Source organism: Triplophysa rosa, linkage group LG14, assembly GCF_024868665.1.
Source record: "Triplophysa rosa linkage group LG14, Trosa_1v2, whole genome shotgun sequence".
Taxonomy (NCBI): Eukaryota; Metazoa; Chordata; class Actinopteri; order Cypriniformes; family Nemacheilidae; genus Triplophysa; species Triplophysa rosa.
Window position 1 is genome coordinate 5,931,442 of NC_079903.1, and position 72,089 is coordinate 6,003,530.

Consider the following 72,089-nt stretch of genomic DNA (forward strand, 5'->3'; position numbering starts at 1 on the left):
AGAGATAAATACTGGCTTCTCAACCTTCAAACACCCCCGTCCTCCGCTTTATTCACTCTCACAGACAGCCATGACCATATAGAGGATCTTTACTGCTGCACCTATGAATATAAAACCTGCCTCGTAATGAATTCTGTGAAAGACTTAAAGCAGCGCCGTGGATGAGACAGAAATTACAACCTGTTCTTATTCACATAAGCCGAGCTGCCATTTAGCTTTTTAGTGCTTTTGGAATATGTTTAGGGTAAATAAAAATTTAATAAAAAAATGGATGTAAAAAGTGCACTCATTTCTGAAAAAGCACAAAGCTACTAAGTTACTTTGAGAAATCATAAAGATAATTAAAAGTTACATGTAAACACAATAGTTTCTTTATTCCAGCATGAATTCATTTGCTTAAATATGCACTTTTCAAAAATACATCACTTCAAATACTTGCTAATGAGCTCTGTGGTGGATTTAATGGTGGTGTTGATAGTAGTAGTGGCCATGCATGGCATTACATGTTGCACGTTTTACTCTTGTAGGTCCATTTCTATGTACCACTGAGATGAGATGTCTTGAAAGTAAATTCTATTGAACATGACTGTTATGTATAAATATACAGTATACTGTATGTATATATATATATATATATATATATATATATACATATACATATATATATATACATATAGAAAGCATGCTTGCCCTGTAGTTGACTTTTAAAGGAATGTAATATAAATTCCCTCATTATTTAATCATTATTCCCATCTGAGGTGTTTATGGCTTTCCTTTTCAAACAAACACATTCTGAGTAATACTAAATCAAATCGTGACTCACCTTTGCTCAGTAATACCATTGAATTGGGTTCAACATTTTGAAATAGCAAAGCATATACGTAAACATCTGATATAAAAGTAACCCAGTGAATAAATGACGTCTGCATTAAAACTATTGAAAAAAATGTATTCTAAACGTTTTACTTGGCTATGATGGATGAATGTGGATTTTTATGATTTTTGGTCAAAACCCCATACAGTGCCATTGCAATGCCAAGCAGAGCCAGTATCACCTAATATAACTCAATTTGTGTTCATCTGTAGAAAGGAAGTCATGTACACCTGAGATGGCATAGGGTGGATTTTGGGGTAAACTACTCCTTTAAAGGGTCCAGTGTGTGAAATTGAGTAGCATCTTGTGGTGAGGTTTCGAATTGTGACCAACGGCTCACTCCACCCCTAACCCTCCCTTTCAAAGCACTACGGCGGCTGACACAGCTAAGATGTCGTCGCGTTGTGCTTCTTTGCCGAAGGAGATAACGTTTTGGGTGGCACTTTTAAGTCCCAGCAGTGAAATTTTAGATTTACAGTACGTATGTCAAAATTTATCATATGATGCTTTATAAATATATTCACAGTGTCATCACACACCTTGAAAAAAATATAATTAATGATTAATGTGATTGAACATAAAATGATAAAGCATTTATAGGTCCAAACACCGTTTTTGTTCATGTCTCACAACTCTGGTCACAATATTAAGACATGTAAAATAAAATTTTAATTTTCAATATAAAGTGAATTACAATTTGACAATATTTTAAATGGAATTGTTTAATATACATATTCATTTACAGCATCGCAAAGGTTTTTGTATATTTTACAGATCCTTTTTATAATTTTATGAAGTAAATGTGCCTGTCCCACACTTTTGAGTCCTTACCGCAACAATGAAAAAGGCTTTTATAAAGAAGTTTTATCAAAGACAAACGAGTCTAGTTTCTATGGAAACAGAAATTGTCACATGAGAACAGATTAGGTCACCTCACTACCTCACTCACAAGATCCCAAAAATATAAGGTAAATATCTTTTCTGTGTCAGTATTTATTGTGTGAGATTAGTAATTCTGTACTTTGAACTATATATACATGTATACTATGGTTTAATTCATGTATATTAAGATGCTACGAGTCAAAACTAATGTAGTAGGCCAATTAGCTGCAATACTAGCAAAAATGTCATTTCCGCAACATGTCTTTACCGCAGCACATTTTCAAGGTTTCCTGTATATTAAATTACAAATATAAAAATGTTCCGGATTAAAATCTTAATGACTCCATGCAATTTTGTTGACCTTATAATATGCATTTCAGACTCTGATGATTAAAATTAAAATTCACAGGGGTTCATTTTTTTCTATCTTGGACAGTCAAAAGTGCCCGTGGTTGCAGAAACACCCATTTACGAAATGCGCTCTTGTTGAGAAGTTTGTCCGTTTAGAGCTACTGAAAAAACAACATGGTGAATTCCCCTGAATTCAGAATGAACAGCAGTGTTTCCTGTATGTTAAGCAATGTGGATGTAAAAGCATTGTAAGAAGCGATAACCCACTGTGCAGCAAGTGAAAGAGGTCTAAATTTTCAGGGCCACTGAGGATGTAGATCCAGGAGTTTATCCTGAGGATGAGCAGTCAACGTCTCTGCAGTCAGCAATAACGTTTCCATTGTAGAAAGATATAAGAAATATTACAATGTAAAATTAAAATTCTAACTAAATGTCATTCAAATGATATTATGATATTGTGATGCACTAAAGTTTGAATATACCGAATGGAGAATGATGTAATACTGTAAATAAACAAAACTTGAAAATTGGCATGGGGTAGTATGCAAATTGCAGTTACACAATGCTAAATTAGCTGTAACATTCAAGCGGGCGTGTACTTGTTACCCCATGGCTCCATTAGGCCGCTTTGAAATTGTAATTGAGCTCAGTGCAGAAAGTATTCCCAGTGCAACGGAGAGAGGACAACAGCAATAGTGTTGACGCTGACAGATTGCCACAGCAGTCAGGAGACGTGCTGCCTTGTCTTGCTGGGTAATTATGCTTTCTCTCATTTAGCTTCCCTCCAGCAAGACTAAATGTGTTTGGGAGGTGCAGAGAGCCATATGTACTGACATCACTCATGACTGTCAGCTCTGAGGGAAGAGTTCATCACGTCATGTTATATCATCACTCCAAGGAGCATCGATTTTTTATGTTTATAGTTCATCCTGCGGCCAAGCGGTATGGCGTCTTTGTTAATAGGGGCAGTTCACCCGAAAATGAAAAATTGGCCATTATTTATACACCCTCGTGTTTCAAACCCATTTCTCTCTTTCCCGGAACCTGGGGGAAGATTTCGCTTTCACCCTTGTGTGGTGTTCAGGTCTGTCCCTGAGGGAAATCGAGTTGCTCGGAGATTTCTCCTTCATGGCTCATTTGAGATTTGATGGAGTTCTCATTTGTCAGAATTCCTACAATCCATAAAGAGTATTGAGGTATAACATGAATGTCGTTTGGACAGGTAAAATGATCTGGATTTGGGTCAATTTGATGAGAAATGTTTGCGTTTATGTTGAGATCTTCAATAAAATTCACTTTTGATTGCGAACTTGGAAAATCTGAGCTCAGTTTGTGACATTGTTGAGATCTCTAATGGAAACATTTAAGATCCTATTAAAGGATAGTTCACCCAAAAAATGTGAACTGATTTTTTTTCATGATATTTGTTAGGGGTGTTGGGAAAAATCGATTCACCTAACTATCGCAATTCTTTTTAAAAAGATTTAAAAATCGATTGGTTTATCTCAGAATCGATTAATTTTTTTATTTTACTTCTCCTAAGCGGTGGTGGAGTTACCACTTTTATTCCAACAGAGGGCGTAAAGCATATGTTTGTATCTGTATTAGACGACGTCGTATCCGTTTTAAGATGGCGCGAGGATGCAAAAATCATGGCCGAGTCAGCGGATCAAAGCTCGTAAATTATTTCGGCACCTTCACGTTTCAAATCCCAAGTGTGGAAACACTTTGGATTTGACACTTTACCGGGAAAAGAAGCGCTAGACATGACTAAACCGGTATGCATTGCAAACTCTGCCATACACTGAGTTTCATGGTTCAAGGTACTCTAAAATATACACTGTGTATGTGTATGCTCCTGAAATAAAAGTTCAGAAAGATGTGATGCATTGTTTTTGTTAATATGACTCATAATATACAGCAGGGCTATTCAATTAGTTTGTCATGAGGGCCAGTTCATGAAAAGCATCCCAAATGAGGGGCCGGAGAGATATGGCTTGCAATATGAGGGATGACACAACAACAATAAGAAATCCGTTTGATTTTTTCCCAAATTCCGTTTTTTCTGTTTTAATTTTTCTGCATTTTCCATCCTTCATTATACAATAGTAATATATTTGCCCACATGAAAAAAATACTTCAGTATACTAACGTTACAGTATTCATTTATAAACTATATTAAAAGCCTGCAGTAGATACAGTACGTTGAACCATACAGGGAATTTTTTTTTTTAGAAATAATAAATCTTACATAATACATTTGAAAGATTCTGTGCCATTCCGCGTTATACAGCAAAATCTGTTTAATGCCTGAAATCCGTGATTCAATATTAGGGCCGTGTATGTTGTATTTTTACATTTTTGCCCCATAAGACACAAAGTTTTTTCCTACATTTAAACATGCTGATGATGTGAAACTGCACAACAACAACATCGGTGCATTGTAAGATGCTCAAGCAGGCTTTTCTACATTCAAACATGTTCATGTGTTGTATTTTGGAACTGCATAACAAAAAAGGAAACTTCAGTGAGTGAAACAACATTATGTCATGGCTCTGCTTCCTTAGTCAGGTTTTTCTTGGTCCTGTAGCAGAGCCATGACAAAGTCTTTGGTTATGTGTGGAGAGAGACGTATTATTGTCCGTTTGACTATAATATACAGTACGTTCTCTCCAGTGTCTTGTCATTGGCCCCATTCCTCTCGTTTCCTCGTTATGTTCCCTGAGTGTTTAATGTCCCACACCTGTCCCATGTCGTTATCCCTCGTTTGTGTTCCTATATATACCCTCATGTTTCTTTGTCCTGTGCTCGTGGATTGTTCTTATGTACCGTGTATTGTGTTCATGCCTGTCGTCTTGATTCCGTGCCTTGTCCAGTGTTCCTGTTTCCAGCCTTGTCCTTGTTCCGTGAGTCTTGTGGTCTACCCTGTTGTGTTTTTGATTTAAGACGTTTGGTCGTGTCGTTTAGTTTAGTGTTCTTGTTTTCATTTTGCCCCCTCGTGGGAAGTCTTTTATTTCAAGTTTGTTTCTTAGTTTAGTTCCTGTTTTATACCCCCTCGTGGGTTTTGTTTTGTGTGTTTTTGTAAATAAATATTTTCTGTTAACCCCTTCACTGCCTGCCTGCGCTTGGGTTCTTCTCTGCACCACAATCGTGACAGAATCCACGAGCCAACACCGAACCCAGCGGGCAGCATGGAGGAGCGGACGAGGCGTTTAGGAGCCGCCAGGCTCACACCTTGTTCGCTTTGCCAGAAAGGATCCCCGTGAAGACCTTCGCCATGGACTTCCTTCCACTGCGCGCCACTCAGGGTTCGACGAAGGCAGTTGAAGGTATCTTCAACAGCTGCCTCGACGAACCCTTTGAGCCTGCGGAGATGGCAGGTTGAGGCCCCTGGGCTTCGTGGACCAGCTCCAGACATCGGATGGATCGCGAGAGTCCAGGGGACTGTCCGTGGGGGTCTCTACGGGGCTGGCGACATCCCGAGGGCCAGACCCTGCAGTCGGGGTTTGGGTTCGCCACACCGTCCCCTCACCCCCTGCAGCCTCTCCCCACCAGCAGCCTACGAGTGGCAAGCGGGGAAGGGAGAGTCCTGGGGTCCTCTCGCGAGGCCTCCACCCGGAGCCAGCCGTTCCACCCTTCCTCAGCCGACCACCAGCGGGTGGCTGCTAAGAAGAAGAGGCAACGGGGGGCGTGGTCCCCCGCCGGTGCCCAGTCCGGTGCAGCCGGTTCAGTCCGGTGCAGCCGGATCCAGTCCGGTGCAGCCGGCTCCAGTCCGGTGCAGCCGGCATCCAGTCCGGTGGTCCAGCCGGCGTCCAGTCCGGTGGTCCAGTCCGGCGTCCAGTCCGGCGTCAGTCCGGTGCAGCCGGCTCCAGTCCGGTGCAGCCGGCGTCCAGTCCGGTGCAGCCGGCGTCCAGTCCGGTGCAGCCGGCGTCCAGTCCAGTGTCAAGTCCTGTGTCCAGTCCTGTGTCTAGTCCTGTGTCCAGTCTTGTGTCTAGTCTTATGTCCAGGCCTGTGTCCAGTCATGTGTCCACCCTGAGTCCAGTCCGGTGATCCAGCCGGCGTCCAGTCCGGTGATCCAGCCGGCGTCCAGTCCGGTGATCCAGCCGGCGTCCAGTCCGGTGATCCAGCCGGCGTCCAGTCCGTGACAGCCGGCCTTCCAGCCGGGTCAAGCCCTGTCCAGCCGGCCTTCCAGCCGGCGTCAAGCCCTGTCCAGCCGGCCTTCCAGCCGGCGTCAAGCCCTGTCCAGCCGGCCTTCCAGCCGGCGTCAAGCCCTGTCCAGCGGCCCCTGGGAACTCCCAGGGCCAAGGACTGTTCCCCCCAGGACTCCCCCTAAGTCCCCCAGGACTCGCGCCCTAGAGCGCAGCCGGGGACTGGGACTTCTCCCCACCCCCATGAACTGCCCCCTATGGGCCCTTGTTTTGCCCCACCCCCCCTCCCATGTTTGTTATTTTTATTGTCGCACCCCAACCCCATTGTAATTTTGTCTTGTTTGCCACTGATTCTGTTCTCCATGTTTTGTCTGGTCTTGTCTTTGTCTCAGTCTGCCTTGTCTTGTCCGTCTACCCCTTGGTGAGCACCTGGAGGTGCTCATTAAAGGGGGGGCTTCTGTCATGGCTCTGCTTCCTTAGTCATGTTTTTCTTGGTCCTGTAGCAGAGCCATGACAAAGTCTTTGGTTATGTGTGGAGAGAAACATATTTTGTCCGTTTGACATAATATACGTTCTCTCCAGTGTCTTGTCATTGGCCCCATTCCTCTCGTTTCCTCGTTATTTCCCTGAGTGTTTAATGTCCCACACCTGCCCCATGTCGTTATCCCTGTTTGTGTTCCTATATATACCCTCATGTTTCTTTGTCCTGTGCTCGTGGATTGTTCTTATGTACCGTGTATTGTGTTCATGCCTGTCGTCTTGATTCCGTGCCTTGTCCAGTGTTCCTGTTTCCAGCCTTGTCCTTGTTCCGTGAGTCTTGTGGTCTACCCTGTTGTGTTTTTGATTTAAGACGTTTGGTCGTGTCCTTTAGTTTAGTTTAGTGTTCTTGTTTTCATTTTGCCCCCGTGGGAAGTCTTTTATTTCAAGTTTGTTTCTTAGTTTAGCCTGTGTTTATCACCCCTCGTGGGTTTTGTTTGTGTGTATTTTGCTAATTAAATCATTTCTGTGTATTACTGTGCCTGCGCTGAGGCTTCTTCACGTGATGACACATTAACCTACACAGGCGCTGTTCTCCGCCCTTGCCTCTGTACTTTTGAAATGGTGGTCCTATTCGTGCTAGCAAAATGTCAGAAATTAAACTAATAAAAGTTATCATCCGTCATCGTCCTATTCACCGCGTCCCACAGGAGAGAAGGCTTGTGAGTCGCGCTACTCGCCAAACGTAACAGGCGAGCGTCACTTCAGTACTATAGGCTCCGTTCCCGACTGAACTAAATTTATTCTAGAGATTCTTTTTCACACTATGCTACTTGAATGGCCGGAACAAATTACATAGAGGGCTGGGTTCGGCCCGCGGTCCGCCAATTGAATAGCCCGGATATACAGTCTCTCCAATGGTATGATCAAGTATTTACCTAGTCTTTAATAAGCAAACAAAAAAAATCACAATAAATTGTAAAATCAACTCGCAATAGTTATATAATCGCAATACTCAATAATCGCAATATATATTGAATCGGCACACAAGTATTGGGATAGTATTGAATCGGCAAAGTAGTGTATCGTTACACCCCTAATATTTGTCCCAAACCTCTATGAATTTTGTTTTTCTTCTGAACATAAATATATTTTAATGAATGTTTGTTGCCAAACAGTCATGTGACACCATTGACTAGTAGAAACTACTACAATGGTAGTAAACAGTGCCCCATGCATAACTTGTCACGACAGGTAAGGGAAGAACCCAAGTGCAGGCAGTGGCAATGAAAGGGTTAACAGATTTATTAATACAAACAATAAACAGAAACAAGACACCCATGAGGGGGTAACGAGGACACGACTAAGGTATAAAAAACTGAAAACAAAACACTTCCCTCGATGGGGCAAAAACAACAGGACAAAATAACTAAAATATGACACAACACAACGTCTAATAACAGGCAGGGTACAAGCACAAGAAAACACTATACAAAGGCACGGAGAACACTCACATTGAGAGGTATGCGTGTCCGTTCGTGCCCCGTACAAGCACAACGTACGTAATCCAAGAGCACAAGACAAAGAAACATGAGGACATTAAATAGGGAAGACAAACGAAGGATAACGACACAGGGCAGGTGAGGGTAATCAAACACGGCCGGGAAACAATACAGGAAACGAGAGGGGCGGGGCCAAATCAGGACCAGGAAATCCAAGACTAGGTGAGGCAGAACCATGACAGAAGCCCCCCTTTAATGAGCACCTCCAGGTGCTCACCAAGGGGTAGACAGATGAGACAGGGCGGACTGGGTGACAGACAGGACAAGGCAAAACAAAGAAAACAAAATCAAGGGCAGACATGACAAGACAACAACAGGACTAGTGTGGGACATCAAAAATAATAAACATGGGAGGGGGGTGGGGACAGACAAGGGTTCATGGGAGGAACAGTATTTGGGGGAATAGTCCTAGTCCCCAGCTGCGCTAGAGGGCGCGGAGTCCTGGGGGACATAGGGGAGGAAATCCTGGGGGGGACCAGGTTGGGCGCCGGCTGGAACACCGGCTGCACAAGGCTGGGGACCGGCTGGAAGGCCGGCTGCTGCACCGGCTGGAAGGCCGGCTGGGACGCCGGCTGCACCGGACTGGATTCCGGCCGCACCGGACTGGATTCCGGTCGCACCGGACTGGACTCCGGCCGCACTGGACGCCGGACTGGACACAGGACCGGAACCCGGCTGGACCGGGCTGGGCACACGACTGCAAACTGGACAGGGCACTGGACTGGCTGCTGGCTGCACCGGATTGGACGCCGGCTGCACCGGACTGGATGCCGGCTGGATCACCGGACTGGACGCCGACTGCACCGGACTGGACACGACACTGGACTGGACAACGGACTAGATGCCGGCTGCACCGGCTGGGATACCGGCTGGGATACCGGCTGCTGCACCGGCGGGGACGAGGCCCACCGCTGCCTCTTTTTCTTCAGCCGAGCCACCCGCCTGGAGGTCGGCTGAAGAAACGATGTGACAGGTACGGCTGGCTCCGGCTGGGACTCCTCGGAGGTGGACCCCCAGGATGCTCGCCTCCCCCGCTTGCCACCGAGGCTGACTGGAGGCAAGGCTGCAGGGGTTGAGGACGGTGTGGCAACACCCAAAACCCCGACCTGCAAGGGGCCGTTCTCAGGAATCGCCGCAAGCCCCGTGAGAGGCTCCGCCATGGACATTCCCCTGGGCTCCTCATGATTCATCGCAAGTTGGACCTGGTCCGCGAAGCCCAGGGGTCTCAACTGGCGCATCTCAGCTTGCTCAAAGGGTTCATCGAAGCAGCTGTTGAAGATTACCTTCAACTCTGCCTCGGTGAACCCCGTGTAGCGCGCGGTGGACAGGAAGTCCATGGCGAAGTCCTTCACGGGGTCCCCCTCTGGCAGAAGCCAAACAGGACGTGAGCCTGGCGGCTCCTGAATGCCTCATCCGTCTCCTCCATACTGCCCGCAGGGTTCAGAGCTGGCTCTTGGATTCTGTCATGACAGGTAAGGGAAGAACCCAAGTGCAGGCAGTGGCAATGAAGGGGTTAACAGATATATTAATACAAACAATAAACAGAAACAAAACACCCACGAGGGGGTAACGAGGACACGACTAAGGTATAAAAAACTGAAAACAAAACACTTCCCTCGATGGGGCAAAAACAACAGGACAAAATAGCTAAAATATGACAAGACACAACGTCTAATAACAGGCAGGGTACAGGCACAAGAAAACACTATACAAAGGCACGGCGAACACTCACATTGAGAGGTACGGTGCACAAATGGACACGCATACAAGCACAACGTACATAATCCAAGAGCACAAGACAAAGAAACATGAGGGTATTATATAGGGAAGACAAACGAAGGATAACGACAAAGGGCAGGTGAGGGTAATCAAACACGGCCGGGAAACAATACAGGAAACGAGAGGGGCGGGGCCAATGACGAGACACTGGAGAGAACGCATATTATTGTCAAAAGGACAATAATATGTTTCTCTCCACACATAACCAAAGACTTTGGCATGGCTCTGCCACAGGACCAAGAAAAACATGACTAAATGAAGCAGAGCCATGACATAACTCCTTGGTTTCCCACATAAATATACTGTATATTGTGTTCAACAGAACAAATGCAAATGTTCTAGGACAAATATTATCTCCGACAAAATCTTATAGATGCTGAAATATAGCACTTACATTGTAAGACAAATATATCGTAAGAATGAACAGCAGTGTTTCCTGTATGTTAAGCAATGTGGATATAAAAGCATTGTAAGAAGAGATAACCCACTGTGCAGCAAGTGAAAGAGGACTAAATTTAGCCACAGGAAGATCAATGCAGGGCCACTGAGGATGTAGATCCAGGAGTTTATCTCTGCAGTCAGCAATAACGTCTGTTGTTTCAGATGTGTGGTGAAGAGAACATGGTAGTTGAGGTGGTGTGATGCAACCACAACTATTAGATATCTCATCTGTGTTTTTTCTTTCTTATGGGGTGGGACCCATTTTTAACGTTTACTAAAAATGACGTGGTTCATTGTATTTTCAATCTCAGAAAGTTATACTTATTCAAGATTCAAGTAATTCAAAACTCAAGAGAAAAAAGAAAAAGCACCTGATTTTACAGAGGTACAAATGACAAATACTCATCTCATGTATTGTCTATGTTGCTTGAAGTTGGGATAAAGTAAACTGTAAAGTATCTGTACAGTATTTTTACATTCATTTTCATAGATGTATATTAATAAAGAACGAATAATGTTGTGGGTGCACTAGACCCCAAACACTGGCTGAATAAACACATGAACACCATACTAATGTTAAAAGGAAGTGTATTGAACAGGGACTGGGGCTTTTTATGAAGCCCCATTACCAGTGGGGATAATGGCCGAGACTTCTTGGGTACTCTATTTGGGGGTAAATATTATATTTTTACACCATAGATGCAGAAAATCGTATATTTACGTATTCAGTGAGTTCAGTGGGGGGCAATAAATGGTAGCAGGGTTGAAAATAAATAAAAAACTTTATTTTTGAGCCCGCAAGCTATATTAATATTCAATCCATGATTCACATCATTACTGCACACAAGGCTAGCTGTTGGTGATGGATTGTTTTAGATTAAATGTTTACTGACCTTGACATTTTGATGCCGATGCCTATAGAATAACTTTGTACTATGATGTTTTGATGTTGAATGTGATACATTACAAAACAGTTCAATCATTTGGGATTAAATGTGGATTTAGACATATGGATTAAGGGACAACAACACATTTTTTCTATCTCCATCCATATTAATTACACCCATTCAGCCCAAATATTCTTATTCACACTTAATAATATCACAAATTGATATGATGTGGGCAGACAGAGCTGTTAGGTGTAGAATGCGCTGCCAATGGCTGTGCCAGCCCACACACAATGAGACATAGAGAAGTGAGTGGGCTGTGCAGTGGGCACAAGTTTGGCACAGCGTACAGTGTGGGAACACACAGGTGTATCCAGCTCAAATGGTCTCTGATTGGCTGGAGATGAGATAAAAAAGATCTCCTACTGGCTTTGTTTGTGCTCTGGCGTTTGATTAAAAAGGAAACAGTAAGCATTGATGAGAAGTGGTATTCTTTCTCTCTACCCAGTGAAGCTCACCATTGCTCACATCCCGTTCAGAGCGGGTTTCACAGCAGCCAAGCCATTAACCTTTTGACAGAGATGGACAGATGATAATGATTTTATTTGTGAAGGGTGATTGGATTCAGTTCCAGTATGAAGTTTAGACAACTGACAGCATTTATCTCTCATGTGTTTCTATGTGGCATGACTGGAGTGTGCAATGTAGTAATGACTGCTGGAAATCTGTGGTGCATGTGTTTTGAACTGGTCAAGATCGCTGATGTGACTTGCAAGAACCAATGGTTTAGGAGCAAACTCAGTCAAGCATGTCTTGTGTCACATGACTCATGAGAACCAATGGCTGTTGGCTTCAGTGACATCACACCTAGAGCAGTATGTCCAATGGTGCCTTTTTGGAATTAAAAAAATGATGCACTCTTAAAAACAAAGGTGCTACAGGTTCTTCACAGCGATGCCATAGAAGAATGATTTCTGCTTCCCCAAAGAACAAACTTTCTTAAAGAATGTTTTATTTCTACTGTTTCATAGTCTAAAGAACCCTATTCCATTACAAAGAACCTTGTGTGAAACAGTATTGTGCATGTTAAAGGTTCATACAGGCAAAAATGGTTCTTCTATGGTATTTGGCAGTAATGACAGGGAAAAGATTATTAGTAAATAATGACTTGTGATGTATAGCTTCAGACTTGAAGTATTAAGAAATGACTACATGTGTTAATAAATTACAACTACCACTTACAGATTGGTGTTACCTAAGTAAATTAATCAGTAATAGCATTTTGACAATATTTTATTGGTAATTCAAAATCATATGATGGAATGAATTAAAGCCAAACTTAAAAAACAATATTAAAATAATAATTAATAAAGTAAATTAATTATTAATAAAAAAAGTAAACGCTAAGGGAAAAAAACAAATTAAAAACACACGCCCATTTCCACAATATTTTTATTTTGTAATTCAAAATCATATGCATGGAATAAATTAAAACAAAAGTAAAAAAATATATAACACACATTAAAAATAAAGTAAATTAATTGGAAATAATAAAATAATTGAAGACATGCTTTCCTTTTCCACAATACTTTATTGGTAATTCAAAATCATATGCATGGAATAAATTAAAACCAAAGTTCAAACTCCAATATCTGTTGTTATACAATACGTGATAGCTGTCTATAACTTCCATATCTGGTTCAACACAACGTCAAATGCATGAAATAACTTTTAAAATGTTCTCTTATTTAGGCTATTGTAGCTTGACTGATATACTAGTTTAGAATCCTAAAATAAAAATATATTACTTGATCATTATATTACTCTAGAGCGAAAAGGCAAAAGGATAGCATCATACAGAGCTGTAACACAAAATGCCTCAGGTTACATAAGTTTTACTATGATTATACAGTGCCATGAACAAAACAAGTATAGACTATACTACCACTAGCAGCCGCAATTGCACATTATAACAGTCTGGGGATAAAGGGGTTAAAACACTAAATCTATTCATGCCAAGACAGAATGGCACGAACTGAGCATCTATCTTGAACAATGCCACTGAGATAAACAAACAAAAAATCCCAGATTGGAAACCTGTTAGTCAAAAGAAACAACAATGTTGCCTAAGTGTAACATCTAAAAATGTTCTCAAAACAAATGTAAATTGTTGTAAGTTGAGAGTCTACACAAGACCAATGTTTGGGACCCTGTTTCAGCACCAAAGCATTGGACAGCGCCTGTACAAGCTTTATACAAAAGAATCATGTCTTTATCTGTGAACGTCACTTTCCTTTATATTAGAAATATCTTACAGCGTGTTGTTCAGTTAATAACCATACTTTGTCAATGGGTCAATAATTTGTCTGTTTACAATTTTACAATTCCTCAACAACAACCCTGCAATTTACAACTGCAGGTTGCACGACATAAGAAGAGTGGACAAGTTAATTCACATGTACAGATAAAGGGCATATGTCAAAAAATCCTAAAAGAGGGCTTATTGAATGCATAAAATAAACAAGCATCAAATAAATTCCTACTGGATTAATTGAACATTTGAATTAAATTAAATATAAAATGGGCTACCTTGATGTTAATCACATATTCCATGCTTAATAGATTCTCTTTACCTAATACCATTAGGATTAGCTACAAATTAGGACTCAAATATTCCTTTTTAGCATTCAGTGCCATCTTTTATGGATTAATTGATCCCTGCCTTTTCCCCAAAACTACATTTTATCAAGTAGGATTTTAATCTTAGTCTTTCATTAGATTTTTAGAGGATTCTCTTTCAATCCCAGTAGGATTTCCAAATAATGATCGCAGTCCCATTAGCATTTTGGGGGGGGGGTTTCTGACAAGTCTTTTCTTCTCCGAAACCATTGAAACCTGAAGACAATTTCCTTCAGAGGCTCCTGCCAAACCTTACGATGAAAAGTTATACAAATGATTTCTATATTCCGTAGATAACATCATATCAATACAGAGGTATTTACAGCGTTCAGGAAAAGCTGCCACTGCTTTATCAAGATACAGCCACCGATTCCAACAAGTTCTCATCGTTTACTTGTCCCGTGTGCCTCGTATCCTCGGGCATCTGAGGCGTCACGCCAGGATCTTCGTTGTTCGGATCACTTTTGCGCACTGCCGTGGGGGGTCTCACCATTACGCACTGCCTGACCACCGGCTTGCCTTTGGCCGCTTTAGGACTGCAGTTGTCGCGCTCGTACTCCTCCTGGGCTTTCTGTATCTTGCGCTTCTTCATCTTGCTTTTGTGGAAGTGAAAGGTCGTGATGGAGACGATTATTATCCCAATGATCAATGCGATGAGCACGAAAAGCACGACCGTGGAGGAAAACGCCTGAAACAACTGATCCACGCGGTCAAAGCAGGTGCCATTGTTGGTCCGAGCGGTTCCGTTTAAGGCACAATGGGGAATGGAAAGCGCCGGTCTCTCCAAGGTCCGGGCACTCATTTAGTCCGGTTCGGTTAGGGTCTATATTGCAAGGAAGAATTGAGGAGATGAAAGCGAATATAAATTTCCACCCCTGCGAACTTGTGCGCTATATTGCATTCATTTCTCTGGAGTGGAATGGTTCCCAAGGGAGTCCACCTGAAATAGATCCAATCAAGAATCCAGCGTTAAGACAAAAGCATGCGGGCTTTTGCACAAAAGGGGCATAATCTAGTCACGTTACAGTTTGAAAGGTGAAAAACGCATATGATGTCCTTTACAATACTTTCAAATCCCCACCTTTGACGCATTCACGATCTATGCTGCTGTTTGAGACAAAAGAAATATCTTATTTTGGGAGCACTGGACGCGAAGTTTGCGGCGTACGTGCGCATATAACACCGCGTAAAATTCTCAGTTTTTACGAAGCTATTCTCTTACAATGACAGAAAAAATGAGTTTTGGTTCAGCGTTCAATTCTCAAATGCGGCATTCCTTCAGTCCAGCCACAATTGAAGGCTGTTCGTCAATTTCTGTCCTAAGAAACCGTATAGCACCCAGTAAATTATCCCGCGATGGATACTCTGTGCCCTACGATCTCTGGCTGCATCGATCAAATGAATACGCACAGATCTACATTAAAAGCAGTGGTTTACCTGCCTCTACTGTAGGGATCTCGCTGCTCCGGAGGCGAAGACCGGTCGTGGTTGCAAATTCTGGAGAAAAATGAGCTGAATTCAGCCAATGGCTGCAGCTCTCAATGACGTATCGCATTTGATCACACCAACGATCCGGCAATCTCATTCAGACAGATTTCTCGATGACAATTGGAGGTTTGTCGGTAAAACATATGAGGGTGAAATAAGAGTACTTAAAATGGAATGATGTCAACAAACGCCTCCTCCCATGTCTTTGTGCGCTGCGCACACATATCTCCTTGTCATAACTTTACGCACAAGCAAGAGGAATGGGATGCGACAACTTTATGTGCCTTACTATGGTTAAGAAGGAGAATCAAAGAGGTTTTTAAGATTCCTTTCGTTAAAGATTCCTTTCGTTACAGAAACGAAGTGCAGCGTATAGTTAATGTGCACGAAACAATGCTTGAGTTGTAATGGATACATCCTAACGGATACAAAATGACCCTTTCATCTCCAAGATATGAACTAACCACAAGATTCAGCACACAAAGTGTGTGGTAGAGTAGCAGCTTTTAGCAGGATTCCATTCACAATTAAATTGAGATTTTGAAATTCAAACTTTGCATGCAATTTAAATCATAAATATATTAGTTTAAAAAATCATATACTGGGACATAAAAGCCTGTATAGAAGAAACAACCATCATCTCCATAAATGTAATTTCAATGGGACATTTTGCAGTATGTTACCATTTACATACAACATTATATTGATATATACAGATTGAATCAATTATATTATGCATTTATTATATATTGTATTTTTTTTAAGGTAAAATTAATTGATTGTTAGCAAAGTATAGTCCAGCTACTGCACATGCTGACTTTGCTGAGTAAACTGTGCTGACTTAGCATCCCACTGCTTCTCAATTGTTTTGCAATGTAAACGTGCTAGACTTGCCCAGAAATCAAAATTCTGCCATCATTTACCCCCATGTTGGTGCAAACCCAAACTGTATCTTTCATTCTTCAGTGGTAGACAAAAGATCAATGCCTTGTGTTTTTAGAATACATTAAAGATTGAATGGCACATGCCTGTCATGGCTCTGCCTCTATTAGTCATGTTTTTCTTGGTCCTGTGGCAGAGCCATGCCAAACCCTTTGGTTATGTGTGGAGAGAAACATATTATTGTCCTTTTGACAATAATATGCGTTCTCTCCAGTGTCTCGTCATTGGCACCGCCCCTCTCATTTCATGTATTGTTTCCCGGCCGTGTTTGATTACCCTCACCTGCCCTGTGTCGTTATCCTTCATTTGTCTTCCCTATTTAATGCCCTCATGTTTCTTTGTCTTGTGCTCTTGGATTACGTTTGTTATGCTTACCCGTGTTGATGGTGGCTTTGGTTTCGTGTACGCCGTGTTCCTGTTTGCTGTGTATCCCCAGTCCTGTAGTAAGTGTTTAGTCTAGTTTTTGCCAAGTGTTGTTTAGTGTTTAGTGAGTCCTCATTCTGTTCTTGTATATTGTTTTCTTGTGCCTGTGTTTGACCCCCACGTGGGTTTTGTGTTTTGTTTCTTTAAAATAAATTCTCTGTTAACCCCTTAATCCCCACTGCCTGCACTTGGGTTCTTCCTCCACGCAATCCCTGACACATGCCATTATCAATCATTTTAATAAAGATTTTCCTAAACAACAGCAGTCATATATAGCAAGCAAAACTCAGTTCTGTTTAGAACATAAAACTGCTCAGACATTATTCCAAATGTCTTTTCTTTTATGACATGAGGGAAGTTGAATAAAAAAATGGGTGGACTACCCCTTTAGAAGATTTTTTTAAAAAGACCCAGTTTCCAATGCCAATTATACAACAGTGGCGCATTTGTTTACAGTATAGAAACTGTCCATGTCATGCTATTTGGCCATTGGGCTATTTGTGTGTGTTATTGCACGGGACTTGGTGCGGCTGCATTTATTCTCAATGTACAGGCATAAGATCATTATAACATGGTCAGCTGGATGTTTTGTGTCAACATTTCTAGAGTCCTTATTTCATGGGACTAGACACATTTTTGGACCAGCAATATTCTCAAGGTTTCATAGGCATCATGGGAAGAATAGGTGAATGACAATGACAACACAGTGACATGACAAATTGTTTTTTATTATGTTATGTTTTTATTGTGTTTTTTCTGTTAGTTGGCTGTATTTTTGGAGTTATTATGGCTTAAATCAAAACAAACCAACTGCAGTATTGATATTAATTGCAATGCACAATAAAAAAAAACATGATTTTTGAATAAAATAAAAACGGAGTTATCTCATTTTGGAACCAAACTCTTCAAATGTTCTGCAATACATTATATTCAAGTTATTAAAATTCTGTCATGATTTACTCATCCTCATTTCATTTCAATGTTTAAGACTTTCTTTCTTTTGTAGAACACAAAAGAAGATATTTTGAAGAAACTGAACTGCGCCCCATTGATTTGCATTGGTTTTGCTACTAGTCCTAGATTTTTGGACCCACTTGCTGATTTTTAATACAAATGAAATATTTCACCTTAGATTGTATACTAAGAAACTGTGTTGGGCCTTCAGAGCCTCATGTTTCTGGCCATATGCTGAGAAACAAGGGTTAGTATTGCACCCTTCACCTTAAAGTTTGCTATTGAAACACAATGTAATACACAGTCGTCCCTCATGTACTACCACCAATGATACAGAACATTTTAATTGTGCTGCTAATCTATGCTGTATAGGCTGCCTCACCAATCCCCATAGAGATGAATTACTACATCATTTGTACTACCCTCACTAAATGTGCAAAGTGACCTCCATTATCACTTCAACCACTTAGCACTTTTTAACCATTCATCTTCCTGAGTCCAGTTACTCTGATAACATCATGGTCAATATGGGGAATAAACACATAAAACTCCACCAAAATAATCATTACAACATAACAGCGATGTATCAGAACATCTGAATGTTCCTGGGCAGTGCCTAAATAGAGGAAATCATTAGGCCTATAACAATATCGAATTTCCCAAATGGGATCAATAAAATAAATTCACTACTTGGAGGGGGTTGGGGTGAAGATTAAGATATTTAGTAGATTTTGGTTGCCATGTATTTATTCAATTTTTATGGTCAATGAATCTGGTTGGACAGAGTCAGTAGCACAAAAAAACAACGCCTCCTATGCAGTTATTTTTGGACAAACCAATGTGTTTCTTTTTATACTACTCAATACACTTCTCACAAACATTTGCATTGTATTGTAATGAAAAATGTTATCATTTTTCTACATACGTGTTGATGCATTTTGAAAGATGTTGTCAATAAATTCATTGTGAATAAAATAAAAGAAAGGAAAAGAACTAGGGGGCAAATTGCTTGCTGAAGTAAACATAACTATTCCTTGGTTGGAGATTTGAACAACAGCTGCACTATAAATGATATCTTGAGGAGAAAAGCTGTGACTCTAATTTGACTTTTTTCCTTGTAGGTGATGAAATGAGTAAAAATCCCCTCAGACTTACATTTAAGGATCAGCTCGGCCGTGTCTAGGGACCTGCATATCGTGGGCTGTTTTGTCAGCAAGAACCCAGTAAAGTGCCAACTAGTTCCAATTAGTAAAAATTCCCTTTAATTGTTTTGGTGTCCTGGCATGGGTCACTCAATCTTTGACAAAAATTTGGCAGTTACATGTGCGGCACACTGAAACCATCTGACTAATATTTTGTCAGTGCAGCCAGTAGTACATTCATTCTGCACAAAGTCGCCATTGACCTAAACACACATCAGATCGATCCTGGGCCTTCAGCCCAAAATAAATAATTATCAGATGTCAAGGACATGAGAGCATTGCTATTATTCAGATGGGTTTGCAGAACATCTGCCATGATGCTGGTATGTGACAGTACTGTAGGCTTTTACATGAAATGAATGTTGATGCAATAAATATTACTAATAGTTTTTATTAAAATAAAAGATGATGATTGTAACCTTGGAAATGAACTGTGTTCTTGCTGTAAATGTACTAGGTACTCAATGTCTAAACACTCGACACATAACTTTTATTTTTTCATATTTATGAGGTTCTATAACGAAAGTCATTCTAACATAATTAGGCATTTTTATTGACCAAACATGTAATTAACAAATATTAACAAAATATTTTTTTGAAATGTGGTAACATATAGACAAAACATTTGGAAATGTAAATATTTTCATGATTTTCTGATCCCTTGCATTTCCATATAAATCAGTCCTGTAATGCATATCAATGAAATGTCCTAAGTCACAGTGCTATCGGTTGCCACAGCAGAGAATGCAACACATTCTTTAAGGAGACTTATATCGGGCAACTAACATTAAACAAAACATGCAGATTCAGGTCATTCACCTGTAAAGCTTGTAAAGGAGTAGATATATGCTGTGATTCAAAACGGTCAATGCAAAGTTACAAGAAGCCATCGTGTGTTGATGTAAGTAGTAGGTTACTACACTTGTAAGTGTACAGGTATCCTTTGCATACAAAACTACTACTGCACAATTAGTAATGGTATGCTATAGTGTGCTATTCCAAACAACAGTATGCTTATACCTGTATGTCTGAGTTTTAGGCGAATATTTCAGTGGACTCTGTCTCCATCCAGTGGAGGGTTACTGTAATGATACATTCATGCACAAAAGCAACACGTTTATTGATTTGGTTCTGGGACCACTACACAGCAAAATCGCCAGTGTTATAAAAAGTCAAATAATGTAAATATATATATAATCCACACTACACTGTGAGAGTTAATTTGACCTTTTTTAACACTGGCGATTTTCCTGTGTAGTAATAATAACAAATGATATAGCAACTGGTTATATTATCAGCATTACTCACTATAATAAATATAGAAAAATGTTTAGCTAACATTTTTTTTAACATTTAGCTCTCTTAGAAATTTCTCTTAGACGATAAACTTTGTTAAGTCAGAGTTGACCAGTGTAAAATTCAGTGTATTTGATCCTATAGTAGAGTATACAGAGCATAAGGGAATTGCACACAATTGACTCCACTTTGTCTTATAATATTATATAATATAAGTAGCTACGTTTTTTATTATATTATGTTATGTTGACAATTTATATATTAATGACTACATCAACATTTTTGTCATAGACATAAAATTGAGTCATCTTATGCCATAGTTAAATGTTTCATGAGCCATGCTGCTTTATGAACTAAACGTATAAACGTGTTTTCGTATTTCACAGCCGGCTGATTTCAATCACAGCAGTTATTTGCAAAGCATAAATATATTAAAAAATATATCTACATTCCCATGGACAAGGCAGTGTACAGGTAAATCTAAATAAATCTGTAAATTTGTATAGATGCATCACGTGCTCTACTCAAAAAATAACCGGTACTATATCACGTTAGCTCGTGCCTCGACTTCACACGCAGTTCCCTGATATAAAAAAAATCACCGTTACCTTTAAAATGTGTATTATCCTCTATTCTGAATTGATAGCATACACCCATCAAATTCTAATGTCTCGAGTGGGTCTAAAATATTATTATATACATGTAATTTTAAATTCCGCAAATGTCGCGCTTCAGGCAGGCAAAGGACAGCTTAACTTCAGCGCCGTATATTGTGGGGTCCTTAAGCGTCAGACTGCTGCTTTCTCTGGACAGCATCTTCGGCAATGGCGGATTACGATAACTACGATGACCGGGATCGGGCTTACGGGAGCTTCGGTGGAGGAAGAGGGTATGAAAGAGTGTCTCAGAGATTCGATAGAGCGCGCATGCGACCGTATATGACAGATGGCCGGTGCGTTTGCGTGCAGGGTTGCGGGAGATCGAGCGGGTGTAGGCCGCGCAGCAGCTGCGCGCACTCCCGCTATGATGAATGGAAGGCTGGGCATGAAACTCAACCCACATGGGCTGCACGTCTGACGGCCGAGTCAGCGGTTTGTGCGCCTGTGGACGTTGTGTAACACCCCACGTCTGTAATTCTATCTTATATGATTATTAATAGGACACTTGTTATTTTATTAGTTTGAGTGGCTGCTGGTAGGGTTTAGAAATCGGTAGATGTGCACAAACGATGCATTTGGGCCTTAAACTTGGTTTTGACCTATTCTACCACTAATGTTTTGTATTCATAGCTGGTTGCTAGTTGACTTAACTCAAGAATTAATTTGAATGTTTCACAAGAAATGAACCTGATGCCATGCACTTATGGTCTGAAATTCACCGCTCCCCAGATGTTACAGATGGCTTTGTGTGCATAAGTCACATACATGTGTGGCATTTATCAGTTATTGAGTATAGAAACAGAAAGCAAACGTGTCAAAGAAGTAATTATGTTTTTTTCATGCTGCAGAATTTTTCACTTAAAGTCCAATGTAAAACCCTCATGTAAAGTTGATATTATATGCTTTATACAATCCCTTATGGAAATTAGCCATGGTTGTACTACAAGTAAAATAATTGGTATAGTTTAACCATGGTATTTGTTGGTATTACTTATTACATCTTTACTAGAATAAAACCACTGTGAATGTTAAAGAAATGCCATTTTTAAACAAATGCTGATGGGTGGCATGTTTGTTTAGGTATTGTTTAAACACCATTTAGAAGTTTTGGGTCACTTTCTCATTCACTTAATATTTTTTGCATGTTAGATTATGCACATAAACTATGGCATATGTTGTGACAAAGTAATCTTTATTGGACTATAAATAATAAACTATAAAGTTATCTTTATTTATTTTTTTAGAGTAGTTACTGCTTACATTTGGATTTCATCAGCCAACTTTTTGAGGTCTCACCCTAAGATGCTTTAAAAACAATATTGATCTTCGGTGGGCTCAAATAGACTGCTTTTTCTGAATAATCCAGTCAAAGGCATCCAAACACATTATGTCTGATTTTAGCTTTGTAATGAAAGAAACTAATATGCTTGAATAATTATATTTGTCTTCAAAATTTAAACGTATGTCTTCAAGGGACAGTTTACCCAAAAATGAAAATTCTGTCATGAATTACTCGCTCTCTAGTTCTTCCAAACCTGTATACAATTCTTTGTTTGGTTGAACACGGAGAAAGAAAATTTGAAGAATGCTTGCAACCAAACAGCTCTTGGACCCCATTGACTCCCATAGTAGGAAAAAACAATGGTAGTCAAAAGTGCGCCAGAACTGTTTTTTGTCCTACATTCTTTGAAATTTCATCTTTTCTTCTTTTCAACCAAACAAAAAAAAGATATAGTAATTGTTCCTATTATGGTAGTCAATTGGGTCCAAGAACTGGTTATTAGCATTCTTCCAAATATCTTTCTTCAGAACAAAGACATTTATGCAGATTTGGATTAACAACTCGAATGTGAGTAAATGATGACAGAATTTTTATTTTTTGGTGAACTGTCACTTTCAGATCTAAGTAAGGTCAAGAAAAACATTTACTGAACATTTGACCGCTTGTATTGATAAAACAGTTTATGACTAAGCAGGGGGGACTTGGGGTAGTTGTCACAGCCAGAGACAGAGATGACTGCAGTACTAATGCCTTTTCTGCAGTAAAGTATTTTATCTTTCAAGAACATTTTTTTATATATTGTATCAGTGTTTTTACTTAAAGAAAAATACTTCACTACTTTCTGAAGCGTTATACTTTTCACTCCACTACATTGCATTAATAAATGTTATTGTTGCACTATGCCACATGGTTTTTGTCAGTTGATCTGATTTCTTGAGTTGCCAGTATCAGTAGTTTATCATTCAGTCTGAAGACATGCAGGCTGAGGTAAAAGATGTCATGCTATACAGCCAGTTATGGTCTACACACGGCTTCATTTCAGTGTGACACCAGAGGAGTGTCTCTGACCTTTTCAATCAGAATCTTTTAACCTTGCTTTGCAATGACTTCAGTGAAGAATGGGATGTGCTGAAATCACGCTTTTGTCAGTATTGCTCTTCAAACCTCTGAACTGTTACATTTTGCTATGTTAAGTAGTTTTACACTTATTTACATAAAGTCTGAGGCCACAAATGCAAAATATCATGTAGACTGACCGAAATGCTTCTTAACTCTTTAGCTGTCTGTGTTTTAAAAGTTGCCAACTGGCATTTTTAATCGCGTTTACAAAACTCTCCGACCCCTAGAATGTTTTATATAAATATGCAAACATTTCATATTTTATTATTAACATTTTGAACAGAAGAGTTTTGTCAAAGACTATGTTCAGATTAGATTCAGAACAATGATAAAAAACAGATTTTCGCTTGCTTTCACCCATTTGTATTTCATTGTCACTGGGTTTCACGTATTAGATTCCCATTTTTTTTAACCTTAAAGGGACAGTTCACCCAAAAATTCTGTCATCATTTACTCACCTTCGAGTTGTTCCAAATCTGTATAAATGTCTTTGTTCTGATGAACTCAGAAAGATATTTGGAAGAATGCTTAAAACCAAACAGAACTTGCCCCCCGTTGACTCCCATAGTAGGAAAATCTTTTTTTGTTCTGTTGAACAGAAAATAAGGCATTTTGAAGAATGTAGGACAGCAAACAGTTCTGTGGCACTTTTGACTACCACTGTATTTTTTCCTAGTATGGTAGTCAATGGGGGTCTGGTTAAAAGCATTCTTCTAATTTCTTTAAAGACATGAATACAGATTTGGAACAACTCGAAAGTGAGTAAATGATGACAGAATTTTCAGTTTTGGGTGAAGTGTCCTTTTAATGATTTTGTATTCTTTGCTGTCTAGGTGGTACCATGAAACTGATTGTTTACCATATTCATTTACTACTTGCATAGATGGGTAGTTAGTGAGTTTGAAAGGCAAACTAAGGTGTTTATTGTTTTGGACCGCAGACCCCGAGGTGGTGGTGGCCCAAGCGGACCCCGAAAGCAGAAGGAACTCCCCACAGAGCCGCCCTACACCGCATACGTTGGCAACCTGCCCTTCAACACAGTGCAAGGAGACATAGATGCCATTTTCAAAGACGTCGGCATCAGGAGCGTTCGGCTAGTCAGAGACAAAGAGACAGACAAGTTCAAAGGTAAGCTGCCTTATACAATAACAGTCATGTTTAATGTAGAGGTCGACCGATATGGGTTTTTCTCTGGCCGATGCCGATTTTTAGAAATCAGGCCAGCCGATGACCGATATGTTTGGCCGATTTTCTTTTTTCCACCTTCATTTCATTAAATCTAATTAAGTAATAAGAAGTGATACAGAATACTGCTTAAATTAAACAATTTCTTCTATATTGAAGAAATGTCTTTTCAAATCAGTGCACTTGATTGAGAAATATTGAGTAAGTGGTTATTGCAGGGTACAAGATAACAGTGTAATTTATAGTAATAATACTCTTGTGGTCGAATGTGTTTAAACCACCACAAACAGCTCGTCACCAGGTTTTCGTACCCGTGCATAACTTACATGTAGCCTAAACTATGTGGTTGAAGGCTCACTAACAATAGAGTTCCAAAAAGTTACTCGCATTCTCAAGTAGCATCATATTTAATCAATGAAATATACGAGGCTAGATTAAGAACGAAGGATAAAAAGAATTTAAGTCTTACCGTTTTCTTGTGAAGTTATCAGGTAGTTAAAAAGTTAGCAGGCAGAGGGACACCACAGTGTTACGCCGCAAGAGGCAGCGCGTGTTCCACAACAACGCTTAGCTGCTCACAGATGCACCTGCCTGTTAATCAGAGGTGGGTAGTAACGCGCTACATTTACTTAGTTACATTTACTTGAGTAACATTTTGGAAAATATGTACTTTTTAAGTAAAATTAAAAGTGTGTACTTTTACTCTTACTTGAGTAAATTTCTAATAGAAAATCTGTACTTTTACTTCGTTACATAACTTACATTGCGCGACGTTCCTTCGTTCCTTCATTTTAAAATATGCTTTTTAAAACGCGTTGTTTATTTCAATGTTGTCGTCTCTTTTTACGGGCATTCCCGAGTGATCGATTCATTTGAGTCGATTCTTTGGAAAGCATTAATTGAACAATGGGCAAAACCATTTGAATAGGCTAATGAATCAGTTCAAATGATTTGTTCAGTTCGCAGCACGATCTGAATCATCTGAAGCAGGATTACTCACTCCTCGTAGCGCGAAACTTAAGAACACGCAGAACACAAAGAGCGTTGGATGAAGTGGATATTAATCTATATCTATACAATCAAAACTGTAAATGTGTCATATTGTTTGCCAGCGATGATAAATGCCCGCCATTTGCGCGCACCCGCGCGACCTGTTCGTCAGACACAGCAGCATGCACGTTACCTGTCAGACACAGAGACGTGGGCCTGCAGAAATATACATTTGAAGAACAGAAGGAAGAAAACTTGTTGATGGGCGTGTGGTTCACTGTTTACTGTTTGTTTACAAGTAAGAGCGTTTCACAATACACACGTGACACAACACGAGAAAACATGAGCTTTGTTCAAAAATGTGTATTTCATTTAAGAGAGCACTGCAGATGTTCTAGATCATCTTAGGAAATGCTCTGAGTTTAGTTCATGCTTTAGTTTGACATGGTCTATTATTCTAAATAAGTTGTGTAAACTAAATTGACATCAGGACTAGATGAAATGTACAGAAATGCTTGTCTCTTCTGTGTTTGTCTATTCTTTAGTCTCTCTAGTATATTGCAAAGATATCTGCTTATGATAATTAAAAATATTGATTAAAATGTAATATTAAAATATTGGCGTTAATATTAATTTAATGTAGTAGGCCTATATAATCAGATACAAAGTAACTAAGTAACTAGATACTTGAGTAGTTTTTTCATTGCATACTTTTTTACTTTTACTCAAGTAAATTTTAAAATAGTGACTTTTACTTAAAAAAAAATAAAAAAATAAAAAAAATAACTTTTACTTGAGTAAAGATTTTGGCTACTCTACCCACCTCTGCTGTAAATCGGCCTAATTTGCGGCACAATCGGCCAATGCCGATTAATTAAAAAATCGGCCGATTTATCGGTCGACCTCTAGTTTAATGGCCATCATTTTTATGTTTATGTAACTTTATTTTGCTTCTTCCTGCTCCAGGTTTCTGTTATGTGGAGTTTGACGACTTGGAATCTTTAAAAGAGGCTTTGACGTATGATGGCGCTGTAAGTAGATTACATTCTTGTTGTATTCATTTATATGGTACTTGTCATGACTAGGTATAAAATAAGGGGTGATTAGGGATGTAACAATTCACTTAGCTCACGGTGCAATGCGATTTACGATACTGATCTCACAATACAATTTTTTTTACAAAAGGAGTTGTGACAAATTAGAAATGAACTAGAGCCCTTTTATTATTTCTCAAATGCACATTTCTTTGTAAAATAAAAATATTTTTTTATGTCAAAAACATAACTAAATTTCAATTTTAAAACAAATTCCAAAAAAAAAATCCAGCATGTCCACCTTTTCCAAGTTTGCAGTAAACACAGCGGCCTCTGCTGTTCAAAACATGTATGATTCATTTAACATCTCGACCGACTTGAATCGTCACATACTTTAATCGATTTTTCAACCTGCTCACAGTGAGTTGTTACATTCCCAGGGGTGATATTCTTAAACTTTCATTTTAAACCAAATGCATAAATGTTATGATGCTGCTTTGTTTTTTTTTTCAGTTTTCTGAATTATTTTTGTTACAGCTAATGATGCGTTAAATAAAGGCTTGAGTAAAACAAAACAAATTAATATTGTCTGTTGCACCTGTATTTAGGATTGCTTGATCAGTGTAGATATACTGTGTGTAAATAGGGTTTAATATGTTTATAACACAGTTACTAGGAGATCGGTCTTTGAGGGTGGACATCGCAGAGGGCCGAAGGCAAGAACGTGGCGCCGGAGGCTTTGGCTTCCGAAAAGACGACAGAGGTACTAAATTAGTTAGCATATTGGTCTTGTCGAGACATTGTTTACATGTCATTAATGCTTTCTGTTGTTTTTAATCGTTTTGTGCTAATATACTTTATTTAATAACACTTAATAACACCAACATTAACATGTTTATTGAATTTTAGTGGCTGGTATATAACCATGAAATTTTTCTACATTCTGTGTTTTCCGTTTTTTACTATACAATAGTAACACATTTGGCCACCTCAAAAAATACTTTAGTATACTATAGTATTTACGCTTAAACTATTAAATTAGTACTAGATACTGCAGTTGATCCTTATGGAAAAACTCCACAAAACCATGACATCGTGTGCAAATGTTAATGTAAGCCAGTATCTTACCAGTACATTTTTTCTCTGTTTGTCTAACAAAATTATTGTAGTTTTTTTTTTACTAGCACAATTACAACACTTTACTGAAGTAAATAATATAGTACACTACAGTTTTTTTCATCTGGGTATGTCATAATTTGTTCAAGTTAACCTGACTTTTATTTTGACGGGTCGCCACAAAGATACTCATGAGGTAAACTCTCTGGTGATGCAGTTCATGTGTTCACATCCCCATAGAGCGAGACAGATGCTGAAAACTTGAACGTTTTCCGCATCGGCGAAATCAAAATACTGTACTGTAATGATGGTCGCTCATCCTTAAGTAAAGCTTGATTTGTGAACTTTGTGTCTTCTGTTTCTCATTCTGGATCTTTCTGCTTGCCTATATTGTGCTGAACAGAGTATGGGATAATTGGACATTTCTTAACATCGCATCCATAGTAATATGAATAATTTTGTGTGAGTTTTCACAATCATTTTTCATGTGCACATTTTTCATCTTTATTTTTTAAACCACTTTCCTCTATAGAAACAACTTGTAGCACTTTTTCCTACCCCACTAACAACTGCAGTGCCTTTTAGAAGCGTTGCGATGGGTTCAGTCGAACCATTTTCTGGGTGGCTCTCTCCTTCACCCTGATCTTAGCTTTCATTGGCCGTCCCATTAAACCGAGCCCCACTGTCCCTTTCAGGCCGCGGTGGTTCACACGGGGCCAGAGGAGGGGGACGTGAACCCAGAGACGACTACGACCAGTCCGGAGGAGGTGCGACAAGTGAATTGGGCAAGAACACGAACCTTTGGAGTGTTAGCTGTAGATGATCAACTAATAACTTGAAGATGCAATAAAGTGTACATTCAGAATGTTGCCATGTGTTTTCTCGCTTTGTGTAAACCAACAGCTTTAAGTGGTTTATTACTACATTTTTTGTACGTTTTTACCACTGATATTTGTTGCCTCTCGGTTTGTAATGACGGCTTGTCACAGATGCTCTTTAGACTCCGTTAAATCCCTTGTAACTGATTTAAACAGGGTACATGTTGTGCATTTTCTTCATAGTTTCAAGTTAATTTGACTCATTCATGATCTTCCAAGGACTCCATCTAATTTTCATCTGTCACATTTTCAACAGTGTTCAAGCCCTCTCCCAAATTCAAGTTGTCTGGAAATACTGGTCTGTGATCAGTCTCACCGTAATCACTATGAAACACAGCACATTGCTTATCCCGGACCAGTATTTCGCTACAGCTTTGCTGTGCATTGGGAGAGCGATGGACCAGTTTCTTTACGCTCTTCATTTTTCTGCAGGATTTAGAGATGATGACTTCATGGGTGGGAGGGGTCGAGGTGGCGGTCGTCCTGGTGACAGAAGGGGCGGTGGAGCTGGAGGCGGAGCCGGAGCTGGAGGCGGAGCCGGCGGAGGCATGGGGCGCTACAAAGATGGACCTCCTCGCGCAGGCCAGACAGACTTCAGAGAACCCTCTGATGGTCTCAAAGCTCATTCTTTCACAAAACATGAGTACATTATATAAAAGTCAACATGATATCCAAATTTCTCATTTTTACCACTTTCTGCATTTTTGTGTGTAAAAGCAATATTAACCAGTTCCCGATGGATAAGTTAACTTGACTTCCTGGTTCGTTTTTGGATAGATTGGTTTTGCAAACGCAGTGTCATGTTGACTTGAGTTACGCTTTTATGGTAACGGGTGTATAAAACCTACTCTTCAATAATTCTCGCTTCCCTTTTGCAGAGGAACGAGCGCAAAGACCAAGGCTACAGCTGAAGCCCCGTACGGTGGCAGGTCCCCTCAACCAAGTGGCGAACCCCAACTCGGCCATTTTTGGGGGTGCCAAACCCAGGGAGGAGGTAATTCCTAAAGACAAACACTAAGAGACTGCAGCCTCCCTCTGCGCTTCAGCAGGAAGGAAGAGGGGAGGGATGTACGAGGGGGAAGGGGGAGATTTCGGGATGACACACGACAAAAAAGCGTACCATGCCAACGGGAATGCGATAAGGCTTCTTATCATCATTCCTACCTGTTCGAGAAGAACAGAGTCCCTACTTCCGAATTCAGACCGCGCGAGTATATATTTATTCGAGGAAAACAGACCACGCCCACATCGATTGTCGTGACACCTGCACATACCAACGAGCAGCTCGTGAATGCATGGCAAACTGTTTCACGATGGTTTTACGTCCACCTTTGCTTCCCTGTATTTAGTGCCTGCTCTGTACTGTAGTTTTCATCGGGAAGGTTCACATCCACGAAGAGATCAGAAAGGTTTCCTTGGTTTGAGCTGCTCTCTTAAATGGAATGGAAGCTGATTTTAAATGTTTTTGTTTCTTTCATCTTAAGGTAGATTGAAGTATGCCGGTCGAGACCTTCTGTTGCGCCGATTCAAATCAAATATTTACCTCGGGGCAGCTAGCTGATGTTTTGATCCTTTGGTGAAAAGTGATGTTTGCAGTTTGTTTGGATAACAAACAAACTAATTTAACCACCGATTTTGCACACGTGGTGCTTATTTTTAGTGCTTATGGTGTCTGTATATCGGTGTGTCAAAGCACACAGTAGTACAGCGCAGAAGTCAATTCCGACGTTAATTGGTAGATCTCACCAAAGTTCATTTCGTCAATCTACTGCAATTCCTGTTTGTGTTGAACGAATTCTAATAATGTTCATGTACAAATGTTAACATCTCGAAACAGACCCTGTGTAACCATTTTGTTCTTGTTTTTTTGTTTCCGTTCTCTAAGAATTAATGTGTGTCAGTGTGGCTGCATTATTCCGGAAGGCTATACTGGACCGGCTTTGATCACCAAAAATCTTTCAAAAGACTTCTCCCAGTGACACGCAGGCAGGGGCACGAGATGCCGGTCTCCTCTCGAATCCTAAACGATACCCTCTTCTCATTGGCTTAAAAGCACAGAGGTGTAGGGCCTCTAGAAAGGGGGTGGAGCGTAGGCTTTACTCTGCCCCTGTCTTCCCCTCTCTCAGACTCCGCCCACACACCGCCAAGACCCAAAACTTGGAGGACGACATCTCCAGGTCGATTCCATTCTGTTTAAGGACTTCACGATCTCACACTCTCTCTCTCTCTCTCTCTCTCTCTCTCTCTTTCTCTCTCTCCCTCTCCCTTTCGAAAGTATCTTTGTGTTGAGACCAGACGTGTCGAGTTTGTAGGCATGCAGGAGCAAAACCTGCCGTGTCATTTTATATTTTGCTCTTTAAATTTCTTTACTGTGTTTGAAAAATTAAAACGTTGAGCTTGTCTTAATTAAACGATTTCAAAGAGAAGAGCATTTTGAATTGGTTTTAATTGGTGGCAGTGTCTTTAGGAAAGATTTTGGAGCTCGTCTGGCTTATCCAGAGCTTTCAGGAACAATAAGCCACATCATTTCATTCATTTAGAAGAGCAACACGTATGCATGATAGATTTGGTTGGTGACACATGGGTCTACAGTCGACGGCAGCCTTCACAGCTTTACAGCAACGTATTACAAAAGAAAAAAGATGGTTATGTAAACAATGAACATTCTTTAACACCAGTTGTACTACCTTACATATGAAGCTTATTGAACAAAAGTTAACTGCTCATCACATTTTCAAGCAGGGTGACACTAGGCACTGTAGTTTTGTCTCCTAGTGGTTCGAGTGTAGTTCTTCATGGAACAACCATGTTGTGACCCTTTTATTTGTTGCATTTTACTGGATATACATTTGAGGAAGTTCCATTTTTTTCTTACTGTACTATTATATAGAGGTTGGCTGTTTTTATTCTTTTTTTTTTTGTCATTTTCCTACACTGTTTATGGCAATAAATTGTATCATCTTACAGTGTTTGAAATGAATGTGTTGACACAGGAAAACGGGAATTGGATTTATTCTATGACTCCTGTGAAGCTAAATGTTTGCCAGTCATTTAAAAAAATGTTTTATCAAAACTTACCCTCTGAGTTCTTGCCGTTGGCATCTTTGTTACATTTCAGAAATTGTATTATAAGCTTCTTAAGAACGAGGTAATTGAACTCCAATGTTGTACACAGTCTTATCTACTTTGGGCAACTAACTGAGTCACACACAGGACATCTTTATCATCATCATCATTACTGGAAAAACACGATGGGTGATTGTCCTGCAAATGTACCGAATCAAGGATTTAAAGAGGAAACCCTGGGTTGGGGATATCGAATGATCTACATGCAAAGCAGGCATGGAAGGAGCAGTTAGTTTGGGTGTGATTCTGTCTTAAAAAAAATTAGGAGAGAAAGGATTTCTGTATTTCCTTCCCAAATTCTTGTTACTTCAAAACAGTAAAAAAAAAATTCTCATCAAATACTGTCATGATATTCAAGTAGGTTTTAAATCATGTCTGAAAACAAACTGCTTTTTAGAATGGAAAATGTGATTTGACTCACTTTTGCATAGCTTAAACGTATTCTGCAGATAAACCTTGGCAGTTTATCGCTTCAAAATCAAATTTTAGTCTACATTTATAATTGTGGGATTAGAAAAGATGTTCATGCTTTTTATGTTTGATGATTTAAGTGATCTATTATCTTTAATTCATCATTATGACTTGTATGAACCAACAAGGCGTTTTTCTTAAGCTTTAAATTAACAAGAAATATGAGCATGGTTGTATAATAGGACAGAAATTAAATGTATTGTTCAACAATTTAAATAACCCCAGTAAACCTAATTGATAAGTATGGGTTAAGCAAAAATAACCCTCTTAGAAAAGACGACAAAGTAAGGTAGGATTTTCTAAAATTTCTGTTCACAACTGGTGCACACGCTCCTGTTCTTCAACAGAGGGTGCTATTGGTATACGTTGCCTCCATTGTGCTAGTTTAATAGTTTAGTCAAGAATAACAATGGAAAAAGATGAGAAATTGGGCATTTTGGCAATTAACCTAAAACATGCATGGCAAGCTACGTCAATTTTCTCATTTATGGAAGACAGACAGATCATGACAAGTTGATCAAGTTATTTTCAACGTTCTTTAAAATTACTTAAAATTGTTATCTTTTTAGAGACAATTGAGTAATTTCATGTTTTCTTAATAATCATTTAGCATATAATGGCAAATCGTTCAAAATACAATAAAAGCGTGATACGTTCGACGTGCGCGTTCTCGACGTTTGAAAGAGTCGACGTGCTCGAGCCACGGCTAACGACTCTACCTCACCGACCAGCGCGTCATAAATGAACTTCGCAATTCAGCACAGCAGAAGCGTAAGTTTGTCCAAGATCAAGTATAAGACGACAAACGGATGGTTTATTGATTGACGTTACCAGCAGACTTTATCAAACATAACGACTGGGTTTTGAACATCTGGTTTTTACGCGCTTCTCTTCGTTTAACCTGAGGTAAGTTAACTTTAACAGCGTCTCGAGTGAAGGATATAACGTTAAATCTACATCTAAGATATGTGTTCCCTTTACTAACACTAATGTGTAACGTTAGCTGCATAGAGTTCCCACTGCTTGACTTTAAAGTGTGGTTTTGTTTACAAATCGGTTGTTATGTAAAGTTTGTTTGTCTCGGCGTTGCGCTCGCGACAATTAACGTTATCTTTAAATTTGTCGCGTGATACTCCGAAGTCTGTTTATAATCCAGATACTTTCCTATTAGGTTAAGTGACATTTTTGCAATTTGTGACAGATGTCGTTTAAACGTGATATTGCCAAAAGTTAGTAATCCTCCTGCTATTTGTTTTTCTCTGAGGTGTGCTTTTATAGTGGCATTGAATGGGTCTAAAACGCATAGCTCATGACAGACAGTGTTGACGTATGCGACTTGAACAGACTGTTCAACAAAATTTGCCCGCGTTTAAAGGAAGTTTGCAAAGTTACGCACGGATGTTTGAGGTTGAGCTTTGAATCGGTTAATCTGTAGACAGGGACGAAAATATCCTCAAAATGTGTATAAACTGTAGGAACAACAATATTCCCGCGAACTCTAACGTTAAATCCTATCACTTGATACAATTGTGTTCGGGTCATTTCATTCAATTTAGGTTGGTGTAAGATGCAAGCGTGTGAGCCAGCAACCGCAGTAAATGTTCCTCATAAACGTGTTACTACGATCTTTATAGATGTCAATGGCTTGAATTTTATATCCTGGCCAATCTGTCTCTGAAATTGAGTGACTGTAAACTGTGATGTTCAAGGTAAGAACGACTGTAAAACCTACAGTAGTACAATTTATAGAAGTGAAATGTGATCTCATACTGTGTGGGGGGGGGGTTATTTTTATCACAGTGTGCAGTGCTTAATGAACTTAATTCTTATTAAACGTTTTAAAAGTTTAACCCTAAGTCACCTAACGGTTGTTTATTGCTTGAATTTCCACTCCGACCAGTGTTGGGTGTAACTAGTTACTAAGTAATTTTAGTTACTGTAATTTAATTACTTTTCACTTGAAAAAGTAAAGTAAGGGATTAGTCTTGTTTTTTCTGTAATTTAATTACAGTTACTTCTGATGTAATTAAACTAAATACTGTGTGTAATATATGTGTGTGCAATAGTGGAATTAACATCAAAATTCAAAGTCTAACTTTAAAATGAATGCTTTATTGTATAATTCTCACATTTGTAATACTTTGGTCAGTAAATAAGAGTACTTTATGTAGTTTATATTATTTATTTGAATGAATTAAAAGAGCCGTTTCATGTCTATCCTTGAATCACTTAACTCATCAAGGTTGATGTAGGATATAGAAAGTAATTAGTAATAAGTAATTAAATACTTTTTGAAGAGAGTCATTTGTACAGTAATCTAATTACACTATTGAACATGTAATTAGTAACTAGTAATTAATTACTTTTTCAGAGTAACTTACCCAACACTGACTCCGACACATCATAATGATGACCTGATGATGTTAAAACAGCCTGGCCTCTTGTCAGCCGGGTGTCTCCACTTTTCTTCCCATTCTCCTTTTAATTCTTGAATTGTTGAGCGTTGGGTGCGTTTCACTGAGAAGATGGCATGCCCTGTTCCTTTTGATGGCTTTACACGCCAGTGTGGTTTGGTAAATTACAACATAATAGCAGTGATTGTTCTTTCTTTGACTGTAATAGTATTAGTAAGGCTTGGGTTATTAACATTTTACCTTAAGGACAGTTGTCATATGCTAAAATTCTTATATTCAGACCATTGAAGCCAGATTCAACTTTTCTTCCCAGATTGCAACCTTACAGTGAAATATCAGACAAAAACAATGAAGTAACACAATTCCCACTTGACTATGTATTTCAATACTGTGAGTTGTACACAGATTCAAGGAACAAGGTTTTGTTATGTCCTTTAAGCGTTTACATATCAAATACTCTTCCCGAAACGTGGCAATCCTATTGAACAATTTATAATTTGACTCTGTTTCTTACTGTATGACATGTCACAAGTAGTGTCGATACCAAACGATACCAAACTTCGGTACCAGTCGGTACTAAATGTGACGATACTTGCATTTCCTGCTATCATTTTGAGCGCTGTTGAACAGATTATGAAAGACCTCTGATTGGCCATTGTGTTTCCAAGCTCATCGGATATGTCTTTGAAATGATAGCGGGAAATGCTAGTATCGTCACATTTAGTACCGAAGTTTGGTATCGTGACAGCACTTGTCACAAGTGACTTCAGGCAATGCAAGTGTCCTCCTGCTGGCGAGAGTCTCCTCTCCATGTACAGTATGTTGTCTAGTCACAGTGCATCTATTGTTGGCCTGTTACTGTTTGGATGTCCTGGCACTGTGGGCTGTTGGGGGGTTTTATGACAGCCCTGTGATGACAATGTCCTGTCAGTTGGAGAGAGGGGCCTGTTGGACCATTTATTGTTTTGGACTTTGCAAGGGCGGCCATGTTTGCTGACACCAATTTTGTTTTTAAATGGTGGAAAAACATGTTGTTTGCTGTTAGCACTTTGCATTTGATACAAATTAAATATTAGATTTGGAAAAACATTGTAAAACATGTGCCGAGATGTTCTCAAAATACTGCCTAGTAAATAAGGGCAGCTGGTGGCATACAGTCATATTTGTTGGAACCATACTCTGATCTCTGTTCAGAAGAGTACAGCACACAAGAATACGCATGTGAAACTAATACAAGTGCATTACTGAAGTAACAGTGAGAGTACCAAAGTCGGCAAACTGCCAAAATCCCCAAGCCACGAATATTACAGGACTGAGCAAATTATGAATTTGGTTACTTGTAGTGTTGCCATCCAATACCATCTTTCGATAAGTTGCTTTGCAACGTCTTTGTCTTACCAGACTATGCAGGGATGCCAACTTGCCACCTTTCGGCGAAATTTGGTGTTTTGGATACAAAATTGGGTCATTATTGTGATTCGTCTAGACCCGATGAGTTTTTGAAAATGAGGGCTGAGGGGGGGGTCTGTGAGTCTTTGGACAGGGTCGCGGTGAATGAAATGATGAGAATCATATGCATGTTGATGAGATGTTGTGGTAATGATATCAAATCCCTAGCTGTTATGTTTTGAATGCTGCGCAGATTGAGCGCACATACTCAACTCATGAATCAATATTATATAGGGGCAGTTGTGGCCTAATGGTTAGAGAGTCAGACTCTCATGACCAGAAGGTTGCCGGTTCGATTCCCAGGGCCGGCGGGTAACAACTGAGGTGCCCTTGAGCAAGGCACCTTACCCCTACTTGCTCCCCGGGCGCTGCAGTGATAGCTGCCCACTGCTCCGGGGGTACGTGTGTTCACTACTCTCTGGATGGGTTAAATGCAGAGGTCACATTTCGTTGCCTTGTACTTGTACATGTGCAATGACAATAAATTGAATTGAATCTAAATATATGTAGTCGAATTGCGCAGCAGCTGCGCATTTCTGACTTACTTCAACACAACCGTCACTAAGCAACAGGTAAAGGCACGCTGATTTGTTTGCATTGAAAGGAACAGCGCAGACCCAAGAAACATAGAATGGGGTAAGTGCGTTAACACACTGTGACAACTGCTATCACCACATTTACGGAGAAGCCCTGATGTGTAAAAGGAATCGTACTGGACAACTAGTTGTCTGACACATCATCTGTCACTCCCCGTTACGTTAAATGTGCTAATGAGTGCACAGAGTTGACGGTAAACTGCTTCGTAATGTTTTGCACAGTCGATCTATTTACACAGTAGCTGTGCTACAGTATGTGATAGTCTACAAGCGTTCATAGACGCCACAATGCAACGCCAGATTTCTTGTAACATACTTGCACGCGTATGTGAGCATTGCGTTTGGTTTTTAGTACAGCACTGCAGATAGTATTACACCTAATATTGTTGTTACAACGCAGCCAACTTGTGTAAAAATAAATAATACTTTGTTGATAAATGTGCAGTCTTTAAATTTAAATCTGTCACACCGTGTCTACACCGGACGCGGCGTGATGCGATGCGACACATGGCTTGTTCTAATGGGATTGTCGTGCCGCATCGCGCCACGTCCGGTGTGGACAAATTTTAAAATTATAATGGGTTCTAATGCGTTCTATTGTCTCTTGTCGCGCCGCATTCAGTGTAGACACGGTGTCATGGTAACAGGCATTCTGTGCAAATTGTATACGAGTTTGACAGTTGTTCATTCATGTTTAGAGCTGTGACTGTAAGCTGTTGTGTGAACAGAGCACCTTGAAGTAAATGTGAAAGTTGATTTGCAAAAATAACTCAGTTTTTATATGTTGTGTATGCATTCTAAGTAATATAATTTAAACAATTGGGTTGTTTAAATGAGTTATCTGGTTTTGCAAATGATCTCTTCGTGTGGTTGTCTATCCTAGCCACTTTTAGCAGACCATTGACTATTCTGATTATGTGCACTGAATAATATGAAATACAAATTGTAATAATTATTGTAATAGTTATGTCTAAAGCTATATATAAAATCCATCCATCCATCCATCCATCTATATGCATTGAGTATATCTTATTTTTGTCACCCATTTTTCACCCCGATGACTTTGCATCCCTGCTATGACTGGTCTACAATCCATCCTCATATCCTAAAATGTGCCAAACCAAGACCATGTTGACATCTGATTTGAGGTTCTTATAGAGAGGTTTTAAAGTCAGGAGCATTGCAAAGTTTAAAGATAGCGTATCACAGGTAGTGTCTGCCAATCTCATATTAATCTTGAGTGCCTATACAGTAATATTGCATACGTCGTATCTTCAAAGAGTATTTAGTTTGATCAAATTTATAAAAGAGAGATACAGGTGTATGATTATTTCTGGAAAAACACGAGCTGCTAGAGGTGGGACTAGTGGGGAGAGTGGGATGGAACTACAGCACAAGCAAGCAACACATCACATTAATCCCTTCATGTTTTGTACATTATGCACGTACACTCCGATTGCCAACAAAACACAGATGTATGACTTTGTTTGACTTGCCACGTGCAGTTCATGACCGGCATCTTTTAGCACTGGGACCGCGCCATCTGTCAGTTTCAAACGATCTCCAAATCCAGCGTTATATCCACCATTTATATTGACGCAGCGCAGAAAACCTTGATGGTAAGCGGGTCTCGTGGGCGGGCTCCTTCGCCTTGCTGTGCTTTTGGCCAATAAAAGGAATAGGATCCCTTTGACAACACAGAGATCCAGAATTAGAAAAAAACTTTTTTAACAAGTTGACCATGTCAAGCATGAGAAGACGGCACGTTTAACAGTATAAGAAGTCAGAATGCATGACATGGCATGATAGCTCCGCTTTATCTTTAAGACCCCTGTATAATGTGATGATTACACTGAGAAACGACACAAAGGGTCGTGTTTAACTACCCTGTGTGCATTATAATGCCATGTGTCATTCACTTTACTTTTGAAGCAACACAGTGAGATCAATTTCAGTGAGACTTGTATCTCTCATTGGTAATTATCACAATTTTCTTAAATATTTGTCCATGATTCATCTAAGGCTAAACAAAAAATGTATTAAGAAAATAAATAATAAAAAATAATGTTTGGAAGGAGAAAACTCATTTTCTTATAATATTCTTTCATGAGCTGCTCATCCATAGTATGAGTAAGAGATTTAGATTGTTTGCAGCTGAAGCAGTCGCACCACCTCTTGACTGTAAATCTCATGCCTGAGAAGGGCCCACGTGTTTTGAATTGGGTTTCGAGTCAGGTGAACGTGGCCCTTTGTAAAGATCACGGCCTTGAATGCTGCTGACTTGTACCACTTTGTGAAGAAAGTGTCTTCCAGAAACTGTCAGCAGTTTGGAGTTCTTTGTCAGTACATCTGCAAATAGAAATGGGCCAACTAGCTAACTCGCATCATTACGCCATTTGTACCTTGTTGTCACCTCGACTAGAACAGGTACTTTGTCATGTCCATTAGTTAGCCACCTGGTCTGTCAAGAGTTACTCTTGTTTTATCAATCTGTAAAACATTTAAGAAAATAAGAAAGAACAATCTTGTGATTTTATTTCATTTTTAAGTGGTGGTTGGGTTTTGCCTTTTTAGGGCCCGAGCACGAAGGAGCAAGCCGCAGGCTTGCACCGCAGTGCAGAGCCCTATTGTTTCTGTGTTCTTCTCCCTCTTTGATCGCTAATTTGAAGGCCTAAACATGCCAATAACTTGCACATGCATCAGACGTGGCGAAAATTTACGTCTGATAGGGGTTTCAAAATTGGGCGTGGCAAAATGGCTCGCTAGCGCCACCTAGAACTGCCCAGGCCGCTACGCAAAACGTACATGCACCAAATTTGGTGGACTCATAGAACACCCCGAATCATTAAGAAACGTCTCTTGGAGCATATCTCTAAACCCAACAGGAAGTCTGTTATTTTTGATTTCCTGTGCAATTTTGTAAATTTTTGCAATCTGCAGGCGTCATACTTTAACGAACTCCTCCTAGAGTTTTAATCCGATCAACATCATTTTCATGTCATTCTCATCTTAAGGCCTTTGCAAAGCTAAATTGCGGAGAACTTTTCGTGGGGGAACGTGACCCTGGTGGCCATCCAAAGTTTGGCGTTTCGCCATGAACAGGAAGTTGTTGTAACTCAGGCATACAATGTCCAACAGGCCCTAGACTTCACCCAGACATCACACATTTGATAAAAGTCCTGGCCTGAAGACATCTACATGGTAATATTCAGATACAGTTATAGCGCCACCTGCAGGAAACAGGAAGTGACATGTTTTAAACTGTGATTAACTCATAGAGATTCAAACAAATCAGCATCATATTTCAGGGCTCTAGACTAACTTTTTGCACTGGATGCACTGGTGCGCCTTTTTTTCTTAGGTGCACCAGCACAAAAGTTAGGTGCACCCAAATTTTTGACCGCATCGCATTTAACACCACAGTTTTACAAGTTCACTTTTTTTAAATCGCTGTCCATATAGGCAATATTGACTTGTAAATGATTAACTAACAATCTGGTCAACATAAAGTTCTTTATTTGAAGCACAATTCTATAAGAAAGCAGGGCTCTAGACTAACACTTGAGAGAGGTGGGCACTGGTGCTACCAAGTTATTCAGTTGGTGGCACCAGCCCTTAATTTGATAGCACCAGAGTCGTGGGGTGAGGTAAGAAAAAAGAATCACTAAAACTTCATTAAAATGTGTTTAATACATTAATAAATCAATTAGAAATTAATACAAATCATTGTTTATGATTGAATTATTTTTATTGTATATGTAAACTCTCTTTCAACACTTTACTATATTTAAAGCTACTTTCTTCCTTTATTTGTTGTGAACGACTCCTATAAGAGAACACAATTCCTTTAATATCAGTGAGTGTTTTTGGGCCCGTCCGTTGTTGTTTGATGAACATTATAAACGGATATCTTAATTATGCTGCTGCCCCTTTAAGAGCTCGCGCAATATACTGGAACACGTGTTTTGTTTCCCAACTGTTTGGTCACGAAACAAACTGAATACCTTTACAAGGTTTCTTGTTAATATGGGAATTTTTAGGTTATTTTGTGTTAATATGTCCGTTTCAGAGTAAGAAGGTGTGAAAGAGAACTCCGTTTAGTATTTTGTGCTCTGACTCTCTGGGCGCGAGCATATCTCAAACAACCCGCGAGACATGAAGGCTTTTAGTGATTATTCTTCATGAAAGCTGCATTGATACACGTTTGGCTTCTATAAATAGCGACTCACAAATAAATAGTATTTAGAGTGATGTATAACGTTTTGTATGCTTTGCAGTATTGTTAGAGAGCTTTATACAATAGTTTAAACACGTGTTTCCTGGATTAGCTTCACATGCATACAATACTCGCAACACATTTCGTTATCTTTGCTGTTTTGTACCTTAGCAGGGGAAATTCTTGTATTCTGCATATTTATTTCAGTTGCAAGATTGAGCAATTACGTCTTTGGGGGCGGGGCCACTGATAGATAAGTAGTGGTCGGCGATACTGCAAAATTTGGTATCGATCCGATACCAAATACATATAGGGTCAGTATTGCCGATACCAATACCAATACGATACTTTTTACTTAAAAAAAAATACTTTTGTGTAGGGGAGAGCAGTATGTCATTGTTTCTCAGGTGAATGAATGATCAATTCTTTAGACAATATTTTTTATTAATGTATTGAAGTCACAACGCTTCTCTTCCTTCTGTCGCCATCCTGATCTCTCATTCAATGTGCTATCAGCTTCGCTCACCTCAGTTCGCTGCTCCTCGGCGCGTTGTGTCAGTGAGTCACGTGACGACCAACAACGAATCGCAGCAGGAGGGGAGGAGTAGCAAAGTGGGCCAGGATGTGAAAGCAGCGTTTGCTCAGGATTGTAGAGGTTAGAAGACACGAGCAAGTATAATGAACGTAGTAAGTGTTGTCAAAAATATCGATATTTCGATAAGTAAGATACTGAAGAATCTGAAACGGTTCCAATACCCATGTCCCACGTATCGTTCCCGCTCTCTTTCTTTTTTCCGACAGTGAGTTAACACACACTGCACGTGAACGCATAACAACAGAGCCCCGCCTCCTCTCACATACTTCACTCGTTTGTGGCAGTTAAATAGTGTTAATGTTAGAAAAGATGGCCAGTCTCAGTAACACGTCTGGCGTGGTGCACGCTCGTACGCTTCCCGTGTTTACCATAGCGATCCATGTATGTGCGCTGATCAATAATTGTATCCACTCGTTTCATTCGCCCTGGTTATATGTTGTTTATGTTAGTACAGAGTCTCCGCAACGGTTCTCATGTTTAATGCACGCGTTTCTGTCTTTATGTGTGCTCATCAATGATTTCATCCACTCGTCTCGTTCGCTCCGGTTAATTTGATGTTTGAAATAATGCTGGTGCGAGTAAAGTCTCCGCAACAGTTCTCGCGTGTGATACACGTTTGCACTTCCGTGTTTACCATAGCGCTCTATGTGTGTGCGCTGTTCAATGATTCATCCACTCGTCTCATTCGCTCCGGTTAAAAGTTGTTAATGTTAGAAAGATGTCCAGTGCGGAGTCTCTGCAACAGTTCTTGCGTTTAAAGTTTGCGTTTCTGTCTATATGTGCGCTGATCAATGATTACAGTATGGGCCTATGTGAATAAAAGGCAATTTAGCCAAATAAAAATGTAGGCTATTAAGTAACATTAACGAACAATGAATGAGCAATACATTTGTTCAAGTATTTATTAATCTCTTTTAAATGTTAGTTAAAAAATACAACTATTTATGTAAGCTCCCCTGTTGAAAAATCCAGTATATGCTGGGTAAGGTATGTTTTGATCGATGCTGGTTTGATCTTAAACCAGCTAAGAACCATCTTAAATCAGCATATGAACAGTTTAAACCAGCACAAACCAGCAAACCAGCATCAAAACATACCAAACCAGCATAGGCTGTGTTTTTCAACAGGGTCTGGTCCATTAATACTGACAAATACAACTTTGATTTTAAATAGTAAATGTATTTGTAAAATTAACATTAGATTAACTATTAATAAATAATGTAAAAATATATACCTCATTGGCTAGTCTTGTTCAATTTAACTTCAAATAAAAATTAAAAAGGCCTATATTGCTATTGCTTATTAGGGCCTTATTGCTATGGCAGTTTATTCCCCGTGGTATCGAAAATGGTATCGAATATCAATATTTTTTTAGGTATTGAATCGAAGTTAGAAATTCCAGTATCGTGACAACACTAGAACGTAGAGGTGAGATATTTAAATTAAAATATCGATTCAATTACAATTGTATCGATCTGATACCAATACCAGTGTTGGCATCGATACTATCGATATTTAGATCGATCCGCCCACCCCTATAGATAAGAGAATGGTTGAAGGAGGGGAGACGAAAATGAGTGACTGAATGCGCAGCTTGCGCAATATTACATTTCTTTGCATTAAATTTATAGTACGCAAAAATGATATATTGATCAGTTTGACAGTCGCACCGGTGCGACCATTAAGAAAAACTTGTCGCACTGGCAGGAAAATTTGTCGCAAAATGAGACCATTTAGTCGCAGTCTAGCGTGTCAGAGCATTGGTTATGATTTTCGGACGGATCAGGCCTTAACTTAACATTCTTAACGAAAAAGTTGTCAATCGTTCTTTTAATCTTCTCTCATCATCCGCGGCTACATCCACTCTGTTTATCTGACGGCCCTAGGCTACTCACCTCTCTGTCCGACTGCAGCACAGCATTTTCAAACGTACACACACGTACAGGAATATCTGGACCACGGCCAATCAGAGGGGGGGTCTGCCCTTCACTATCTCTGATTGGTTTAGACCACGGTATGGGCCTAATGTGTCTGTTGTTGAACCACAGGGAGGCTTTCGCAGAGACTTTTTTTACTCGAAGGGCTGGTCGCACCGGTGCGACCTCAGATTTTTTTTAGTCGCACCATTGAGAAATTAGGTCGCATGTGCGACCAAATTGGTCGCACTCTAGAGCCCTGTATTTGGCAAGTATGATCTTCACACCTTTGTGATTATACATTGCAAGTTCCTGACTTTTCGTTGAGGGGCGAGTCCGTGGCGGCCTGACAAAGTTTGATGTTTCGCCATGAAACGGGAAGCTATAGTAACTCAGGCACACAATGTCTGACCATCCTCACACTTCACATGTTGATAATAGTCCTGGCCTGAACACACATCCATGTCAGTGTTCACTCATTAGCAATAGCGCCACCAGCTGGCAAAAGGGAATGTGACACATTTAAATAAATAACAAATCCTACTATAATTCGCCTGCATTCATTTTATCGCCTACCCCTGACCTGAACACATATCCATGTCAGTGTTCACTTATAGCAATAGCGCCACCTGCAGGCAGCAGGAAGTGGCATGTTTTAAACTGATTAACTCCTCATAGAGATTTGAACAGATCAGCATCATATTTGAAGAGTACGGCCAGTATGATCTTCAGACATTTGTGAAGATACATTGCAAGAACCTAACTTTTCATTGAGGGTTGTGTTCCTGGAGGCCTGACAAAGTTTGATGTTACCATGAAACAGGAAGCCATAGTAACTCAGGCACACAATGTCTGACCGGCCTCACACTTCACATGTTTTATAATAGTCGTGGCCTGAACACATATCCATGTCAGTGTTCAATTATAGCAATAGCGCCACCAGTTGGCAAAAGGGAATGTGGCACATTTAAATAAATAACAAATCCTACTATAATTCGCCTGCATTAATTTTATCGCCTACGATTACACATATCCATGTCAGTGTTCACTCATAGCAATAGCGCCACCAGCTGGCAAAAGCGAATGTGACACATTTAAATAAATAACAGGAAATCTGGTACATGTAAATAAATTAAAGTCTTTCTATAATATAACTTCCTAGACCTTTGTGACGATACATTGCAAGTTCCTGACTTTTCGTTGAGGGGCGAGTCCGTGGTGGAGTGACAAAGTTCGATGTTTCGCCATGAAACAGGTAGATATAGTAACTCAGGCACACAATGTCTGATCGGCCTCACACTTCACATGTTTGATAAGAGTCCTGGCCTGAACACATATCCATGTCAGTGTTCACTCATAGCAATAGCGCCACCAGCTGGCAAAAGGGAATATGGGACGGAAAAATCTATAATGTAACTCCTTATATGCACGTTGCCCACCGTTCACTGTTCCTGAGGCTGACGGGTGGTGATGGCACAGGGTTGCGGTTGCACTTTTGCGCGAGGGCCCGATCATCGCTGCTTGCAGCTTTAATCTTGCTTTTGTAATTTCTCTGAGAACTTGACGCCTTGTACTGCTGTACTACTTCAGGTAGGCTTCAGTTCTGGAAGATGGTGGCACAGGAGGCTAAAGAGTTCTGGTAGTGCCATGTTTTCACAGAGCTTGTTCATTTGCTCCTATTCGTCTCAACGCATTTTTGGCAACCCAGCTGATTATTGTCAACAAACTGCCTGATTGTCAGATGGTCATGCTTGAAAATACTCTGAGTGCTGTGCATTCCATCTTTTCTTTTTTGTGCGTGCTAGTTGACTCTTGATGTGCCCATTTTTACCTGGAGTGAAAATCCAAGGTTTTTGGTAATTATGCTTGCATTATAGAGAAATTGGTGAATACATTTTACTTTGTATGTCAGAAAGTACGATTTCACATGTCACCCCAGGGAGTCGGCTAGGCCTGCTGTGAGACTTGCTTTTGTTATTTAACATCTCCGTTTGCTTAACATTTACTTCAGGATTTCATAATGTGCTTTAAAAGTTGTCTGTCATCCCGTTTGCTTTGGATAAAAGAGTCTGCTGAATGGTGAAGTAAGGTGAATGTTAAAATAAATCTTATGCGTTTTATTTTAATCCTAATAACTGTTCCAGTCACTATTGTGCACAAGTATTTTGATTGTGTTGGCCTAAACTGTGACATCAAGCACATCATTTGTGCTTGTGGTTGATGAGTCAAACTGCGAAGGCCTTGACCACAAATCCTCTACAGGTCTTTTGTTGAACTCTAAGTGCTATCTCACATAATCTGATCAAAAAGCTAAAATCGTCATACTACAGTAGAGGGAGTTACCCAAGTCTGGATGTTTTGACTGCGGTAACCTTTCCTGAATTCATGTTATCGGTTTATTCAAACTCCCTACCTTAACGCGGAGAGGTGTAACCATGGCAGCGCTACAGGATCAGACAGGTTTTGTTTGGCTGTGGTTTAGAAAGGGAGTGTGTGTGTGAGGGGGAAGGATACGGTGTCATCCTAGTTAGGAGTATTGCAAAGCTCCTGTGGTTTAGACGGCACACAGCCTTTGAATAAATGATGGAAGTTCCATTTCTTCATCCAGGTGACTCCGGCTGAGAGCTCATCGGCCACCTGACTGATGTCAAAAGAACTTTATCATGTCGCTAGTTCAATTCAAGGTCTGTTGATTAGCGGAGATCCTGTTTTCAGGAAAGCACATCTTTGGCTTCTAGGACAAAGGTGGTTTGGCTATTTTAAGACTGCTTATTTAGTTGATGATTTGATGGCTTGTAGTGGTGCAACGGATCACAAAACTCATGGTTCGGATCAATTTACGGATTTTGGGTCATGGATCGGATCATTTTTCGGATCGGCTAATGTAAATGCTCATCATAATTTATTATTATAATAAAAATAAGTATAATAACTTGTTTTTGCAATCAATAAAATGCTCAAAAATAGGGGCGCTTGTATGGGGTTAAAAATGAAGGTGTGAAAGTACCCTGGAGGTATCAACTGATTCATTTAACAGATTTAACATTATTATGTATATTTTAACATTATTATGTATATTCTAGGCTATGTCATACAATATGCAATATGCATGCGTATAAAAATGACAATATGTATAACAAATAAATATATAAACGTGCAATCAGAGTAAACGGCTGATAACTGGATCTCTCGGTTTATAAATGTGATGGGTGTTATGAAGTGGCGATCATGAAGTAGGCCTATCTCCAACGACTTTCTCTCATTCTCTTAAATGCGTTACTGAATCATGAGTGGGCGGCGCGTCAAAATTGCTGAAGTGGTGCGCATTTGCGCATGAATCGCGTCATTTGCGCATTTGCGCTTATGCAGCAGTTTAAGTTAAAGGGGTCATATGGCGGAAGTACGTGTTTTTCTGTGTTTTTGGTGTGTTATAAGTTGCCCATGCATGTATTAGATGCGAAAAATTGCACAAATGAAAGTGTGGGAACAAAAGATGCATTCTATCTAAAAGCGAATGCTCATCCAGACTTGCCTGAAACGCCTCGTGTAACCACACACCGGCGAATCTACATAACTTCGTAACATGATTTGACTAAGACCGCCCAAATCTACACATAGTTAAGTTGGGCGTAATTGTAAATCTCATTGTATCGCCTGTCAGTACAATTGCTTTGGAACCTGATGTTCCGAATATGGTAAGAGGCGTTACATTTCCGTGAAATGCTTGCAGTATTTGACCAATCACTACGCACTGGTGAACTGGCCAATCATGGCACACCTCGCTTTTCAGAGCGATGAGCTTTGTAAAAATTCAGCGCGTTTCAGAGAGGCGGGGCAAAGAGGAGATACAAACATGCACGGTATGTGGAAAATACAACTTTTTTAAACTTTAAATGGTGTATACACATTGCGTTACATCTAAAACAAACAATAATATTCATTTTAGTGTGCAATGTGGCGGCGCCCATGTCGGCTGCGGCTGCAGTGGCTCTGATAGCACCGGTGAATTATAATGATAGTTTGCACAGTTTTAATAGAAATTTTAATAGAAATCGGCAGCGAAGTTACTCCGATATAGTGTGCGACCGTCAGCAAGTACTGGACCTGGCAGAAAACAGCAGTTCAGGACACGTAGATACGACCACACTGGAGCTTCTACGCAGCCTCGGATTGCTACGTCGGCTACATCCAGCGGCCTGTGATGCAGCGGAGCCTCGTACCAGCGGTGTTCGCCAAGGGGGAGACGGAGGCGGTGTGACAGGAAGCGGAAGCGGGGGTGTCGAGCGGGGCTAACAGCTAAGCTGAAAGCTAACCCGTACAGATCGCCTCTACCCTCAGTCTTGCTCTCCAACGTTCGCTCCTTGGAGAACAAACTGGACCACCTAAAGCTGGATATGACAACCAGACGAGAAACAAGGGACTGCTGCGCCATTATTCTCACGGAGACCTGGCTGAATCCATCCGTACCAGATGACGCTGTTAGCATGGAGGGGCTAACAACATTCAGGTCGGATAGAAGCTGCTCCCTTACCGGAAAATCCCGGGGCGGTGGTGTGTGCATATACATCAAAAACAACTGGTGTACCAACGTAGAGGTGATGTCAAGTCACTGCTCTCCTGATGTGGAACTACTGACGGTGAAATGCAGACATTTTTATCTACCTCGGGAATTCACTGTTATTATCATCACAGCAGTGTACATTCCCCCGAGTGCAAACACCAGAGAAGCCCTGAGCATTCTATATCGCTCCATCAGTGACCTGCAATCTACACATCCAGAGGGGGTATTCATGGTGGCAGGGGACTTTAATCAGGCCAATATGAAAACTGTATTTCCTCACTTCCACCAGTATGTGAATTTTGCAACAAAAGGTGAGAATACGCTGGACCGGATTTACAGCAACATCAAAGAGGCATTCAAGGCAGCACCCCACCCCCACCTCGGCTCCTTAGACCATCTCTCTGTGATGCTAATTCCTGCATACAAGCCTCTACTGATCAGAAATAAGCCTACTGTGAAACAGGTGAGGGTGTGGCCTGCATGTGCCATGGAAGCATTACAGGACTGTTTCGAGGACACAGACTGGGACATGTTTAAGTCAGCTGCTGAGGACATCCAGGAGTATGCGGTGTCTGGATATATCCAGAAATGCATGGAGGATGTCAGTGTGGTCAAAAACATCACCACACGGGCCAATGAGAAACCCTGGATGACAAGTGAGGTACGCACAAGGCTGAAAGCAAGGAACAACGCTTTCAAGTCTGGTGACATGGTGGCTCTGAAAACAGCTAGAGCCAACCTGAACCGGGCCATAAGATTAGCTAAGCGTGCTCATGGACAAAGAGTACAGGATTTCTTCAAGGACCCCACTAATCCCAGACGGATGTGGCAGGGCATCCAAGCCATCACTGACTACAAGGCCCCACCCTCACCATGTGAGAACAACATCAGCTTCCTCAATGAGCTAAACAAGTACTTTGGGAGGTTTGAGGAACAAAACGCCACCACAGGAAAAAAATCCATTCCTCGCCCAGATGAGCAGATACTCTGCCTGGACCAAGCTGATGTCCGGAGACCCCTGAGGAAGGTTAATGCCCGGAAAGCAGCTGGCCCTGACAACATACCAGGAAAGGTGCTTAAGGAATGTGCTGATCAGCTGGCTGGGGTTCTCACAGATATTTTTAACATCTCCCTGCACCAGGCTGTGGTACCATCCTGTTTCAAGACTGCCACGATTGTACCGGTACCTAAGAAGAACACTACCTCCTCACTTAATGACTACCGCCCAGTAGCACTAACACCTATCATGATGAAGTGCTTCGAGAGGCTAGTAAAGTACCACATGGTTTCCAGACTCCCCCCACATTCGACCCGTACCAGTTTGCTTATCGTCCCAACCGCTCCACAGAGGACGCCATCTCCTCTACACTCCATCGGAGCCTAGAACATCTGGAAGGGAAAAACACACATGTGTGGATGCTGTTCCTGGACTTTAGCTCCGCCTTCAACACATCATACCACAACATCTGATAAGCAAACTGGCCCCCCTAGGATTTATTACCCACCTGTGCAACTGGCTGCTTGACATCCTCACCAACAGACCTCAACGCGTGCGGTTGGGAATAAATGTCTCCTGCTGCTGACCAACTTTATGGAGATTTCATTTTCCAACAGGACTTTGCACCTGCACACAGTGCCAAAGCTACCAGTACCTGGTTTAAGGACCATGGTATCCCTGTTCTTAATTGGCCAGCAAACTCGCCTGACCTTAACCCCATAGAAAATCTATGAGGTATTGTGAAGAGGAAGATGCGATATGCCAGACCCAACAATGCAGAAGAGCTGAAGGCCACTATCAGAGCAACCTGGGCTCTCATAACACCTGAGCAGTGCCACAGACTGATCGACTCTATGCCACGCCGCATTGCTGCAGTAATTCAGGCAAAAGGAGCCCCAACTAAGTATTGAGTGCTGTACATGCTCATACTTTTCATGTTCATACTTTTCAGTTGGCCAAGATTTCTAAAAATCCTTTCTTTGTATTGGTCTTAAGTAATATTCTAATTTTCTGAGATACTGAATTTGGGATTTTCATTAGTTGTCAGTTATAATCATCAAATTAAAAGAAATAAACATTTGAAATATATCAGTCTGTGTGTAATGAATGAATATAATATACAAGTTTCACTTTTTGAATGGAATTAGTGAAATAAATAAACTTTTTGATGATATTCTAATTATATGACCAGCACCTGTGTGTATATATATACAGTATATATATATATATATATTATTTTTTTATTAATACAAATAGTTGCTTCTACATAGGCAACTACTCTGTGCAATATATATACTATATATATATATATATTATTTATCTTATAGGTTTTATGCAAAGTTTTCTGTCTCTTTTTATATTGCGTATCTCATTTATTTTTTTCAGACTGCGTATACTGCCTCCATTTTATTCTTGTTGTGCTATGTGTCATCGCAACGAAATTTCATTTTGATGGAAATCTAAAATGACAAATAAAGCCAGTCTAAGTCTATATGCAAGAATGCGCTTTAATATTGTACTCTTCCAGATAATGGAGAGAGCGCGAGAGCACCTGTGTGCTAAAACTATGAATAAACTTATGAATAACCGATGAATAAACTTGCAGATAATCTGCTAGTCACATGCGTTCCAAACCGTAGAGCACGATCCGTACGGATCATCCGAGATCCGTTTCACCACTAATGGCTTGTAATATGCGTATCTCTTTCTCACACCGGCAGTAGGTGTGGAGTATGTGGGCCAGTTGCTGCGGCTGGCTCTGCCTGGATGATTCCACAGTGGAGGAAACCAGAAGTAGCACACGTCACCAGGCCTTCACCAACTCGGGCTTCAGCAGTTCCCCGTCTCCTCCCGCACCTGAACCCACATGCAAGGCATGTGGAGGTCAATTTGACATCCTCGCCAGGAAGGTAGGCTAATTGATATCTGACGTGGCTCATTACAAAGCAGTCGGGTAATGTTTAGCTTAACGGCAGTATGATCTTGTGATGTGAAACATGGTCCAATATGTCATTGGACGTCATTGGTTTTTTCCCCAGTCATATCATGCGTTCATATACAGCTCATTAATATTCAACATTTTTCTGTAGCAGACTTGATAAGCAACTGAAATGCAATAGGAGTCATTGCAGTTACAATAATAAATGTAATGCTGATTTCCAGCTCCTTGACGTGTCTCAGGCTACTGTAGGTTAAAAAACATTCAGAACAAATGGTGTCTACATGTACTGTTTAGTGTTTATTAGACAAAAGGATAAGCTTAGTCATACACTGATGTTTTAAAGCCTCACCTTTGACCCCTAACACACCTCTTTCATCACTTAATTTGCCTTTGTACGTCCGCTGCTTTATTCGATTGCCATGTTTATGTTCGGATTCAAAGTTTACATCTAGATAAGCTTTCTAACTCAAACCCTATCTCCAATATGTCCCGTTTCTTAATGGTTTTACACACACTTTAAGTAACTTGACTAGCCAGATTAGACATTGTGTTCCTGGGTTTAAACTCTCCCATCATGCTTTGCAGCACACATGCATGGACTGCAAGAAAAGTTACTGCAGTCGCTGCTCCGCTCAGCAGGACCTCCAGCCGTGGCTCTGCCACACCTGCCATCGTTTTCACGGCATCCTGTTTGAGCGAGCCGAGCTGATGAAGCTCAAAGTGAAAGACCTGAGAGACTACCTGCACCTGCACGAAGTTGCCACGCAGATGTGCCGGGAGAAAGAAGAGCTGGTCGAGCTGGTTCTCGGCCAGCACACGCCCACATCCGAGACACACATTCCACTCCCTACAAGCATACACTTGGATCAACAGCAGACCCCTGGTATTCCAGTCATAACAGCGAGCCCATCAGGGAACAATGCTGTCACAGAATTGGGACCCCAGGATCAAGCAACTGAAGATGAACAGGTAAGCATGAAAGTGGAGGATTCTGTATGCTTGCTTGCGTAAGATTGAGTTTGTGTACATAAACATGCTTGCATTCACGTAGACGTGCTAGAGTGTGTTCGTAAATATGTAATTGCATAGTTATAGGAACCAGAGTGAACTATATTTTTTCTGGGGACATTATCATGGTTGTATTTGCATCAGCTATAGGAACTCCAAGGTGATGTAAACCTGCTGACAGTTGTGTCAAGTGCGGCATTCAAAAATGTAACCGACTTTGATTGCAGCTGTGGCTTGGTTGTCTTTTCGTGTGTTTCCTAGTACAGGAAATGAAATATAAATTAGTTGCAATTGAAAGAGTAAAAGTGAGGACCAAGAGACTGTGCATGTTGCAATAGCGCTCAGACAAACGCGAATGGTAAATGCGGTTAACCTTAGCTTCCTAATTCTCTTGTAGCATACTATTATGTGGCGTGCGTTTGTCCAGTCATTATACACTTATGTCCCTGGTAGTTCCTATTGTGCTAGGTTAGACCCTACCCCGTGCCGACGCAGAGGCTAATTTACTCTCTCCAAAAGGCGTTCCGATAACAAATCATTCTTAGCTCCTGAGGTACAAACACCAAAAAGCGCTTCTGCCAATAGGATCTACGAAAACGTTCCTGTGGCAGGAAAACACGTATGGTCTCAAGGAATGTGTGAGGTAGGGAGCACAGCTGGGTTAAACTTACTTTGGCTGTGTGAACTTTGACCCTTAGAGCTTGTCAGTGGCAGAGGTGACAACTGAAAGTGACATGGACGCAGATCTGCATGTGGAGCAGGAGTTGCAGGTACCTCCTGAAGCTCCTTTCCTCTTCTCCTCCACTTATAATTACTATCACACTGTCTGGAGTGTAAAACTGGAGAAGATAGCAAAGTGACCATGACTTCACCTGTCAGGCTTGAAGCTTTCTGTTGCAATGAAGGTTTTCTCTCCCCGGTTTGATTCATGTTCCAGTAGGATCAGCTTGGAATGGGGAGAAATGCTTTCCTGCAGGCTTGCATGAAGTTCTGGTGCTTGAAAAATCTCTTGCCAAACTTATTTTCTTAACATCAAATCTTCATGAATCTCTTAAATTAATATTTTAAAGTTAGGCTGCACCTCCACTTTTTACATTTAAATTGGAAATCTTGCATGCTTACTGTGTGTGTAGTTTAATCTGGTCTTTCTGGTGAGTTATGCATAGTTAATGGTGCGAGTTACAGTATATACCAGCAAAAAATACATTTTTGTGTAATTTATTTTGGATATGCCAGTGTTTTCTGCACCACTTTTCAGTGCTAAATCTGTAGCGTCAATGCAAAGCGAACCCTACAAGCAAAAACAAACTAGTAATACCAGTGTCTGATTCGCGAACCAGATGGATCTTTTAGTCACCGAATCCTCAGAATCAGTCAGAGCACAAAGTGAATCAACATCTGAAGTTTTTGTATTTATTTACCCACCACTATGTGATATGCTGATCTTTTTACGGTCTCTTTCATTTATACAAGTTTCATGTCACACAATGTAGCATATATGCTGAAATGTGCCATCTAAATTGTTGAAAACCATTTGAGGTTAGTGGAAAACCTTAAAAAAATCTGCACTTCCTTTTCAAACCCCTGTCCTATATAACTGTTAAAGGGATACTTCAACCAAAATTGAAATTCTGTCATCATTTACTCACCTTCGGGTTGTTCCAAATCTGTATGAATTTCTTTGTTTTGATGCAGAGAAAGATATTTAGAAGAATGCTTATAAACAGACAGATCTCGACACCCATTGTCTATCATAGGAGGGAAAAAAATACAATGGCTGTCAAAAGTGGCCCAGAACGGTTTGCTGTCCTACATTCTTCAAAATGTCTTCTTTTGTGTCCAACAGAACAAAAAATTATAAAGTAATTTTTCCTACTATGGTAGTCAATGGGTGTCGAGATCTGTTTGGTTATAAGCATTCTTCCAAATATCTTTCTCTGTGCTCATCAGAACAAAGAAATTAATACAGATTTGGAACAACTCAAAGGTGAGTAAATGTAATTATGACAGAATTTTCATTTTTGGGTGAAGTATCACTTTAAAAGTCAGACATCAATTATACCACAAGTTGTATGACTTGCTGTGAGAGATAGTTATTTTTGTTCATTTTTGACATTTCATTGTTCAGGCGACCAATAAAATTGGTCAAGAATTAACATCCATATCTAAAAACTAGAATATGAGACATGAGGTCGACTCTGTAGGCAACCACCTAGAACACACTATATAGTAACATATTAGCAACATCTACACAAACTGTGCTACAGCATATTAAGAATTATTTTTGAATATCTTGAATATAAATATCGAATCATCACAGGCAACTAAGAAGTTCATGTCAATTCCTTTGCACAAGCGTGTGGGAAACACCTGGTTTACCTTCACTCTCAATGGAACATGATCTGCCTTTATTTGCATGGCAAACGTCCTGCATGCCCTGCCAATGCCAGATAGGCGTGAATAAGTGCTCTGTAAAAACATTTGTTTGCATTCTGTCTGTCTCAATGTTAGTCATCAGACTCCGAGGAGGTGTTTGCCCCTGGGCGACGGGCGTCACTGTCAGACCTCAGGTCAGCGGAGGATATCGAGGCTCTGAGTGTCCGGCAGTTGAAGGAGATTCTGGCAAGAAACTTTGTGGACTACAAAGGATGCTGCGAGAAGTGGGAACTGATGGAGAGAGTCAAGCGTCTCTTCCAAGACCAGAAAGACCTGCAAACCATAAGTAAAGCATTTTTGTTGGCTGGACTGATAGAGGGCCTGGTGTTTTTACTTTCGCTTACGTAGTTTCACACTGACCTCTCTGTGTGCAGTAGTTCAGTTAAGATGACCAGGGCCGGATTAACAAAAGGGCTAGGTGGGGCTGAAGCCCCAGGGCCCGCAGAAGGGGAGGGGGCCCTTGATTGGCTGGAGGAAATGGGAGCTGTCCTTATATCATTGATTGACCTTTCATATAGGCGGTTGATTATAAAATAAAAAGAAACTATTGGAAAATGTTCCTGACTGATATAATTCACCGTCCAATCAAAGTCATTTTACAGTTTATGCCATTACGTCAGGAAATGCCTCTTTGCGTTATGCTTTCGCATGTCGAGAATATGAAGTATTCGGCTTGGCTCGCTGGTGTTCAAAAAAGTGATAGTGGTGCCCAAAAAGGAGAAATAAAGTTGAAAGGGGAAAACGTGAGGCTAATTTTACAGCTAAAACTCCAAAACTAACTAACTACTTTAGTTCCCTTTTGGACAAAACATCCATGCCCGAGGAAATTCCCGTTTGCAGCAGCAATAAACATTTAGCATCACCCGCCGTCGCAGATCAATGTGCTTTACATGTTGAAGGTGAGTTAGCAGCAGCAGTAAATTATTGCTCTTATAACCAACCAGTTAGAAAGCAAGGGTTTTATGAATGTTTACTTTGCCCCTTTAGATGAAAACCGGTGAACGGTGAAATATTGGCACTGGTGTTGTGCCGAAAACAGACTCCCTGCCAAATTATGACTCCCCCATTCCCCACTAACATTAGGTGTTAGGAATAGGTGTGGGGGAGGGGTTGGGATTAGCCAATCTCCAGCAAAATCAATGAGGGAAGTCGTAATCTGGCGGGGAGTCCAAATTCGGCACAACACCGGCTCTTACATCAGACAGCACATCTGATCGGTAACAAATGCGAGGGAGAGGAGGGCGCTCCTTCTCAAAGTTATATTGTATTAAGTCTCATTTGTGGACAAGAAAGACTGAGCCATTTAACACAGATGTTCCTGGAATAAGACATGTCACATGGTTAAAAGCATGGATTTTAACGATATCATTAGGGTTTTTTGCTCAGATAAAGTTCTAAATAAGACTTTTTATCGGTAAGTAAATAATAGAAAATTTGTCGGGCTGTCAACGTTAACGCGTTAACCCATGCTATATTTTTTTCAATAAAAATATTTAACGCAATTAAAGCAGCATCTGTTTGTTTTGTCAGACTTTGCCTAGCGTTGCATTATATAATCATGCTCTTATTCATGTAGGCTTTTAAACCACTTAAATGCGATTTGAAACAGTTGCTTTGACACGTTCCGTGTAGATAGACAGCTTCTAGCTGGGACGTGGAAAACGGAATGGGACGCATTTCCGAGTGAAAGGGAATTTCATGGCTTTCGTCTTTCTCTGCAATTCGATTGAATGTATAAAAACAGCCGTCGCATTTTGAAATGGAACAGGCAGCCGACTGACAGTTGAAGGGGAGGAGTTAACAGATGCTCCGCCCAAGCCATTCTAACATACCTCGTTTAAGATGGAAAGTCATTACAGGAAGGAAGTGCATTTTCAAATTGTATCTAAAGATTATGAGGGCACACAGATTTTAAAAAGAAAATGGCCCACATTGATAAACTATTTACAATAAACGCTGCAATATTTCATGAAAAAATAAGCATTGTAATTTTTTATTTCACTGGGATTTTAATGAAAGGACAAAAGAAAAAATGAATTCAATGTGTTTTGTAGCTTTAATGAGAATTCTTCTATATTTAATTTAGAATTTAGCATTAAAGACTGTAAAGTGTTTGAGAACTTAATTCAATTTCTGTATATTTCCTACCTGTTAGACATGATAGCTCTCATTTATACTGTTGAATTGCTATAATTAATGTAATTAGATCAAATAAATAAAGTAAATATAAGAAATAAATATTGAGTTAATATTAATGTTTTTTAATAGCATTGAAAGTTTAGTATGTGAACTTGTGCTTATATAAAATAGAAATTAAAAAGAAGTATTAACTATAAAATTGTATTACTATAATAGAAAATTTGATAAAATAATTATAAAAGTAAATATGATAATAATAATAGCAATAAAATGTAATAAACACTGTGGCGTGGCAATAAAATGAAGGGGGCCCTTGGGTTTGCTATAGCCCAAAAGCCCAATGTGTTCTTAATCCGGCCCTGAAGATGACAGTAATTTTGAGCTAAGTGGGGCTTTCTCTGGCAGTTTAGCCTGCTTCTCTTTTTTTTGACTGTTGTAAATTAGATTTAGACTGGTGTAAAATGTGGGAAATGGATCTCATGCTTGTAATGATTAGGGATGCACCAAATGTTCGGCAGCTGAAAATAGCGAAAAAAGCATGACGTGGGTTTAGAGGAGAGACATGAACTGAAATGGTTGTCAGTCAAAATTGCTTGCATGGATGTTTTTTTTTCTTTAAATCATTTTGCAGTGTAGCCTATAATATTCCAACAGTTTGTTTTTGTTTATTCATATTTTTAGCTTATAATGTTGAATGACACTTTTTAATGAAGTGTTTTGTTGTAGGGATACAGAGTACAGTACATTCTTTCAGCAGTCAGTTTTAGGCCTAATATAGGCTATTCAAGAAGGGAGGGGGTTCATTTTTTTTATTTAGCCTACTTGTTTGCTAACTTTTGTTTAAGTTATATTGTATTATATTGAAAAGCAAGACAAAATATAAAAAGCACATTTTGACAATTCAGTTTATGCAACAGTGAAAAAATTGGCTAAATAAATGGAAGAAATGCGAAAAGCCATGTTCGGTATTCGAAGTGTTTGATTTGTATTCGGTTTCGGCCAAGAATATTAATTATGGTGCATCCCTATGAATGATGAGCATTATTAGTGGCACATCGCTAATATCATTCTTTCTTCTGCTTGTTCAGATGCCTTTAGGTTTTAAACTTTGGCACATGACTTACTTTGCATGTTTGTTATACAGATATGAATGACACCTCAAATCATGTGACTTGTAAAGGAGTTCCATTATTTTACCAAGCACTTGAGGAATTTACATATCAAAACATAGCCGTCATGCAGAAACATGGGCACCACCCTAGCATCATGGCAGCAAATTGTGCATGAGCAAAAAACGTTTTTTATTTGTAATATTTAGTAACTTGCATCTTTTTTTATTTTACAGTATCAAATGCCATGGAAGGCACAGGTGGGTTTGGTGCTTATGACTTTAAAACATACGACTGTGTGATTTATTGAAATCTAAGATGTGTCTTTGTGTTTCTTTCATACAGACACAGGGACCGGGACGCCCGGTGAGGAGAACATTTGTAAGATCTGTATGGACTCACCCATTGACTGTGTTCTTTTGGAGTGCGGACACATGGTCACATGCACCAAGTGCGGCAAGCGCATGAACGAATGCCCCATATGCCGGCAGTACGTGGTGCGGGCAGTGCACGTGTTCAGGTCCTGAACGCCATTGTCCGTCTACAAAACACTGAGACCACCAGCGTTCCCCATATATCTCAGCTGTTCTTTTGAACAATGAAATTAAAATTTACAGTAGAAACTGAAACTGGTCTCTAATCCTTGCACAATTATCTTGTGGCACTTTAAACAAATTGTGAAAGATGCTCCATCTCAAAGCAATAACCAGTATTGACTGGTTTGGTTTTATTCTTTAGTCCCACGTGTGCCTTCTAAATCTGTTGGATGTAAACTTTGAACTGACCAGAGGAGGATTGTATTAACTCGCACATGCTGTGTGTGTAGTGTTGTAAACAATTGATCTTCTGAAGGTACACAAGTGTGCTTATGTCACTGCCCTCATGGTTTTCTTGCAAACTTGATCTTTATCACATTACCTTTTTTTTATGGGATCTCAAATCTAGTCTTCCATTACCACACTCACTGAAACAAAGAAATTGTACCGGGAATCAGACAAGTCCGTTAAATCAGTTGATTCATCTCACAAGAGCAACTGCAAAGTCTCAACTGCTTACAACTCACAAATCAATCCTCTCATGGCTTTTCTCTCATCATTTATTGTCTGCTGTCGGTTATCTCTTTGTTATGCAGTCACACATGTATTGGTGGAGAGAAGCCTCTCTGGTATGACTGTTGGCTTGAGCGGCCTTGATACACAAACATGGCGTGTTACACTACAGTACTTGATTTAGAATTCAAGGTTCACACACTGTTAACAGTAAGCAGTTTGAAGGTGTTGTTTCAGTGCAGCCCGTGGTAGATCTGCAGGAATCACATTAACGCCACTTAAGCCAGGAAATATCAGGTGAACATGCCTTAATGCTCCTGCTGCGGGTTTCTGTGGTGCCTTGGCGATCGTAGGACAAGTGAAAACCTGCGTATACACCGGAGTGCCTCCCTTCCCTCCAGGCTTTGAAATTTAGTTACAATTGACTAGCTCCAAACTATTCTTGGAGAGCGGTGGAGATGTGTATACGAAAAGCATGACCGTGGGATTGTGTTTGAAACAGGAGTGGAGCTTAATATTCTGAAAATGAATCTTCAGGCTTTAATCTTAAATAAATAGTCCACACATGAATAAAACACAAAAGGGAATGTTATGTGGATAGCACCACAAGTGAGATTTAAGAGGAGCTGTAGTGTATAAAACAAAACGCAAAAAGAGGAACTCGGACATTCTGTTTTTTGGATGAATAAAATAATGTTAGGTTAGGATGGACTAACATGAAACTCATTGATAAAAATGTAAGCGAAAAGTTTGATGTGGTGAGTTATGAGTGCAGTTTTCTTTTAGTTATTTAGTCATTTTTGTCAAGGACAAGTGTCTTTCTAAATCTAAGCCTTGCCAACCAATGACACAGTTTTTCCAAAGGCGAACTGTTCAAAATACCAGCATTCATATTTCCAATGCATGGTGGGCGCAAGAACGTTTGAAAACTTGATTTTATACAACTGTGAAATTGTAGATGATGCATTCTGTCAAAAAGGGTTCAGGTTTGAGATTATATTTTCATCTCTTGTTGGACATCGATGTATAACGGAATTCTTTCAATTCTAATAGGCTACCTGTGTTGTGTGAATGTTAATGGTGTAAAGCTAACGCTTTCATTTCTTAACCGAATCTGAACTATGTTTTAAATCTACTGAGCCACCAAACTACATTTGTGTGTTTCGTTGTTTAAAAGGTTTTGTATTAAAGTATGTTTCCAATGCTTGTGTCTGGTTGTTTTGTTTCTCAAGAAAAGAAACCCTAATGGATACTCTCGTCTCATCCTTGAAGCGGAGGAACGAGTTCTTCCGGTTTGTGCGCGTGCTGTTAGTTCCTGGTTCTCTGCACTGTCACAGAGTAAACGTATCAGATTTTCATGGATGTAAAGAGCAAAGTATCCACCTGAGGGTGGAGAGTTGTTATTGAGTTACTGTACAGGTTATTGTTAGCTCGGATAGTTGGCCATCCCCCTGTGGGTTCAAACTCCCTTTGCGCAATAAAGCAAATAAACATTTCATAACGATGCTTTTTGACAACAGCGGCGTTATAGTTAAATAATTAAGAGAAATGATCTAAATTCGAAATAGTCATATAAAGTAACATTGGTGCTTATTGTGAAATGTGATACTTTTTTATCCAATTAAATACCACTTTAGAGTACTTTTCAGCGGTCTGTTTGCTCAGGCAAACAAGTTTGAATGTTAGCTATGGTGTTTCTAAAAGTAACACCTCTAATGGGATCAAGCATTAGTGAATAATGTTGTAGTATAAATGTAGATGAGATTAAATGAGAGTAAATCTGTGATCATAAACCGCTCTGTCTTTTATGCCTTTAGCAAGCTTCCTAGTTTGAGTCAATAGTGACCCCTGGTGGATAAAAGTCACAATGCATTTATATTTCATTTCATTTATTCAGTCTTAATTACAAAATATCTTTCTTGTAAAAGAAAATTACTTGGGTACTTACTTATCAGTAAATATTATTCATGGATATTTGGTCTCAATTTAAATGAAAAAGCCTTAAAAATAAATGTAATAAAAATAAAGATCAGGTTATGGCAAAATTGGGAACTTTTTCACTCAAACTATTATGGTGAGTGTTGTTCTATTATAATAGTACTTTGGGGAAATTGCTAAACAATGTTACAGGGTGTGTTGCACCAACAAGGATTATGATGCGGCTCAACTGTCATATCCGTCTGCTGTCATGGCGCTCAAGGCTTGTGAAATGTGTTTATGGATGATCAGACTGATCAACGAATTATCCAGAGAGAGGTTTCAAATAGCAAAATTACGTTTCTTTTACATACACGAGCTGTTTATTTCGTTTTTACATGACAGTGAAACACTGTTGCAGTTTAGTTACACCGGCAAATCCATCATGGCGGACAAAATTAATCGCATATGACGGTTTGAATACATGTTAAAATTTTAATCCACGATTTATTAATCTCTGTTTAAAATTAAGTGGTGCAACTTTGTTTACCTTAATCCTTGTTGGTGCAACCCACCCATACTCTTGCATAATATACACCAGCCATATTAGTAGACTATAAACTGCTTTAAGTAAGGATGGTCTCCTCTTATATGGTTCCACTGTCAAATACAACTCACTTTATTTCAGTAATGGTATTAGGCCTACCTGCATGCAACGCAACCAATCGTTGATCCTTTGAGTGCTACAGGGTGAACCTCTACAGCAGTGGTTCTCAAACTGGGGGCCGTGGCCTCCTGGGGGGCCCCAAGATTGTTCCAGGGGGCCACAGATTTTGCGGCATTTTAGAAATATGGATATTTATCATAAATTTTGTGCAATCAAACATCAGAAAAACAACATCACCAACCAAACGAATGCACTAAGCAATGCACTCTACACAAAGGGGGCCTTACAACAAAAAAGTTTGAGAACCACTGCTCTACAGTACACCTCAGTCTAATTCCCTGTTCCGGTAGATAAATTACACCTGCTGCATACATAATATATGCCACTTTCTAATAATGCAGAGGCTCAAAGTGCACTCTGAAAAATGAAGTTACTAAACGATGCCATAGAATAACCATTTTTGGCTGTATGGTTGACTGTACAGAACCTTTAACATTCACAGAACCATTTGGTTGTTTTGATACTTTGTTGACTAGACTATAAATAAATAAGAAAAAAATGATCCTTTTAAGAACCTTTGGGTTTTTGGGGTACCAAAATGCTTGGCATTGCTGTTAATAATCTTTTGTAGAACATTCATTTTGTAAAGTGTATATTTGGCTATTTAAATATGGATGTAATTGCATTAGACACTCTCAATCCTAACTTCACATTTTAATGCTATTTTGTCTATAAATTTTAGCCAGCTGCATCTTGGAAGTGTTTTTGAGTGGATTGATACTAATCAGTTCTCCTCAACTTTACATCTGTAAACACGAAAATGTCAAAATATATTATTTTGTTTTATGTTCATATTTTAAACAGTATATATTATTTTTCTTGTCTTTACATTTCTTTCAAATAAATGCCACTTGGCTTTATATTTTCTGATAATTAATGCAATTTGACAAAAAATGTGCTGAAAGTGCTATAGACATGTCACATTATCAACCAAAATATTTCAAATACATGATTAATTCTGCTTTAGGGTCTACTGTAGTGAAGTAAATGATGAATCAATGAGGATATCATAACTTCAGTAATATTTGAATGCACATTCTTAAGTTTTGTTAGTGTACGAGTCTCCCGGAATGGCAACTCGACTCAACTGTAAAGCAACTGCACCTGCAAAGAAACACTTTATATGTGTGTTTCGTATTGGGAGCAGATGTTACTTATCTTGCAGACAGCAATGCTGCATACATGGCACTAACAAATCATAGCAAAAAGTGATAAGGTAGCTGATCGAGCGACTGCCAGACATTCAACTTTTAAACAGGATGGTTCCCAAAAGACAAAATAATATTTTACATCAATTATCCTGTTTAAAAGTTGACATGCACCTAATGAGCATTTTTGTGTTAGTGTTTCAGTTGTGGATCTCTTCATCAGATAGGCAGCTAGAAAAGCAAGGAATGTGCAACTCATCGTGTTGTTGTTAAGGATCCACACACTGTGATGTTCGGGGTTTGGCGTTGCGATCGTCTTCACAGGAAATCCTCTGCTCAATGAATTATGGGTCAGCCCTGCAGAGAGATGATGTAGCCTACTGTTGTTAACTTTCCAATGAGGCTTTCTCTTATCATTTACATGATCGTTTTAGCCAAAACAAACCTCAGACAGAGTCCAAGCGATCAAACCGAATGCAATTCTTTTAAATAATCTCAAATGTATCTTAAAACGAATGAAATATTTGTCTTAATTTTTTCTTTCCTTTGAGAAACACAATAGGCAGAATCAGGACAGACGCAGTCTCCATCCACTTCCATTGCACCTATTCAAGTGCACCCCAAGTTAACCCTAAAAAGTGGAATATTTTTTTGGCCTCGTGCATGTATGGTGGTTGTTTTAACAAATGTGCAGCAGGTGTGCACCTGGGTGTTGTGGGCTCGTCATAGCGTCTTTCTTTATCCAATGCCTATCTGCAACCAGTTATGTAGTTCTTGCTCATTCAAACGAGCAACTGCCATTTAGACGTATTTTAACATTAGATATTGTTCTTGTATTTTATGCAAATATAATAAAAGATATGAATAAAAGTGGATCGGATATGGTATATGTTTTAGGAGTCGGGCTGTTAAAAGATGAGAATGTCTTGGGGATGTAAACATGTTGCTAGGCTGACTGTCGCTAGGAGATGACGATGTCTTTGGGTGAAAACTTTCCACAGGAAATTGCTCCGTGCTTCTTTCAATAATTGAGAAACGTTTAACATTGAAAAAATATTTTGCAACCACATTGGGTAAAGGCACCACTGTGTTTTTAAACAGCCTTCTATATATTTACAGTTTCAACGAAACAAATGTTTAATTATTAAGTAACATTAATATACGTCATTTTATCATGTCATATGGCAACTACCAGATGGCTCGCCCGAACCACTCCAAGCCAAAATAATGCAGTTCCCCCCGTCGCTTTCCTTTTGTCTACAAAAACTAATTAAAATCACCATAAAGCTTTTACAATTATTCATCTGTTTACACTAGCGTAGCACGCGCAATTTACGTCGAAAGGCACGCCTGTTTTGTATTCCGCTAGCGATAACCAATCATCTTCCACCTGGCGTTGGCGTCACCGGCAGGTGTAACCAATCAGAAGAAGCGGCTGACTGCCACCGCCAAGCTTGTGTGCGGAGTTCGGCAGTCACTCAGGAAGTGCGCGCAGGGCCCCGCAGTTTCTCTGCTTAGTGCTTTCACTCTTATCCATTTACACAGAAGTTGTTTGGCGTTGGACTGACAGATAATTTCAACACATTTAGGCTCGAATTGCGAGGTAAGATCTCTTTTAGGAAATTTAATAAAGATAATGTGGGAAAATGTTGATGGACGTTGAACTTGAAGTGTATTGTGGACAAATGTGTCACTTTGACAGCGGCGTTTGTTTAGTTGCACAAGTAACGAATTAAATTATGCACTTTAAAATGTGTATTATAAAAGGTGACAGCTAACAAAAACAACAGCGTTTGGTTCATTTGTTTATAGCAGGCAGCTAGCTGGAAGCAATGTGAACGACGATTTAAACAGTGCCGTTCAGTTCACTTTCGATACCGTTTCACCACCGCAACGCTTTGATTCTCCAAATTAGTCTTACGCTAACATTAAACTTCGTTTTTTAATTATGGCTTCATGTACAGTAATAAAATGCACAGTGGGAGACAATGACATATAAACCGTGGTTGTGTTGAGTGTAGAGCGCTCGAGCTGTCAAGTGGGTGAGTAGGACGCGCAGAGCTCGAGCTCCGGGCGTTGCTCCGTCGGTTTGTTCTGCAGCTTTTGCACATTTCCGCTGCTGATGGACTCGGTTCCGACGAGCTCTCGACGAGAAGTCCCTCACATTCACTCAGTTCTTGTCTTACCTCGCTTCAGAAGAGTTGTTTTGGAATGGTTAGACAATTCATTGTTGATGAATTCATAAAAGTTTGAAGTCACCGAAGATCTGAGCGAAATTACTGTGGACTCGCGCACGCAACGCTGCACTATTTCAGCCAGTTTGGCGTGTTTTTACATGTATTTACATGTATTTGATATAGAACAAGGATAAAACTCAACAATATTTGTCAGAATCATCATATATTCATCTAAATCCTCATCTGCCAGTGTCCCTGGTGTTGGAAGCAGTGATGGTGATGATATGGTACAGTGATGTTAATACCAGAGGCACTTTGATGGGGATGTGAGTAATTATTATTTTGACAACCATGGTGTTTACATGGTATTCCGTGTCCACAAAACCATGCTATTACCATGTATAAAAACAATACTGTTGTTGACCAAAAACCTTTTTCAGGGTACATTACTCATGTTCAAAAATAAGGTTTTGCCATAACTTTTTGTTTGTTAAGGTCACTGCGATTTATGTGAGAGTTGGCAGTATGATCAGGCACATTTCTGATGTGAATTGTGTTTGTCTGTGGGTTCTATTCCCATTGAGACTGTCTGTTTTTGTGGTGTTTTGCACTTTTTTTGTGATGAAACACCTGATCCTTGTTGCTCGGGCTTGTTCACTAGGCTGTGAAGTAAATGTTCAAGAACACATTCAAGAAAAACATAAAGAGGCTTGAGCAGGTGTTAAACATTGAGTATTAGTAGAGTGTGGTAATTGGGAAAGAAAGCTCTAGTGTGTGAGGTCATGGGTTTTTTTCTAGGCTTAGAGTTCTGAGATTGCAGGCAAGGCTGTGTCAGATTTGAGGCAGACATCTGTTGGTCCCACAAAAACGGTCTGGATATTTAATCCCTGCAGTGGAGAGGAGGAGGGTGAATGAGACCCTCACAGTGTGTGTGACAGGTGTCCCTCTGCCATTGAGCACCTCAAGCAAGTTCTCCTGCTTGTGAGCGTGTATTTTTATCCCTGGTGGCTCTTTAGACACCTTTTTCTGTTTATTTTTTTATCCGTGGGTTGCATATTTTGCGGATAAAGTTTGTGTCAGCTAGTTTAGCAGCCGAACACATTGAATGCAAAGTTCAAATGTATTGATCTGTTGTCCCAATACTGCATTGTTGTGATACAGCTGTCACATGAGAGGGTTCAGTCTGGCTTTGTGTGTTTTTATTTGCACACGCACAAAAGAGAGTGAAAGGACAGAGAAAACACGCACCACGGATCCTTTTTGGCGCCATTTCCCAGCTGTCTTACTCGGTCGTGTGTACTCTAGTGTCACTGTAACATGCCCCGTGGGACACGCTCGCATACAGTTAGCGCTCCGCCGGCTGCATTTGTTAACAGAACGTAGGTGTGTGTTTGTGCATCTCGCTGTGTATGTGTAGGCTTAGTCCTCCTGGGAGACTAAACTTAACCTCCTTCATTCATGTTGCAACACTGCACTTTCCATTCTAGGAGATCTAGCGTCAAGTTTCTAGATAGCTCAAAATATGTACACATATTCGCAGCAAGTCATTTACACTATTATGTTTTTACTGTTACATTTTGACTGTTAAAAAACAGTTGCCTGACTGTACAGCCACAGGAAAAAATTGAGAATATTAAAATTATTTTCAATTTTTCTTAATTAACTATTTCTAGGTGTTTAGGTATAATGGACATTTTTGTTTAATTCTGTGAACTAGTAACAATATTTCTCCCAAATTTCAATTAGAAATATTGTTTCTGTTTGCATTTATTTGCAGAAAGTGAAAACTGGAGAAACAGGTGAAAATAACAGAAAAGATGCTCTGTATTTTTTCAGACCTCAAATGCTGCACAGAAAACAAGTTCATATTCACTTTTAAGTAATATTTGTACTTATGTATTCACGAAAAGTTCATGCTGTCAGTCTTTCACATTGCTGTTGGATGACTTTATGACAGTCCTGGGGTTTGATTTTGTTGAAATCAACAGACACTGAACTGGAATGGACACACACTCTTAAAAATAAAGGTGCTTCACTATGCCCAAAGAACATTTTTGTCTAAATGGTTCCATGAAGAACCTTAAACATCTGAAGAACCTTTCTGTTTTACAAAAGGTTCTTTGTGGTGAAAAAAGGTTATTCAGATTATAAAAAGGTTGCACCAGATGGACCTTGCCAAAGGTAAAATCTATTATTTTTTCGAACATTCTCTATGTTAGGCCCGGAAGACCTATCGTTTCATACTTGCTAAGACTACGTTTGGGGTCCTATGACCTGTTTTTTTGTTCATGTACATGCATGAATGGAGTTTGGGCAGGTGTAGGGTCTTCTGTAAAAACACTGCGGTGTCACCCTGTTCCATGGGGCTTTGCGCTTCCTTTTTCAGTGACCCTACATGACTGTGTTGCTGAGCTGTTTGTATTTCAGACACGCACACGCTCCCTCAGAAGACCAAATGTCACCCTCCTCCTTCTGTTGTCCTCTGGGTAGCCCACGCTAATCAGTTCGGCTATAGTAGCAGAGACCTCCTGCAGAGCTGCAGCTCCTTATAGCTTTGACAGAAGGAGTGAAATGGGATGCTGCTCCAAAAACTCTGATCTGCTGTGTCAAACTAATTTTATGCCTTGCATGTGAATATCATCACATTTTGTGCCGCACTTCTTACTATATGTCCCACACTAAATGGTAGATGACCTCGCTGTTGCCATGGAGATGAGCCGAGCCATACAAGTGACAGATGGAGAGGGATACGGAAAGTAGAGGGAGTGGTCTGTCTTCGATTATGCAACACCCCCACTGCACTTTTGAAAAAGCTGACAAGTGCATCCCAGTGACCCAACCCTCCTTAAGTGAGTTGACTAGATTCTCACTGGCTCTGAAGGATGAAAATTATATTTGTAAATTTAAACATAGAATAGCTATAATTTGAAACCCAAACAGTTTGTTTGTTGAGTCGTATTGGTCTTGGGTCAACTTGGGTCAATAACTGGTTTAGCATGAAACGTGAAGTACACCAGAACCGTCAGGCATTCTACTTCATAACCCCACAGTCTAGATCAATGACCCCAATCCCCTAAACTATCCTAAAACTATCAAAGCCTGTCTGTCTATCCTGCCCCCTCCTGTGCTGTGTCAGTCTCAGACTGGGGCAGAATCACCTCTTCCAGGTCACTGGTCTTCGCTACATCAATGATGGAGATGGAGAGAAGGAAGAGAGGACAGTGATGAGAAGCGAGAGAGAGAAGGATAAAAGAAACAGAGATGGGGAGAGAAAGAGAGGTCAGGCTGACAGACGAAGAGCTTGGGGATTTATGGCAAGAAGGAAGACAAGGACAATAGAGGAGAAGACATGGGGGTGTTGGGGGCTTATGGTAAGGAGGTTATGTCTTAAGGTGGCATATCATTGTGGTTATGCGAGTAATGGCAAAGGGTGCAGTAAAAGTAGCAGTTGACTGAAAAAGCCATGAATTCTTCAAACTTCTTTAATGGCCAACCACGCCATCATAACCATACCATATTTTTCATGGTGGATTTTGCAATTCATCTAGTGAGCATACTCATGTTCACATTTAAAGCATCACTTTTTCTGTTTTGTGCTTTGAATGCATCACAGTGGCCTGCGTTCTAACCATTTTTCTGCTGAGCATTCAGGCATGTGAAAACCACAACATGACTGTGCTGAAATGAGCATGACAGTAAACTTCCATTACATAAGACAATAGACCAATCTCACTTATAGTTATTGCTTATTGTCTATGGATTTATATTGAATTGTTGTTTTTTTGTCTCTAGACTTGTTTTTTTAATAGTAAGTTTGATCACTTGGTGCAGTGCACATACTTTAATGCTTAAGGACATGAACTAAGGCCTAAGCTTAAGTATAGGCAGTAGTACTTGCCTTAGCAAACACCACTAATTAGACAAACCAACTTTTTGTTGTAGTAGAGAGCAAGCTCAAGGGTTTCAATAAATGGAGGTCAATATATCCTATTGAAATAAGGTCCTCAATAAATCGCCTGTGGTCTCAAGAGTCCTTTTTAAAGGACTTTCCTGTGAATGGAGAAACGAAGCATAACAACGGGCTTGATTTACAGTGTGTAAATGCAGTCGTTATTCGGTTACTGCGCTGTCCTGGTCCACCCTGTCTATACCCTTACTCAGCAACAAGTTCTCTTTAGTGTCATGTCACCAGAGCAGCGTGTCAAGCCACGGCATGCCAAGTTGCCTTACATATACTGGGTGGCCTCTCCCTCACCCAGGAAAACAGAGAAACAGAAATTGGGGGGAGGGCAAATGACATAGAAAAGCAAGAGAAAAGAGATGGAGAGACCTCCAGCCACTTTGAAGCTTCTTTCTGGTTCCTGTGTCGAGCTTCTCCCCTGTGGGACAAAAGGCCATTATGTGAACCTCAGGCAGGGGGCTGTAGGGGGTATTGTGGGACTGGAGCGGTGGGCGGCAGGGCTAGATCCACAGTCTATTGATCTGCTCAGTCCATTCTGCCTCACCCCCTCCACCGCAGCCAGGCTTACCAGCTGTCTGCTCTACGCCTCTCCCAGTAAGCCACAAAGACACACGCACAGCAGATCATATGGACTCAAGCATTAGCATACTTATTGGACTTTAAAAATAATGATGAAACAACTTCACAAACATATAGACATGCACTAGAATGTATGAAAGTGTTTGCACGCAACGTTGATCAGGTGGATGGATGTTCAATGCCACGCTCATGTTTGCACACTTGTTGTGCGTAAGGTTGCTCATTTAGTGTGCCTACAAGAACATCAGAGCGCTGTCTAAGCGGATGACCTACAATTTGTGGTGTGCATATGCTTGAATGTTAAGGTCACATGTTGCATATGGTGGTTCACCAACACAGTTTACCGATGCAGCTTACATAAAAATTCATCACAATTATCTAAGTAATGGTTATAGTTTTTTTTCAGGCCGTACAAATCGGCAACTGTCACAAAAGTCACTCGGCAGTATTTAAAATACCTTGTGGAGTTGACAGAAGCTGCCGTAAATGTGATACTCCCGGTGGGTTGGTGCAATGCTGTTGTAGTGTTGCCAATGTTTTGGGCCAGAAATGTACTCTATGCATGTACGGAGATGCTTGGCAAAGCAATTGCGACCCTGTTGTACATACATAACCTGTGTTCTTGCATTAATGTAGTGACAGCAAACCTTGAGACTCAAGGTGACAATATAGTTATCTTCTAATGTGAGTGCCAGTTAACCAAATGTGCTAGTTATAAACATGTCAGCGGCTTTATTAATTCATATTAAGTTGACATCACAGTAGTTGACATACAAACAATGATTAAAAGACTTTTAAATAGAAGTGTACACAAATCCCCAGTAGTTGTGATTCCCATAATGCTCAACCAATGCTGAGAATGCTACATGTTTATAAATGCATTTCAAAATGCAACAATTTGCAAGTTTATATGCGTGTTCTGTAAGGTTCGGACCTAACACTACTTTACAGTGGCAATGTTGTTTACTGTCTGCCTCTTTACAATAAGACCACTTCAAACTTGTCTTCATAAACCTTAACTCTTCCCTGCCAGCCTTTTTAAGCAAGTTCCCAGTCAGAGTATACATATTTGATTATTTTCACAAAATTTTGATGGCCCCTGAATAATTTCTTCTATATGAACACACAGTAGGCATGGGCCGATTACCAATTTCAAGGTATACCACGGTTTGAAAAAGTCAAGGTTTTAAAACCACTAAAATATCTCATCAAAGACGGAAAGTGCAAGAATCCATCAGGTTCTGTGTTATTTTTTGTTTATGCTTAATTTGTTGTTTGCTCATCTGCATTTAATTTATTTATATTTATATATGCATGTATACATGTAAGTTTACTAGAAATGCATGTAAACAAATTACTAGAAAGGGGTGACGTGCATTCAAAAAGTTTGGGAACCACTGTTTTAACCTGACATAATGTACATGTTTACTACTGTTCCAAATATTTTGTGTTGCTTAAAAATACAATATATTGTGTTCAATGGGAAAAAGCAGGTTTCTACCCAAATGAACAAATTTTAAAGTTGCAACCGTAAAGCCGCCATACGTGAAACCGAGACATGTTTTGCTTAAGGTTATCATACCGTAAAAATTTCATACTGGCCCATGCCTAACACACAATGGGGTGGTTTCCCACACAGGGATTAGATTAAACCAGGACTAGCCTTTAGCTAAATTAGGACATTTAAGTAATTTTTACAAACATGCTTTACAAACAAACATTACAGTAGTGAAGATAAAACAACGGCACTGCTGTATTTTACGATAATGTCAGTGCAAGCAGTTTTCAGTTAAGACTGATCTAACATTTATTTTAGTCTAGGACTAGCATTAAGCCCTGTACGGGAGACCACCCCAAAATGTCAAATTCGCTACCTAGTGCATAAAAGTGAAAATACAGAAAAAATACTGTATTGTGTTGTACATGACGGAAAATACGATCAAAAGAGTTAACTTCTGTGTTGATGTTTTCTCTTCTATGTGTGTCATGTATTCTGTAAAGTTTTGCTTAAGTTTAACTAGGTGGCAGCCCAATATTGTGAATCACAAAATGTGCTGGTTACACTCGGTACAGCTCACTTCACTTTGGCTCAGTTTGCTTTTCCACTGCAGTTTATTACCGCTTCAAAGCGGATGGGATTATAAATTTATCATCATAGTTACGCCGCCTCTACTGCCGTGGCATCATCAAAGACGCGACACATGAGCAATGGAGCGTATTTATGGCGGATGGCAGCAAAACAAAATAATGCCAAAAATACCTGCGAGTTTGCGTACTCATACAACTAAAAGCTAAATCTTGCATTTAGAATTGCGTTAAGGGTCTCAATCGCTATATAACTGTCACAAAGCATATAATGAACTGCCAATATTACACATTAAAATGTGTATTCTTGTGTTGCAAATCCAGTGATGCTGGAAATGACGATTCTTTGACCAATCATGTCACATTTTGGTATCGTTACGGTTCGTATTAGAACCTCAACCGAGGTGGTACTAAAAAAAGTGGGAAATCCCCCAAAAGTGAGCTGTACCGTACCGTGCTGTACTATGCAGTGGAAAAGCACCAATAGAGGGTATGCATTGACGTCACTTTCCCACGTGAACATGTCTGGACACGTCCTGGGACACGCTCCCCTGGGTGGCAAAACACCCAGCAAAATGGCTGAGGAGAATAGGAGAAACAAAGAAACTGGGACTATAACACGCAATTATTTGCTAAAATTACAAGCAGCTGGACTCGACGGTGATCCTTACGACTTCCCTACGACTTACAAAGGAATCAGGTGTTCCTGGACACTGAAATGTTCCGCGGAATTGCGTTTCCTGATATTGTAAGCAGTCATTCTGTTGAGTGTTTTGCCACCCACTGGGCAGCGTGCCGGCATGCTCATGTGGTGTTCACGTAA

At 40.0% G+C, this 72,089-nt stretch overlaps 3 protein-coding genes across 9 annotated transcripts; 2 read left to right on the forward strand and 1 right to left on the reverse strand.

The window, feature by feature from the left end:
- Positions 1 to 12,972: 12,972 nt before the first annotated feature.
- si:dkey-35i13.1 (uncharacterized protein C11orf87 homolog) lies at positions 12,973 to 15,804 on the reverse strand. Its single transcript, XM_057351189.1, has 2 exons — positions 15,518 to 15,804; positions 12,973 to 15,020 (listed from the first exon to the last, which is right to left on the reverse strand). The coding sequence occupies exon 2, from the start codon at positions 14,880 to 14,882 to the stop codon at positions 14,433 to 14,435; it is 450 nt and encodes a 149-aa protein (XP_057207172.1). The 5' UTR covers positions 14,883 to 15,020; positions 15,518 to 15,804; the 3' UTR covers positions 12,973 to 14,432.
- A 5,353-nt stretch (positions 15,805 to 21,157) lies between these two features.
- Positions 21,158 to 31,612, forward strand: eif4h (eukaryotic translation initiation factor 4h). Of its 3 annotated transcripts, none has more exons than XM_057351654.1 (8): positions 21,158 to 21,274; positions 24,386 to 24,573; positions 26,587 to 26,651; positions 27,324 to 27,417; positions 28,466 to 28,555; positions 29,081 to 29,260; positions 29,527 to 29,642; positions 30,534 to 31,612. In XM_057351654.1, the coding sequence occupies exons 1-8, from the start codon at positions 21,210 to 21,212 to the stop codon at positions 30,537 to 30,539; spliced, it is 804 nt and encodes a 267-aa protein (XP_057207637.1). In that variant the 5' UTR covers positions 21,158 to 21,209; the 3' UTR covers positions 30,540 to 31,612. The 3 variants fall into 3 exon arrangements, with proteins under 3 accessions (XP_057207637.1, XP_057207638.1, XP_057207639.1); XM_057351655.1 differs by having other exon boundaries at positions 28,466 to 28,537; XM_057351656.1 differs by lacking the exon at positions 28,466 to 28,555.
- A 1,318-nt stretch (positions 31,613 to 32,930) lies between these two features.
- Positions 32,931 to 59,870, forward strand: rffl (ring finger and FYVE-like domain containing E3 ubiquitin protein ligase). Of its 5 annotated transcripts, none has more exons than XM_057351299.1 (7): positions 32,931 to 33,016; positions 50,711 to 50,899; positions 51,517 to 51,900; positions 52,638 to 52,709; positions 54,451 to 54,661; positions 57,860 to 57,883; positions 57,969 to 59,870. In XM_057351299.1, the coding sequence occupies exons 2-7, from the start codon at positions 50,723 to 50,725 to the stop codon at positions 58,148 to 58,150; spliced, it is 1,050 nt and encodes a 349-aa protein (XP_057207282.1). In that variant the 5' UTR covers positions 32,931 to 33,016; positions 50,711 to 50,722; the 3' UTR covers positions 58,151 to 59,870. The 5 variants fall into 5 exon arrangements, with proteins under 5 accessions (XP_057207282.1, XP_057207280.1, XP_057207281.1 ...); XM_057351297.1 differs by having other exon boundaries at positions 32,949 to 33,151; XM_057351298.1 differs by having other exon boundaries at positions 32,949 to 33,151; positions 50,714 to 50,899.
- Positions 59,871 to 72,089: the final 12,219 nt, after the last annotated feature.

Bases quoted from the DNA above. Each gene is read 5' to 3' on its own strand.
- rffl (XM_057351296.1), top strand. From the start codon at position 32,987: ATGAACTTCGCAATTCAGCACAGCAGAAGC. The intron at 50,900-51,516 runs GTAGGCTAATTG...CATGCTTTGCAG, and splicing joins TTGACATCCTCGCCAGGAAG to CACACATGCATGGACTGCAA. The intron at 51,901-52,637 runs GTAAGCATGAAA...TTTGACCCTTAG, and splicing joins AAGCAACTGAAGATGAACAG to AGCTTGTCAGTGGCAGAGGT.
- eif4h (XM_057351654.1), top strand. From the start codon at position 21,210: ATGGCGGATTACGATAACTACGATGACCGGGATCGGGCTTACGGGAGC. The intron at 26,652-27,323 runs GTAAGTAGATTA...TTTATAACACAG, and splicing joins CTTTGACGTATGATGGCGCT to TTACTAGGAGATCGGTCTTT. The intron at 28,556-29,080 runs GCAAGAACACGA...ATTTTTCTGCAG, and splicing joins AGGTGCGACAAGTGAATTGG to GATTTAGAGATGATGACTTC.
- si:dkey-35i13.1 (XM_057351189.1), bottom strand. From the start codon at position 14,882: ATGAGTGCCCGGACCTTGGAGAGACCGGCGCTTTCCATTCCCCATTGT.